Source organism: Thalassophryne amazonica, chromosome 3, assembly GCF_902500255.1.
Source record: "Thalassophryne amazonica chromosome 3, fThaAma1.1, whole genome shotgun sequence".
NCBI classification, from domain to species: domain Eukaryota; kingdom Metazoa; phylum Chordata; class Actinopteri; order Batrachoidiformes; family Batrachoididae; genus Thalassophryne; species Thalassophryne amazonica.
Window position 1 is genome coordinate 78,192,527 of NC_047105.1, and position 72,089 is coordinate 78,264,615.

At 41.2% G+C, this 72,089-nt stretch overlaps 2 protein-coding genes across 2 annotated transcripts; both read left to right on the forward strand.

The window, feature by feature from the left end:
- Positions 1-10,625: 10,625 nt before the first annotated feature.
- On the forward strand, positions 10,626-47,404 carry prelp (proline/arginine-rich end leucine-rich repeat protein). The gene is made up of 7 exons (XM_034166909.1): positions 10,626-10,788; positions 26,287-26,722; positions 27,458-27,643; positions 38,787-38,944; positions 39,071-39,267; positions 46,583-46,658; positions 46,819-47,404. Exons 2-7 carry the CDS (start codon positions 26,291-26,293, stop codon positions 46,907-46,909), a joined length of 1,140 nt encoding a protein of 379 aa, XP_034022800.1. The 5' UTR covers positions 10,626-10,788; positions 26,287-26,290; the 3' UTR covers positions 46,910-47,404.
- A 7,423-nt stretch (positions 47,405-54,827) lies between these two features.
- On the forward strand, positions 54,828-66,094 carry il19l (interleukin 19 like). The gene is made up of 5 exons (XM_034166910.1): positions 54,828-56,472; positions 58,049-58,111; positions 58,197-58,349; positions 58,446-58,508; positions 65,667-66,094. The coding sequence occupies exons 1-5, from the start codon at positions 56,326-56,328 to the stop codon at positions 65,751-65,753; spliced, it is 513 nt and encodes a 170-aa protein (XP_034022801.1). The 5' UTR covers positions 54,828-56,325; the 3' UTR covers positions 65,754-66,094.
- Positions 66,095-72,089: the final 5,995 nt, after the last annotated feature.

The following is a 72,089-nucleotide window of genomic DNA, read 5'->3' on the forward strand; positions in this document are numbered from 1 at the left end:
ATGTCTTGTGGAAAAAATAGTGTCAATTGCGTTCAGAGACCACTTTAACAGATCAATTTTTGTCGTTTTCCAGAAGAGCAAAGCTGCAGCCTCACAGACAACATGCCACAGAAGCAGGAAAGATAAGGAGGGAAGGAGAAGAGAAAAATGCATCTGTCTCGGCCGAGTGCAAGCTGGTAAAAAAAAAAAAAAAAAAAACTTGTCACTATTTAAGTTTGTCACTGTTCTCCCCTCACTTGCTGAGTTATTGTGGTTTTGTTGTGCTTCTGCCGGTTTAGATAGTTATGTATTTGTTCTTTGTCACTTGCGCTGGTGCTGCTGCCAACTCCCCTCCTGTGTTCCCATTTGTTTTGGACCGCTTGTCATCAGTTTTGGACTCATCACATTTCATCTCCTGGCAAATAATCAGCTGACCTTTTTGCTACTCCTGCCTGATCCTTGTCTGGATTTTTGAGTTCAATCATGTCTTAAAACACAACAAGTACACAGTAAAATCATCAGTGTTAAAGTAACACTGCCAGTGTACATATGGTCCTACCCTGCTCAGAGTGGGACCATATGTTCACTTTCAGTGTTAATTTAACACTGTCAGCTTTACACTAGTGATTTTACTGTGTATAGTGTATCCAAAATATCAGATGCAGCCCCAATCTGTCTATCAATCTCATGCTCCAACTTACAGTTAGAAAAATAAGTATTTGAACAACCTGCGATTTTGCAAGTTCTCCCTCTTAGAAATCATGGAGGGGTGTTAGGTGCACGTCCACTGTGAGAGACATAATCTAAAAAAAAAAAAAATCTGGAAATCACAATCTATGATTTTTTAATAATTTATTTGTATGTTACTGCTGCAAATAAGTATTTGAACACCTGTGAAAATCAATGTTAATATTTGGTACAGTAGCCTTTGTTTGCAATTACAGAGGTCAAACATTTCCTGTAGTTTTTCACCAGGTTTGCACACACTGCAGCAGGCATTTTGGTCCACTCCTCCATACAGATCTTCTCTAGATCTTTCAGGTTTGGAGTTTCAGCTCCCTCCAAAGATTTTCTATTGAGTTCAGGTCTGGAGACTGGCCAGGCCACTCCAGGACCTTGAAATGCTTCTTATGGAGCCCTTCCTTAGTTGCCCTGACTGTATGTTTGGGGTCATTGTTGTGCTGGAAGACCCAGCCATGACCCATCTTAGGTTGTTGGCCAAAATCTCGCAATACATGACCCCATCCATCCTCCCTTCAATACGGTGCAGTCGTCCTGTCCCCTTTGGAGAAGAGCACCCCCAGATTATGATGTTTCCACCCCCCCATGCTTTACCGTTGGGATGGTTTTCTTGGGGTTGTTCTCATCCGCTAAACATGGTAAGTGGAGTTGATTCCAAAAAGCTCTATTCTGGTCTCATCTGACCACATGACTTTCTCCCATGCCTCCTCTGGATCATTCAGATGGTCACTGGTAAACTTCAAACAGGCCTGGACATGTCCTGGCTTGAGCAGGGGGACCTTGCTGCCCTGCAGGATTTTAAACCATGACAGCATCATGTGTTACTAATGTAATCTTTGTGACTGTGGTCCCAGCTCTCTTCAGGTCATTGACCAGGTCCTCCTGGTCAATGAATGACTTTCTCAGAATTATCCTTACCCCACAAAGTGAGATCTTGCACGGAATCCCAGACCGGGGGAGATTGACAGCCATCTTGTGTTTCTTCCACTTTCTAATAAATAATAATAACAGTTGTTGTCTTCTACCAAGCTGCTTGCCTGCTGTCCTGTAGTCCATCCCAGCCTAGTGCAGGTCTACAGTTTTGTCCCTGGTGTCCTTAGACAGCTCTTTGGTCTTGGCTATGGTGGACAGGTTGGAGTGTGATTGATTGAGCGTGTGAACAGGTGTCTTTTATACAGGTAACAAGTTCAAACAGGTGCAACTAATACAGGTAAAGAGTGCAGAATATGAGGGCTTCTTAAAGAAAAATTAACAGGTCTGTGAGAGCCAGATTTCTTGCTGGTTGGTAGGTGTTCAAATACTTATTTGTAGCAGTAACATACAAATAAATTATTAAAAAATCATACATTGTGATTTCCAGATTTTTTTTTTTTTTTTAAGGTTATGTCTCTCACAGTGGACATGCACCTAAGATGAAAATTTCAGACCCCTCCATGATTTCTAAGTGGGAGAACTTGCAAAACCGCAGGGTGTTCAAATACTTATTTTCCTCACTGTACCTCCACTTGGGGTGGTAATTCTTCCTTGATCCAGAGGGAACAATACACTCTTTTCTGAAAGAGAACCATGGTCTCATATTTGTTGGTATTGATTCTCATCCCATTTGCTTCATACTCAGCCTCAAACCTGTAAAGTGTGCATCAGAGGACCATGTCTGAGGAAGCCAACAGAACTATATCATCCACAAAAAGCATATATGTAACTCTGAGGTCAACAAACTGGACACTCTCCTGTCCCTGATTGTGCCTTGTAAACATGTCCACAAACATCATGAACTTTTAGGCAGATTTCAATATATGTCCTCCTATTTTCAGGGATGTGAAATTGCAGATTTCTGTGGTTTAGTGTGTTGTAAGGGACCATATGTGAACCGCTGATCATTTGTAAAGTTTACCTAAGTACAATTTTGTGCCATATGACTTGATTTTAACTTAATGACTGCATTAATTTTGATGCAGCTGCAGTAAAAACCACCATCTGAGTGGAAGAAATGCCACAGCTGTTGTGATGATAGTTCTGATGTAAACCCAAAAATGCAAGCAGCAACCAGAACAGGATTTGAGTGAAAAAAAAATCCGCAGGTGATTTATTGTCCACAAAGGTGAGAAACACAGTCCAAAACACACTGTGAAAAACACACAGTCCCAAAACCACACAGTGAAATCCCTAACAAAAATACTAGTCCAAATTTCCAAAGGTAGAAACCACTAACTGGAGGTAACAGGATGGAGCAGGTGACAAAACACACAGAGGGGATTTATGCAAAAACTGCATAAGCCAAACAGGGTAACACAGGCAGCTGAAAGACTGTTCCAACAATACTCACACAGCATGGATAGAAGTAAAAATGTGCCCATGAGTGACAAAGGACATGAGAAGGGTTAAATACCAAATGAAATAATTAAAACCAGGTGCATGTAACTGAGGACAGGCGCATGTAACTAATGGCCCAGTCACACGGCACCTGACAATTCCTGAACGAAGGGAAAAAAGTAAAAAAGTCACAATTCGTTGAGAAAAGGAAAGAGCTTTATCACCGAATAGCCTGTGAAGCAAGAGCGCAAAAGGAACGAAAGAGGAACTTAACAAAACCGAAGCTAACGATCTTGACGCTTTAAACAAAACGCACCTGGAGCCACAGCTGGAGCAGTGTGTGTCTGCATCTCTGAGTTCCAGGACTCGGTGCTGGGATGCAGTTCAGAGCGCCTGAGTTCTGGAGAAACTGCAAACAGAAGCTGTGGAGATCTGTGTGCACGTCGGTGGACCCACCTGCTCTGATTCCTCGTCCAGAACAAAAGAGGAGTCATCTCCTTCATCATCAGAATCCACACTGTCTGACGACATGCTGCGCGCTCCGTCTTGCTATAATTTAAAACAAACAAACATACATACAAAAAAAAACTCTGGTGTGCCGTGATCAATGCTGTATCACTGTATTACATTACTAAGTGTAGCGGCTGCACTCTGCGTTGTGTTGTTATGACTCCGCCTATTCACTCCTCTCGGGACGCGAACTCATGAGCTCCGGCATGGGAGTCGGACTCTCTAACCAGAAGGCTAAAACGCAGGGCTCTGGCCTTGTGACCAGAGAATCTTTTTGAGCTGTTGGGAGTGAGGTTTACTAACTACATCTGCACAGCGACACCTGCTGGCCTCCGTTACACTCACCCCCCTAAACTCACTCCCATCCGGGTCACGGCACCATTGTAGCGGCTGCACTCTGCGTTGTGTTGTTATGACTCCGCCTATTCGCTCCCCTCTGTACACGAAATCATAAGCTCTGGCATGGGAGTCGGACTTTCTAACCAGAAAGCCAAAACCCACAGCTCTGGCCTTGTGACCAGAGAATCCTTTTGAGCTGTTGGGAGTGAGGTTTACTAACTACATCTGCACAGCAACACCTGCTGGCCTCTGTTACATAAGCTATAAATTAGGGCGGGGCAACGTTAACGCGCTAACGTTGCGTTAATTATTGAGGTCATTATCGCCGACAATTTTGTTCCTCCTCTTAACGCTGCGGGTTTTTTTTTTTTTAGGCTTTTATGACTGTTGCTCGTTGCCTTTTATTTTGAAAGCGTCAGTCGGGGGCGAGCTTATGCTGCTGCTTCCTGCTGATAGCTGATTTCACACAGAAAACGACACGAGGATCGAGAACAGTACAGGCTATGCAATGCACAACAAAACAAAATGCAGAAAGACGCCGAACTTTTGAATGGACATTTTCGGTACAAAGTTCTACAGGATCAGGCCCGGATCCAGACCGGTTTGGACCGATACAGCTGCATCGGTCAAATTTTTTTTTACGCATCGTTCGTCATCGGTAAAAAAAAAAAAAATCTTGAATAATCTCGAATAGCCGAACGTGTCCCCGCGGTGACTTTTCGGTGGTTTTCATGTCAACCTATAGTCCGTAAATTATACAGATTTTTCTGAGTTTCAGAGTCATACGGACGTACAAGTAAAGTCGGATATTCAGGGTTTGGTCTGTAATAAACTATTTCTGCAGCGCGGCTCCACTTTGAAACCATGAACCATTGAAGCAATGCTTCGATCCAGTAGCTCGTTGGTTCTTTGATTCACTGCTCTTCAGAAACGGCAAGCCGCTTCTTAACCCCTCGCAAAGCCATTAAAATATCATCAGTCACTTTTGTGTGGATTAAAGTCACTAACTGGGACTCTTGTCTTGTTGCTGTCAAGAAACGAGAATCGTCCTTCGTTCCGTTCACACAGCTCGAAACGCTGCGCGGCTGAGACAGAGTCCGGTCGGAATTAATAACTTCAAAATGAATCGCCGCTTTAAATAAAATGACACCTCTTTCCAAATGTAATACAGACAAGAAACTACAATCGACTAAAACGTTTTTTTTTCCACCCAAAATGAAACGTGCTGTGTTTTCTTTTCAAATTACATCCTGAAGTGAAGCACAGCAGCTGTAAGCTCAGCTCAGATATATGGAAACACATTCATGCCAATGTCTGAAAGGAAATGCTTTTGACAAAAACTACAGATTTTGTTTATTACTATTTATGTCCAGAGATCAAGGATTCACCATGTAGAGTTCATTATGTACAAAGTTTAAGGATCCAGTGACCAAATTCATATTTATTTACTTTAAGACTCAATAAAATGTTCAATTTCAATTCAATTTAATCGGCTTATAAAGTGCCAAATCACAACAAAATCCAAATATACTAAAACAAATACATCACAAGTGTACACATATCAAATTGTGGTATGTGTACAATTGTGATGTATTTGTTTTAGTACATTTAGTCATGGACATGAATATTGTTATTTTGATATGAAACAGGATAACAAATGACCTGCCAGTGGTTTTATATTTGATTTCATTAGTGTGTTTCAGTTTAAATTTACATTTTCAAATTTATGCAATGTTCATTTACATTTTCAAATAAAACTGTGCTTTTAAGCGGCTTTTGAATTCATTTTTGGGTTTCACATATACCATGCGATTAATCATGATTAATCACAGAAAGTCATTGAGTTAATGCGATTAAGATTTTTTATGTTTGCCCACCCCTACTATAAATATATTGATTTATAACAGAAAACTGTCAAAACAGGGAATAAATATAAGTGTAAAGATGATGGAATATAGCAGAGCAGTAAAGTGATCAGTCCGTGTGAACATCGCGCATTGACTCTCCATGTGCGGTTATTCCACGAGCTGCAGCTGATCCACAACATGAATTCTGCCGTCCAGAACAGCTGTTATATAATCATTTGAATCATCTACCTGTTGCCACATGTACAGAAGGGCTGGATTGTCATTCCCACACTCATATTGTTATATTTAATAAAAAATAATAAGCGCTGCTGCTGCCGTTGTGTTCATATACCATCGGAAATTACACAACTTTTTTGTTGTTTCAAATTCAGCAGTTGCTTGTAGCAAAATAATTAATTGTATCCACACAAAAGATTAATTATTCCCTATATAAGGTGCCTGAGCCCATTGAAGCTGACGCCCCACCCAGATAAAAAAAAAAATCGAAGCAAGCAGGCTGAGTTTGCCCTGTAATTTCCGACGGTACACGAACGCAGCAGCAGCAGTGCTCACAAACCAGCTTCTATACTGTGTGAAAACATTTAGCTGGTTGAACGAAATCAAACTAAACACTAACATTACAAAAACTAAGCAAATGATTTTAAAAAGTCAAGAACAACAGCAAAACAAAACACGGACGAATTGAGGTTTTTGTTGCCCTTCGTTCAAATTTTTCGACATTTTAAAAATCCTGACGAAGCGACTGCTGCAGGAACGAAGCTGAGCGAAGGTTACACGATGCCAATGAAAGTCAGCGAAAGTCCAGATTTCTTGTTTCGTTAGGGCTTCGTTGCCTTTCGTTAAGTGCTGTGTGACTGGGCCATAAGGAGACAGGAACGATCAGTGCATGTAGAAAGCAGGAAGCCTGAACTCAACAGGTCTCAAAAGGTGAGTGGAGAAAAGAACATAACCAAAGCCACAAAGAAACAGTTAACTCAAAAAAACCATCATGCAAAATGCAAAACTAAATGTGAGTCAGATAAAGAAACTGCAGAAAACAAACATAAGAAAACCAGCAGTTAAAGCAGCAAACTAGTGTTGGACTCAAATGTGTGGAAAAACAAATACTAGAAACAAAAGTGAAGACTAAAACAGCATAAAACCAGCAATGCATAGTGAAAACTAAACACTGGCCATGATGAGGTTCATTAAAGAGAAAAGTAAAGAGGGACTTAAACCAATGTGGAAGTGCAACAGAAAGACAAAACAGAAGTGGCAGGATTCACATGCAAAATTGTGCATCCAGAACTTACTCGTAATAATACTTAAAGGGGCACTAACGGGAATACCACAACAACACCTCCGCACTCACACAGCCTGTTAAAAAAACAGCCTGTTACAGATGAGCTCTTGTGATAGGTGGGCTCTGCTGCCTCATCCTCCACACAGTCAAACAGACTCAAGCACTTCTGAATCAAACCACATACAATAAGAAATCACTGCTAATGTTCAAGACAAAGTGTCCATCATCTCTTCACTGTGCAAACGTGAGTCCAGTGAACTGAGTGTCATGCTCAAAGAGCCTGCGCAGCCAACCTGGCTGAAAGTCCACAGCTCCAGAAATCAATGCGCTATTCCCCAGTGACTCCTCATGTCTGCACTTCAGGACCACTGACCTGAATGAATTCTGATCAGTGGGTAAGGTGAATGTATTAATCGAGAAAGGGTTATAAATAAATTTATTCTTGCCACCTTCTCACCAGACAATATGGACATCTTCATCGCTTGCTGAAAGAAAAAGTTATAAACTCAAATCAGTTATTCTCTTTTTGTACTTTTCATGATTTTGGCAAAGGCAAATTTTTTTATTTACTGATACCGTTCATGTTACAATTTAATCCAAAAATTAAAGTATTTGAAAAATATTCTGCAAAACTTTGGACACGTTCTTGTCATTAAGGACCACAGGCAAATGTTCCTTATTTTATTTTATTTTATTTTATTTACTCATTAAGTTATTGTTAATGGGTATCTATTATTGGCACAGTACTGGAGAACAGCTAACTTGTGCTGATATCATTTCATAGCTTGTAATTATAAGATATATGCCAGCTGATATATGCCAGCTATATGACTTTATTTCTCTATTCAAATGTTGAAGATTACTGTAGAAACATAACATTCTATAATCCATTTAACTGCTAAGTCAAGCTTTGTATAATAACACTGTGTAACAAATTTTTATTTTTGTTTTGTTCCTGGGTACACAGTGTGTTTTCCTAACCTGTTATGCCTTAAATAAATAGAAAATAGCTGTTATTCCACAGAAACTTTGCTTCTGTGATCAGGACAATGATATTTTTCACCTTCACTATTACTGAGTAGTCTTCTAGAATATTCTTTAACTGCTAGAACTGTCCAGAATTTTCTAGAAGTTTCCAGAATTGTTTAGAAATTTCAAGAAACTTTTAGAACTTTCTAGAACGTTAAAAAAAAAAAAAAAAATCAAAGTTTGTGCTGAATGTAGTCATTTTTCCATAGACTTTAGACATAAGCAGTTGAAGTATAACACTTAGAAGCCAGGAACAAAAATTGTGTTACATAGTGTAATTTGTCAACCTCTGTTTCTCTATTAGTGTAGTTCTACACAGATGAATCTTAAGTACCACTCAGAAACTTTTACTGATGTGCATATAATAGACCTACTGTTGGGGGCAGATGAATACGTATTATTTACTGGATTGTCATGACATATGTAACTTTGCTAATACTCAGATTGCTGTATTTCACAAAAAGTTTCTCAAATCTTCTCATGAAAGTATCATAAAATTTCTTCAATTTATTGCTCTAAAATGGGCTCATTTGATAATAAAAAAGTTTCACTTGGTTATACAGAGCAGTTACATCTGCTGTCATACTCTTTGAACATATAGTGCTGTTATAATCACCTAGGATTACAATTTTCAGGTGCGTTATTAGAAATCATACTGGTAGTAAATCAGATTACAGTGGTAATAGTTATGATGTGACTGCATTTTATGAAAACGGCTGAAGAAAATGTAAAATACAAGTGCTATCAATGTGTATGTTATTAATATTGCACCAATTTGCCTTCTCCCATAATCCAAATTCTCCATACTTTGCCACTAACATAATGTTTTTGCCACATTATAAATACCCTATACAATTATCAAACAACATGCATTTGATAGATAAAGGGTACACAGTGAGTATATGACATTTTCATGTAAGTGTACACCAGGACTGGGCAGCACGGTGGCTTAATGCTTAGCACTGTTGCCTCACAGCGAGAAGGTCGTGGGTTCAATTCCCATGGCCTTTCTGTGTGGAGTTTGCATGTTCTCCCAGTGTTTGTGTGGGTTTCCACCGGGTGCTCCGGTTTCCTCCCACATCCAAAGACATGCAGGTTAGGTGGATTGGAATCTTTAAAATTGTCCGTAGGTGTGTGTGTGGGTGTGTCTGTGTTTGTCTATTTGTGGCCCTGCGACAGACTGGCATCCTGTCCTGGTTGTACCCCGCCTCGCGCTCCTTGACTGCTGGGATAGGCTCCAGCCCCCACCGACCCTTAATTGGACTAAGCGGTAGAAGATGAATGAATGAATGAATGTACACCAGGACTTCACTGATTTTTGCCAAAGGCTTTATACTGTAGGTTTTCGCCAGTTTTTGGCAAAAACAGATTTTAGATGGACTAAAACCCAACCCTGCTTTCTTCTAATCAATTGTTTATGGTTGTGGAAAAGTTTTTATAGCCTGAATGACCTCCAGGTACTAACCATCTCTGTTAATCTCTAAGGACCAGCACCAAGCTTGGGATGGTTTCCCACTTGACGGCAACCAATGACTTCAGGCAATGATTTCACTGGTCAGCATACCCGGTGAGGTGATTGGTTGCAGTGAAATCCCTGCAGACCATCACAGCACACATTAACCCATCCCTGTACCAGCAGTGCAAAGGAAAATGGAGAGATGGTTCAGGGTGTTCGTCTACCACAGTCGGCTGACCTTAAATGAAAGCAAAGAAGATAAGGAAAACAGGAAACCACCCTAAAAATAATATGTTTTTCCCATCCCTCTCCTTCTATCTATTTTGCCCTGTTTTCAAATTATTCTTCTACTTGAACACACTTTGGACCAGATGTTTGGGCCAGCTGAGCTCAGCGTCCCAAACCTGGGGACTGAGCTCAACCCTGGTGCTCTGGCAAACAGACTGAGAGAAAGTTTGAGGAAAAAAAATACCGAGGGGAATGTGAGAAAATGGGGAGTGTGCATGTATTGCCCACATATGTTCACCTCATTATCCTCCAGCTGCTGCTCACCCTGCAGGAATGCAATGCAGCAAACACGTCCACTACCTCAGCCCGGGCGACACTCACAGGATCACACTTTAACCATCAGAATGCCAAACTGAGAGAGCCGCTTCAGCGTGCATGTTGGACCTCAAACTGTTTACTGATGCTGCAGAAATCAAATCCTCTTGGACGCCTAACTGCAACAGCAAAGATGCCGCAGAGTCAGTGGACAGATGCTGCTAATGAAAAACACATGTTGGGAATCTAAACAATAGAGTGGGTGGGAGAGCACAATTACAGCTGGACTTTCCCAGAGGTCTAGGACTTCACCTATAGAAAAATATACCCCTTGCTCCCTGCATTTGTGCAGACATCAAGGTGACACGTGCACAGCGACAATAAACTGTGACACAGTTCAGACACTTTAAAGTGCCTGCAGTGCTCCAGCAAGAATTAAGATTAAATCTCACTGGAGCTGAGCCGAGCAGAGGGGAAGAAAGAACCACTGTGACCTTCACAGGGAGCGACGCCAAAAAAGCCAGGGAACAGACCCAATGGGAGAGAGAGAGAGAGAGAGAGAGGGAGGGTGAGTGAGCGAGAGAGAGAGAGAGGGAGAGGGAAGGAAGGGGGATAACGACTGAAACAGAAAGAGAGAGGGAGGGGTTGGGAAAGAGTGAAAGAGGTAGAGAGAGAACGAAAGACACAAAACTTGTGACTCGACAAAAGAGGGCAGGTACCAGAGGCAGGTAAGAACTTTTATTTGTCCTTTCTAGGTTGACGTGATCATCAAAGATAAGAAAGCAGGTGACCTGCTCGGGACACAGCTGGGAAATGCTGGAATGTTTCTATAGAAACAGTGTGTCGTGCACAAAGTGGTACTCTGTCCTCCAAGGAGCTGCCTCATGGTTTTCCTCCACTCGCCTTCCAACAATCAGTTGCATTCAAGTTCAAATGAAAAAAAAGAGAAAAATTCAAGAGAGCCGATGTGGTGCTTGATTCACTTGTTTTTAGAAGAATCTACAGTGTTGATGGTTATTGGATCCATCCTGGTTTTCTTCATCTTGGTCATTTATGTAGAAAAGGTAACCTTACTTTAATTATTTGAATTATTTTGCCACCACAGTTATTTAAGGTCATTTAAGGTTGCAGACTCTGATGGATCATATTGGGGAGGGAGAGCTAACCACTGGCCAAAATGAAAAGGATAATATTCTGGACCTGGAAAAATATGTCAGGCATGCATATTCCAAAAAAATAAAAAACAAAAAAAACAGGCTTTGGTGGATTGCATTGTAATAGGATTACAAGTAAAAAAAAAAAAAAAAAGAAAGAACTGTGTGCACAGAATTTAAAGTGAAAGCCAAACATTACTAGATGATGATTATTGCCAAAGGTGATAAGTGTCCAGTCCGGCTGGAATTTGCAGGAACCACATCAGAGTAAGGCCACAGAACTCTGCACTTCTGTGGCATCAGGTTTCAAACCATTACAGTTTATACTCATCCTGTTATGGGTTATTGACTTTTTTCCCCCTAACTCCTTTACTGTGCATCCAGATGAAGTTACAGTGGATGTAGCTCAAACTTTGCATGGCTACTGTGGGGCTGCCCCACCCACATGAGGAAATATTCTGGCAATAGTGTGACACTTTATAAACTGTAGACTAGAGCCTTAAAAGGTTAGAAAGCCAACATCAAAACCAAAGTATTGCATGTATGAAAAATGTTTTTAATGTTCAACAGTCATAACTCTCTATAGCTACATTTTATTAGACTGGAAGAATGATTTAATCAGAGTTAAATCAAAGTCAAAATGCATTTCCAGATACTTACAATGACATCACAGTAATAACTACTTACCTTAGCATGCACGCGCGCACACACACACACACACACACACAGTGGAGGTTTATGTGGAGATTAATTGTGTTTATTAGTTACAGATGTTTTCAGACATCTGAGTCACAATTTTGAACCGTGCTGTGCAGGATGTGACTCATTCACAATGCTAGTCCAGTGGCGCCTACAGAAAAAAATATTTAGTGTAGGGGGTTGGGGGGGGCGGGATCTTGAGAAAGAACTCTAAAAGGCTGTACAGCATATAGGAACCCAAGTTAGTACAATTAAAGTTAGTACAAATTAGTACAATTAAATACTGTATATAATTAATTGCATATTGTTTACTTCTTTGACTGATCGCATATAAATGGCAAGTTATTGCAGTAACGTGGGATCAGTCATGGAATTATTAATTAACGTATCAAATTCCAATTTGCACATCACTCAAAAAAGAAAATCAAGACTTTGTGTTGCTTGAACAAGAATAATTTCTATAGTGCTTTTCCATCTGCTGTGGACACTCCAACCATCCAAGCACTTCACAGTGAAGCCTCACATTCACCCAGTCACAAACCGGTGTCAGCATCCTGCCATGTGTATCGCTCAACTACACGTCAGAAGGAACTTGGTGATTAAGGACCTTGCCCAAGGGGTCACAAGCTCACCACTATAACATCTATACCATCACTCACCTGACAACAAAGGTTTAATATCTGTCCAGTGTATCATATTCAGTATAGCAGGAGGGCCAGTGGACAGGGAGTATGTACACCTGGGTTCAAATCCAGCTGATGCTCCCTGTTTGACTCCTTGGAAAAGGGAGTTGAACTGCATTGCCTTAGTACACCCAGCTGAAAATGGGTACCAGCCTTAGCTACTAGAATCCCATCCAGGAGGAGTCACTGACTCTCATCCACTTTATGTTACAGAATCCAGAGATAAACACAGGCACCAATGGGCCTCAGGGCCTATATAGGACTAGATGGAAAGATAGATCGATAGATCGATCTTTATTGTCATTGTCATTAGACAATGAAAGGCGGTTTAGCAGCTCTTCATTCTCAAACTAGCAGCATAAGACACAGAGAACAATAATATGGCATGTAAAAAAAAAATATATATATATAATAAAAATAGACATATTTTACATTATTTTATATTATTATCATATTTTGTATGATTTACAAGTAGCATCTTCCATTCTTTGAATTATAACCCTCAACAGAAATTGAATTTTAAATCTTCAGATTCTAAGTGGCCATAAGTTCTGCAATTCCATAAAATAAAATAATGATTCATTAATGTCTGACCTACAGTTCTTATGTAATTATAAACACACATCCCAAATACAATGAGGCCCTGCAATAGACTGATCTGACCTGTCCAGAGTGTATCCTGCTTTTCATCCAGATCACAGTGTCTGGCTGCAGCCAGACACACACACACACACACACACACACACACTTACTTTTGATTGTTGTGCATTCATAATTTGTTGGTACAGGAATGATTTATTATTGATTTTAGTACTGTCTATTGTTTAGGATATAATGTCACTGGTCCTACAAATTTTGTTTGCATGTGAAACATGTTAATTACAATAAAGAAATATTGAACCTTGAACACATCCCCACCCGATTTCCCCCATGGCCCTTAACTGGAATAAAGAAGCTTAGGAAATCAATGGATGGATGGAGAATACAATAGAAGATGTGTTAAACTGGAATTTTGATGTACACACCAACAGTCCAGCGTGTGAAATACCAGTGGGATATCAGCATCAAATTCATGAATTTTGTTCAGCTGTTGCCTAAAGAAAATGATTGCAAATTCAGCATCAATATTTATAACCAAAATGTGTTTACAGACCAAAGAGACTAAAGGCCCTCATTGGACCATCTAATGCTAATGCTTTTTGGGCATGTTGAACTCCATTTTGCAATTTGGGGCACATAGTCTGATTGCAAAATAGGTTGCAGAGCACAAAGTTGTTATATTTTGTCACTTATTTTGTCATGGGCATGTTTTACACATAATAAACCAGGGTGTCGTGTATTATTCCCTTAAAGAGTGGGAATGCCACCAGCACACGATTTTTCAAAAGGTGGACTCAAGTGAGAAGTCATAGCAGCAGTGGAGAGCACCCACCAAAGCACCCTGAAGTGAAGCAGTGAAGCAATAAGATGAAGTTCATAAAATGATTAGGATCGATTCAGTTTTATTGCACATACAATCAGGATAAACATGCACCATGAACATTCTTATATAACAAGCATTTGAATATTCTACCATATAACTCACAACAACTCCCATTTTGTCTCCTCATATGACCAAGGCCACGTGCATTAAAATCAACAAACTGACTCAAATCATTGTGAATCGGTACATTTTGTAACGATTTGGATGGTCCGCATTCAGCAAAAGTAGTATATGGCTGTGAGCATTTAAAAGTTACCCTATGCTCTCCACTTGGGCAGTCACGTGCAACAACAATTGTGTGATGTCATGGCAGGGTGTGGCTTGGCTGGCGTAAAAGTCTGTCATATAGCAAACTCGGGAGACTGGCTCATGTTTACATTTGTATTTTGTTTTGGGTTTTTTTGCCATCTCAACAAAAATATAAACGCAACACTTTTGGTTTTGCTCCCATTTTGTATGAGATGAACTCAAAGATCTAAAACTTTTTCCACATACACAATATCACCATTTCCCTCAAATATTGTTCACAAACCAGTCTAAATCTGTGATAGTGAGCACTTCTCCTTTGCTGAGATAATCCATCCCACCTCACAGGTGTGCCATATCAAGATGCTGATTAGACACCATGATTAGTGCACAGGTGTGCCTTAGACTGTCCACAATAAAAGGACACTCTGAAAGGTGCAGTTTTATCACACAGCACAATGCCACAGATGTCGCAAGATTTGAGGGAGCGTACAATTGGCATGCTGACAGCAGGAAAGTCAACCAGAGCTCTTGCTCGTGTATTGAATGTTCATTTCTCTACCATAAGCCGTCTCCAAAGGCGTTTCAGAGAATTTGGCAGTACATCCAACCAGCCTCACAACCGCAGACCACGTGTAACCACACCAGCCCAGGACCTCCACATCCAGCATGTTCACCTCCAAGATCGTCTGAGACCAGCCACTCGGACAGCTGCTGAAACAATCGGTTTGCATAACCAAAGAATTTCTGCACAAACTATCAGAAACCGTCTCAGGGAAGCTCATCTGCATGCTCGTCCTCATCGGGGTCTCGACCTGACTCCAGTTCGTCGTTGTAACCGACTTGAGTGGGCAAATGCTCACATTCCCTGGCGTTTGGCACGTTGGAGAGGTGTTCACGGATGATGCGAAGGAGATGTGTTGCACTGCATGAGGCAAATGGTGGTCACACCAGATACTGACTGGTACCCCCCCCCAATAAAACAAAACTGCACCTTTCAGAGTGGCCTTTTATTGTGGGCAGTCTAAGGCACACATGTGCACTAATCATGGTGTCTAATCAGCATCTTGATATGGCACACCTGTGAGGTGGGATGGATTATCTCAGCAAAGGAGAAGTGCTCACTATCACAGATTTAGACTGGTTTGTGAACAATATTTGAGGGAAATGGTGATATTGTGTATGTGGAAAAAGTTTTAGATCTTTGAGTTCATCTCATACAAAATGGGAGCAAAACCAAAAGTGTTGCGTTTATATTTTTGTTGAGTATATATAAATAATGATTTTGAATATTTTGAATCACCAAGGTATGTGGAGTCTATATTATACAAATAATGAATGTTTATGAGTTCAATGGTATGAATATTTCATGAGGTGAAAGCTGGAACATACCAACCTCATTGAATGGTTTGTTCCAGCTTTCACCGAATTGAATATTTGTTCCATTAAAAGAATGTAAAAACATTCATTACTGTTTTGTATAACGGCTAAAATAGATCCTTGTCATTTGATATTTTATTAATTTATAAACAACGGAAAGGGGACTTACATTTTGATGTTCCACTGCTGCTAAAGTCCAAATTGTGACGTGTAGTCCGGTGATGCAGTGCACTGACTTTGGACTTTTCATTAAAAAAAGGGGACTTTGTGTAGTTCCTCAGTCCAGCCAAAAATCACATCAGTTTTTCAGCTTTTCATCTGAACAGCTCTTCATGCATCCAGACGGCTTACAGTGGATTTTGTGTGTGTGTGTGTGTGTGTGTGTGTGTGTGTGTGTGTGTGTGTGTGTGTGTGTGTGTGTGTGTGTGTGTGTGTGTGTGTGTGTGTGAGTGAGTGTGTGTGTGTTATAAGAATTAGCACCGTCAGTTAGCTCAATCAAATTATTGTCTTGCTTGTGTCGCTGTCCTGAGCGTGTCCAGCTTTTCATCCTAACGTCCTGCTAACAGCCTCCAGACAGCACAGTGGATTTGTATTCTTTGTGCATGCGCGTTGTGTGTGTGTGTCACGTGTGAGTGTGCACGTGCTTGTGTGCGTGTGCGTAGGTGTGTGTGTATGTGTGTCGGTGTGTGTGCGCAGAGTGCAATGGTACCAAATCTATGTAACCAAATTTGCACTCTAAATGCAATGCATCACAAATGGGACGAATAATCCATGTCATGAGACATACAAAGCACCAATCAAATGACAAGGATCCACTCAGCCACTATATAATAGTAGATGATGAGTCTTTGTATTGTGTTTGGGTGTGGCAATGTGCCAAAAACTGAAGTTGCCCTTCATGAATGGGAAGAAGCAGCAAGATGGATGGTCACAATTTGTCAAGAGAATGCAAAAGGACTAGGATGGTCCCACAAAAATCTCTACCATATGGACAATGCAAAAACTGATATCTAAGAAAGTAAAAAAAAAGACTTGTTTAAAGAAAATTTGACTTTTTGTCTAAAGAGAAAAATAATCTTGTCAATAATTTTTTTTATCTGTAAGAAAAAAATGTCTTATTTTGGGAAAATGTATCTCACTTTGTCTGAAGTTTTTACAGCTAATATCAAGGTGTATTTAACCTGTAACAAGGAAAGGCAATGGATTTCAAATCTTCCAAGCAAAGGAACAAGATTGTTTTCCTGATTTTAAGACCGAAGCTATTCTTAAAATAAGAATTCTGTCTAGTATTAAGGCACATGATTATTCAGTGCCCAGACATTTTGCTAGTTTTGAGCATTCTAACCTAGTAAATTTTTCTTACCCCATTGGCAGATTTTTAATTCTTAATTTTTTTGCTTAATACAAGACAATTTGGCCAGATTTCGGAATAGTTGTCTTATTTTGAGAGGGACCCTTTTTGCAATGTAGTTGCCATTTCACTGAGGACAGCTACGTAAACAAGATGTAATACGACATGGGGGTTGTCAAGTTCCTGAAGCTAAAGAAGGACACAATCCCCAGCATTTATCCCAAAGGTACATGCAACGTGCCATGCTATCTATTCTGACAGATATATAATAAGAAAATTAGTCAGTCTGGCTATCTGTCATAATGCCCCTGTATAATCAGGAAAGGGTATTTTATTTCAAGGATGTGTAGTACTTAGCCACAATGCAATGACACCTTTAAGGGCACATATTGTAGATGTATTGCAGTCTGTCAGAGGGTTCATTTGATTATACGGCTATTTCAACAAGAGACTTCAACAGCCCAGAGTTCAGCATGTTACCCACTGAAAATCATGGTTTGGAAAATAACTAACAATTTAGACAACCAAATGACTGACCAATACAAATCTTCTAAGTGTCTGGCTTCCCCACCATGTTCACTCCGGCTTTTGTCGTTTTGCTCCAATTCCTCATCTGAATTATCTCCTTCTGACCATTCTGGTTTGAAACTGTAAGGATGTACACCACCTGGGTTCTCTACTGTCAAAACCTCCTTAATTTGGTCCATTTCATTGTCATTACTGAGAGCAATACTGGACAAAAAGCTTTTTCAAAAATTGCTGTTTGTGAACGAAAGCAATCGATAACAGGCTGTCTATCTTTACATCATACAGCAGCGCACTTTCTCATCAGGCGGTGCTATGAGCAGAGGATATATTTCAAGCGCAGTATGTGACCAAAATAAGGAACAAAATAAATTAACACAGACCGATTTGGCAAAAAGACACAGACAATTCTGGCTTTATATAGAATAGCCTGCAAGGAAAATATAGATTTCCAGAACTTTGCGTTTGTCCTTGAAAGAAGCTTAATCCAGTGTATGCAGTAATCCAATAGTACAATTTTTACATGTGTAGATTTTGTTTGTTTTAAAGCCCAAATCCAACAGTGACACCAAACAACTCACATTTTTTTTTTTTTTTTTTTTTTTGCCTGCAGCTATTTTCATGTCAGAATACAAATAAAAATTAACTAGTTATCAAAAGCTAGAGGAAAATAATTTAATTTTCCATAATGAAGGCCAAAGATAGGAAGGATAGTTGTTATGTCTCTGAAGTGAAAGAGTGAAAGGGAAAGAAAGGCCAATCCCAGGCATCACTGTCAGTCTACTCGTGTGTTTTTTCTGGGTAGATTAGGTTATTTTGGCTCTCAGCCACATTCCTGCCCAGTGATTCATATGTAAGTAAGTCCCTTTCGCTGCTGCTTTGTTTTACACTTGGGGTTGCCACAGCAAATCAGAGGTGGATATGCATGTTGAATTGGCACAGATTTTACGCCGTATGTCCTTTCTGGTCCAACTCCACATTACATGGAGAAATGTGGCAGGGGTGGAGTTTGAACTGGGAACCTTCCACACTAAAACCAGGTGCACTAACTGCTCATATGTGATGTTGAACAAATGACCAGTGACTTTTCTTCTCATAGCAAAGTGTCAGAAATTAACACAGCATTTGTTTCTGAAGCACTGTGTATTGTGACAGCTGCTTGGTGCTGACAGCATGCTTACGATGATTAAATGCATAGTGCAAAAAGGCACACACACAAACAAGGCTTGGGACTTCGGCGAGGGTGGTCACATCTCCTCCTCTCTCCTCTCCTCTGTGTGTTTCTGACCCTACCCCCCAACCCCTGCTCATTTTGCCTCAATTCCGATGACGGTCTGCTTCAAAGTTTGGTTCACATAAACAATATCAAATGTATATGTGTTGTTTTAATTCTGATGTGTGTCATTATTACATTCAACTAGTAATAATTGTGGATTAATTGCTGTATTTTATCTGAGGTAATTGTGTGAAGATGAATTGCCCTTTTAGGAATCAATAAAGTTGTTTGAACTTGAATGCATCACCTTTTAGTTCATGGGCCAAGCAGGGTGATGCATTCAAGTTCAAACAACTTTATTGATTCCTAAAAGGGCAATTCATCTTCACACAATTACCTCAGATAAAATACAGCAATTAATCCACAATTATTACTAGTTGAATGTAATAATGACACACATCAGAATTAAAACAACACATATACATTTGATATTGTTTATGTGAACCAAACATTTTACTGGTTGAGCTCACAGGATTTGGATTAATAGGATATTTTGCATCACTTTTTTAAAAAATTGGAGTAACTTTATTTTTTGACTCCTGTACAAAGTAAAATTGGCCAATGTCACAGTTTTTGCTGTTTTATCCCAGAATTCCATAACATTCAGTCAAAAATAGTCAAAACTTTACCTTTTTGTAATCCTTATGATCAGACAAATAAAGTAGTACACTTTTCAACTTGTTTGAAGCATTTTAAAATTTTCATCCCTGTGTTATTCTTCAGTGACCCCTGCCTGGCTATAGTGACCACCCTGGGAAGGGTATCATCCATTTTTGCGTAGGCTGAGGAAGAAATGATGTCCTTGGTGTAATAATAGTTATTCAAATCTGTCAAACATGTCCATCATACAAGACTGTCTGATGTCCATTACCCCACATGTGTTGGACATATTTAGAAAAGACATCAATTACACACCTCACATTACCTCGTCTCTGCTTGCTCATCTTCTGCTGCAGCTTCAGACTACTGAGTGTGTCAACAAACAGCACGATAACACACAGTTTAATCCTACCCACTTTTTCCAAACTACTCTGACAGATGGTTTCACAACCTTAACTCACACTGCAATATTTTTTGTATTTTAAAATGTTTTAGATGATGTGTCTCACTGGAATTCTGCTCATTTTCCATTGGTTCTCTCCTGGGTCAAGCAGCCTTTAACCTTCCAGATCGGCTGCTTTCCACTCCCCCTCCTCCCTCTGCAGCAACACTAACAATAGGGCCTTTATCCCCAAAACGTTCCGCTGTCCCATAAGAGCTAATTTCCTGTATCGGTATCTGCCGCTGCTTTAGTCAGATTTAATCAAATTTACAAATCCCTCAGCATTATTGTTTCTTACTTGCTCTCTTTCTTTTGCCATCAACCACAAACCTCAATAACCACAAAGATGACATCTAAACACTGTATTTCATATTGTTTCCTAAACATGTTTTAATTTAGCATAATATTAAAATCTTACTGTTCAAAACTTGGATTTACCTGAAATGTGAGTTTCTCACAAAACGGATGAGCTTGCTTTGCCTCATCACAAATCAAACAGGCCAGTCACAGAGTTGGTGGGTGGGGCACAAGTATGAGTTCATTTGCTGTAATGTATTTCAATAGAGCAAGCAGAACGAGTTGTGCATTCAGGCTTTTTCAATAGTCAGGTCAGGTATAAGAGGATGCACTGGGGTCACAGCATCCAGCACACTTCGGAACCGTATTGGGTACTGGATCTCAACCACCCAGGCACACAAGTGGTCCAATCCCCAACTCCGCACAACCAGGTGATAGATGGCTAAGGAGGCACCTTCAGCCAGCTATAAGGTTAAGGGGACACCCTTGCTGGGTTCCTCAATACTAAAGCATCTGATTATTGCATCATACCCTTAGAAGTCCACCACATGGTAAATGTCATAGCTGATGTTCCCTCACAATTCCAGTGATACTTCTCATCTACATTTCTGGAAGCAACCTCTCATTTGATATAAAATCATTCCAATTGCGTCCAAAAGACCTTTGGTAACGGTTAGTGTCCAGGTCTCACAACCGCAAAGTAAGGCATTGAGACTTTTTCAATGATGTTTTCTTAAACTACACAAGACAGCATATTTATATTTCTACCTCCGCCATATACAAGTTATATGAAATATGTCATGTCTTAAAAAATTAGTCATATTATAGTTTCTAGACTTGTAACCAGGATGAGCAAATTTGGTCCGCCCATAGTAACCTTATTTCATTAGTTCCCTGTGCATGAGAGAGCACATTTCAAGATTTGTTGTTGAAATATAAAACATTATACCTCTTACATTGTACCTCTTACAGTATGTTGCTGAACTCGTGCCCTCCATTCTCAAGTTGCAGCCTGGGATTCCCACTTTCATGCTGTTCAACATGACACATATCATAGTCCAATATAAGCCTGATATTATAAGGCTTATAGGGTGCCAGACTGACCTCCGGATGCCCTGCCTATTGCATCAATGGCTGGAAGCTGGAAGTCCCTTCGGCTGCTGCCTTGTTTGCATTTGGGGTCACCACCATCTGCATGTTGAATTGGCACAGGTTTTACGATGGATGCCCTTCATGCCACAACTCCACATTACATGTATGAATGTGGTAGGGATGGGTTTGAACCGGGAGCCTTCTACACTGAAACCAAGTGCACTAACCACTTGGCCACCACCCCTGCTTTGGATCCACATAGATAAAGACCCAAAATGAACTGCTTTATAATTTCAATTAAGGACTCTGTTTTAGTTGCTCTTCTGTTTTTTTTTTCTTTTTCTGTTTTCAGCTCCTTCTGTTTGTTAAGAAATTCTTGTAAAATTTGTAAAAGCCTTGTTACAATGGCCTAAGCCGTGGGTCACTGCTCTGAGTCTGGTCTGCTTGAGGTTTCTTCCTCATTATCATCAGAGGGAGTTTTTCCTTAGGGCCCCTTCACACATAATACAAATAAGTATAACTCAGGGCGACTTACAGCGAAACAGCTCATATGAGCGAACCATGAAAACATTGCGCCGACGGGCAGACGCGCGTGATCCCGGTGCAATGGTTCATGCATATGACTGTGTCTTTCAAGCAGGAACACAGTGTGAGCAGCTGCACCAGATCATGCCGCTGATGTGGAGAACAATAAAAAAAAAAAAACAGCTGTGTGGAGTAGACAGTTCTCAAAAACTGAGTGACTGTGCAAGAAGGAGAAGAGTGAGGAAAGCCACCAAGACACCCAGACAACCCAGAAAAGGTTTTAGGCTTCTGTGGCTGTAATTGGAGAAATTGTGCACAGTGCATGCTTTGCATTTTGCATCCCCGGTTATACAGCTTCATGATGAAGTGGTATGAAGGAGGATTTTATTAAAAAGAAGACCTGAAAGTTCAGCTACAATTTCCCAGAAGGTACATCTGAGATGCAAGCCTAGATTTAATGTTGTGGTGAAAGAAAACCCTCCTATGTACCACTTCATCAAGAGATTGACAGACGGCTCAGTGCAGCGTCTGCAGTGATGTGGTCGCTGTATCGGACCATCGTGGTGAAGAGAGAGCGAGCAGGGGGACAAAACTCTCCATTTACCGATCGATCTATGTTCCGACCCTCACCTATGGTCATGAGATTTGGCTCATGGCCGAAAGAACGAGATCGCGAGTACAAGCGGCCGAGATGAGTTTCCTCCGCAGGATGGCTGGGCGCTCCCTTAGAGATAGGGCGAGGAGCTCGTCACTCGGGAGGAGCTCGGAGTCGAGCGGCTGCTCCTCCACGTCGAAAGGAGCCAGCTGAGGTGGCTCGGGCATCTTTTCTGGATGCCCCCTGGACGCCTCGCTGGAGAGGTGTTCCGGGCACGTCCCATTGGGAGGAGGCCCTGGGGAAGACCCAGGACACACTGGAGGGACTACATCTCTCGGCTGGCTTGGGAACGCCTTGGGGTTCCCCCGGAGGAGCTGGGGGAGGTGTGTGTGGATCGGGAGGTCTGGGCGGCTTTGCTTGAGCTGCTGCCCCCGCAACCCAACTCCGGATAAAGCGGAAGAAAATGGGATGGGATATCTGTATATAACACGGGGAGCTGCACCTCTCTGTGGTGCGCAGTAATGTGTCATTGCACACGTCAGGCTCGGAGCTGAAAGGATCTCACGCTATAATAAATGCTCACCTTCTAACTCTGTAGGAGATATGACATGGAACTGTTTTGCCAGGCCATTACACCATTAATAAACATGAATCTCACCTCCAACAGTGGCCCAAGAGTGTTTCACATCGCAGATGTGGACGTGAAGCCAGACTGCAGCCTGTGGTTAAAATCCTCTCACCCAAAATAAAAAATTAATCCCATGTGATAATCCAACCATTGCAATGTCCAGAGTTGCGTTGTGCTCCTGAAGTGAGCAAAAAAGAAAAAAGAAATTAAGGTTTCTGAAAAGGTTCTGTCTGATGCAGGGGACAGCACGGCCCACTGCCAGCAAACTTTCAGCGAAGCTGTCCAGTGGCACTGAGTTCATGCAGCATTATGCACACACACACACACACACACACACACACACACACACACACACACACACACACACACACACACACACACACACACATACTCACATAGACATGTGGCTGAGTGATGATTGCAACCCCACGCATGTGCGTGTAGTGCACGTGTGCCATGCACACACACGCGCTGCACACTCAGTGCACATGTATGTGAGGAACACAGCGCTCCAGTCCCGTGTTTTCCATCCAAACGTTTGGACATCAGGCAGTCTTCAGCACCTTTTATGGCCGTCTGACGGAAGTCTGCGCCATCTAAACTGTTGTCTACATGCGCTTTGGATGCCATCATGCAGGTGTGGATGAGGTAGTCCGGATGCATTGACACGGCTGGCCACGCCTCTTTTTCTCCAATATTAGCCGTATTGGGCATGGTTCCTGCACATTCTTGCTATGTGTGACGGAGGCTTTACTGTTGCACCACCAGTCACAGCTTCACAGTCGAGTGGCACAGATCATATCTAGGCTCATGTCTCCCACGTGCCCTCTGGAAAACTGTGGCTGAAATTGTACACTTCTTGATAAGGAAAAACCTTATCTACCCTTAAGTCCTTTGAACAGAGTAGTTTTGACTGAACATGGAGAAAGTGTCATTAAATATTCAAAGTTAATGAAAATTATTGTGTAAGTAGACACTGATTTAAGGAAGTTATATGTAGAATCAAGAAAAATGACACTGAAGTGTTTTCAAACTATAAGTTGAGAAGCATGCATAATTTTTTCTGCAATAAATTGAAAAGTGTGGGGAAAAATAACATTTTTGTTCCTTCTGGGGATTCCTGGGGAGGCCATAGAGATTCAATCAGAAAGTCAACTTACCATGACCAGATAGTGACCCAAGGAATATCTGTACTAAATTTCAGAAAAATCCATCAAAGTTTTTGAGAAAATCAGCAGATGGGTGTTTTTGTTGTTGTTGTTTTGTTTGTTTGTTTTGCGCATGTAGGCAGGACTCCCAAAGAATATTTATGTATGAATACCAAAAACATAATTTAACAGTTTTTCAGCAATAAATCAAACAGTTGGAAAAATGGCATATTTTGCCCTTTTTGGAGGCCCCGAGAGGCCTACAGGGATTCAATCAGAAAAGTCCAACTTAGCATGACCAGACAGTCCCCCAAGGATTGTCTTTACCAAATTTCAGAAGAATTTAAGCAATTAAAAAAAAAAAAAAAATCACTGAACAATGTGCTGTCTTTGGCGTATTGCACACAGTGTGCAAATCGTGATGCAAAAATTCTGCCACTGTCCAATTCCTTATTGACTTGACAGTAAAAGCAAGTCCACGACATAAGGAATGATCAAAAATTGAGGTATTTGTTCATTTACAAAGTACAGATAGCAGTGTGCTGATGGTTTAAAATGATTAAGATGTGAAAGAATCTTCCTGGCTGTTTTCAACCCCAATTCCAATGAAGTTGGGACGTTGTGTAAAATGTAAATAACAGAATACAATGATTTGCAAATCCTCTTCAACCTATATTCAGATGAATACACCACAAAGACAAGATAATTAATGTTCATTTAATGTTCAAACTGCACTCTTTTATGACAAAGCCACGCTGTTGTAACACGTGCAGAATGTGGCTTGGCATTGTCTTGCTGAAATAAACAGGCACATCCCTGAAAAAAGACGTTGCTTGGATGGCAGCATGTGTTGCTCGAAAACCTGAATGTACCTTTCAGTATTGATGGTGCCATCACAGATGTGTAAGGTGCCCATGCCATGGGCACTAACACACCCCAATACCATCACAGATGCTGACTTTTGCACTTAGCGCTGGTAACAATCTAGATGGTCTTTTTCCTCTTTTGTCCAGATGACACAACATCCATGAGTTCCAAAAACAATTTGAAATGTGGACTCATCAGACCACAGCACACTTTTCCACATTGCGTTTGTCCATTTCAAATTAGCTCAGGCCCAAAGAAGGCGGCAGCGTTTCTGGATGTTGTTGATGTATGGTTTTCGCTTTGCATGGTAGAGTTTTAACTTGCACTTGTAGATGTAGCGACAAACTGTGTTAACTGACAATGGTTTTCTGAAGTGTTCCTGAGCCCACGGGGTAAGATCCTTTACACAATGATGTAGGATTTTAATGCAGTGCCGTCTGAGGGATCAAAGGTCATGGGCATTCACTGTTGGTTTTTGACCTTGCCGCTTACATTTAGAAAGTTCTCCAGATTCTCTGAATCTTCTGATTATATTATGGACTATAGATGATGGAATTCCTAAATTCCTTGCAAGTGAACAGCGAGAAACATTTTCTTAAACTGTTGGACTATTTTTTTCATGCAGTTGTTCACAAAGTGGTGATCCTCGCTCCATCTTTGCTTGTGAATGGCTGAGCCTTTTAGGGATGCTCCTTTTATACTCAATCATGACACTCTCCTGTTTCCAATTAGGTGTTTGTTGAGCATTCATCAACTTTCCCAGTCTTTTGTTGCCCCATCCCAACGTTTTTGAAATGTGTTGCAGGCATCCATTTCAAAATTAGCAAATATTTGCACAAAAACAAAACAGTCTATCAGTTTGAACATTAAATATCTTGTCTTTGTGGTGTATTCAGTTGAATATAGGTTGAAGAGGATTTGCAAATCATTGTATTATGTTATTATTTACATTTCACATAACGTCCCAACTTCATTGGAATTGGGGTTATAACTTGATGTCACTGGAACTAATCCAATAATAAAAAAAAAAATAAAAATAAAAAAAATAAAACCCCTAACTAAAAATGATTTGTTAACTCAAAGAGATGAAAAAATTGAGTAACAAGCACAAATCATGTGTTCAAATGGTTGCTTATGAACATGTTTTGGTGTGTTTAGAGATAAAAGTCTTGTGCTTGCCAAATGAGGAAGCATTGTGTAGAGCTCAGCAACCTTCTTTTTGTGCTTAACTGTAGGACTATGAAGGCCAGCGTGGAACTCCTCACTGCACTGGCTGTGTTACTCCTAATGGGCACAGTGATCAGCCAAAGAACCCGGCCAAAGAAGCCCACAAAACGCCCATTTACCACCAGGAAGCCTTCTGTCCCCAAGCCTGCTGCACCAGTACAACCAGAGCCCCAGGAACCTACAGACTTCCCCCCGCCCATCATGGGCCCACCTTCCATCTACCCCGACTGCCCCCGAGAGTGCTTTTGCTCTCCATCCTATCCAAATTCCCTTAACTGTGAGAACCGGAACCTCCGTGTGATTCCTGTCATCCCATCCAGAGCCCACTACTTGTACCTACAAAATAACTACATCTCAGAAGTGACAGCAGAGCCATTCCAGAACACCACTGACCTCCGTTGGATTAACCTGGCTAATAATCGCATCCAACGAATAGACAAACAGGTCAAACAGGGGATTTATTTCATTTTGTCTGTTTATTTGCCCTAAACTTTCATTATTAGAAACTGTCTGAACAGCTGTGTTAATACATGTATATTATAATTAACTGCAGACATAATAAGAAGACGCAATGATAATGTGATGAGGTAGGATGAAATTTCAAAATATGTACAAATTTAGAATTCCCTATCTAATCTCCTTAATGACATACTGCATTTCCTCGTTGGAGGGCCACAGGCCAAACATCAGCCCACCCCCTTGTTTTGAAGAAAGTTGGTTAAATGCCCACCTGAAATTAAATTAATTTCAGGTGGACATTTAATTAATTAAATTACATGGAATACATTTAATGAATGCTGAAAGGACATATGAAGTGAAGTCATATATAATTCTGTTGGTCATATGACCTGTTACCTTGGGTGAAACTGAAAGATCTAACTGAACTAACTGTTTAACTTGGACAATTGTTTAACTTGGATAATTTGGAGCCAGTATGGATTAAACATGATGGAAGAGTTTTGTGTTAGTCTAGGATAAAGTGGTTCCGTTTTGGAAAGATTTGATCATAAGTCAAAGCCATACAGAACCTTATATTATGGTATAGCTGAATCACAATTAATTTCAAGAATAGTGTCAAACAAAAGCATGCATGTTGTACTTTCTGAGTGCCCATTCTTGTTTTGAGGTTATGACATATTCACCTAAAAGTGCATTTCCTGTACCTATTCATGATTACAGGTGTTTGAGAAGATCCCAGGACTGTTGTACTTCTACATACAGCGTAATGAGCTCAAAGAGGTCCCTTCAGGTCTCCCGACAACCCTGGAACAGCTGCGCCTTGCTAAGAATCAAATTTCCAAGATCCCTGCTGGTGCCTTCAGCAAGATGGGCAACCTCACCCTGCTCGACCTGTACCACAACAAGGTGAAACACCACATTGAAAGAAATTGTACTGTATAAAATCAATCTATATCTACCTGTAACATTTAAATGTTGTTGGGGTTTCATGTAGTGAACAAGCTTATCTACTTCCAAATCTATGACATCATATGTTGGAACTACTATAAGCAGAATTTAGGTCATCAGAATTTAGGTCATCGGCTTCTGTGACATATCACAGAAGCTGATGTAAGGATTCTTGCCTTATCTTGTCTCGATTTTGTCACTTCCCATAATGCTCTGTGCACACAGTAGTTCCAGGTCTCAGGTCTGCGGTGTTAGTGAAAAATCTTAGTGCTTGATTCATTCTATGAAATTTAAAGCATTAAAAATACTTTTTATGCAGGATTGTTTTATTTCTACCTGCGGATGGACATTCTGCAATTCACACTGACAGGGTGCTGAACCAACTGCTGAGCCTGAAAATTCCACTGTTTACAGCCTCCGCTGAAGGGCTATCAGAACTAGCCAGGTTAGTTACTGCCAGCGTGAAAAAGCTAATACCCCTATTCCACAGAGTGCTGTTCCTTTGGCCCCTTTCACATATAGTTTAGATGGCATTTGGACGAAAACAGCGAAACAGTTCGAAATTAGCGCACGAAACATTGCGCCGACAGAGAAGGCATGCATAAACCCGGTGCACCAGAGTTCGTGCACGCATCAGTGTCCATCAAGCAGGAACAGAACAGTGCCAGGTGCACCACATGACGCTGCTTATGTGGAAGAAATAAATACCAGCTGGTACGTGTGGAACCACATTGTGCCGCTTATGTGGAATAAATAAAAAATAAAAAACAGCTGGTACCTGTGGGACCACATCACACTGCTTACGTGGAATAATAAAAAGAAAAAAAAAACACACCAACGATCCGTTCCTCTGGTGATGACCCATAGTCACAGACATACAGTCATGAAATGACATGAATGAGAAGCAGTGTGCTCTGATGTCTACATCTACTGGTCAGCTGCATCCAGTCGGCCGCGCACGTGTTCTGCCCGACATGCGTGTCTTGTAGACAGCGTGCCACAGCACAGACACCGCATAATGTGGAACAGACCTCACATGGGTGACGTGACAATCAGATCGCCCGCTGTGTGTTCTGATCTGATGGTCCCTTTCAACCTGGGGGGCTGTCAGTGTCCGCTCCGTGCACTCGCTCGCTTGCTGCAGCTTGTCGCCACCATGGTGATATGTTTTTATTTATGTCCACGTAAATACAGCAATCAGACACATGCGCCTCACAGTGGACAGTTGTTAGTCCATGACTGTCCAAACACAGTAAGTGTTGTGTAGCTGGAATGTCCAGAATGACTGATCACCACAGTTACTTCTGTCGGAAGCCACACCTCCCATGAGTGGAATGCACACACCCACATGTCAGTGTGTGTGTTTGCAAAGTCACACTCGTGGGGAGCTTAGGCAAATTTCACAGCAGTATGACAGTGATTGTCTGCAGTCTCTTGTCATGCCAAGAGTGCGACTGGCCACACATTTTCTAAGTGCCATGCGAGTGGTGTTAGATGTTTGTGCGTGTCACCTGGAATTTGGCCGGCACCTGCCGCGAGAAGGTGCAATGGGTTTGCACAGCACACACTCTGTCATTCAGGAGCTTGTTTGCGCAAATAGTTGTAGCAACAGGTGTACGAGGCGTTGGAGGCAGGGACGACATTACACGGTTTGCATATAATTCCTGCGTCATGCACATTAAGTGTGCACGTCATCCAAACTTCACACTATGTTTGAAAGGGCCCTTCCTGTTTCATCCTGAATAGCAAATCGGGGCACGTTTTGAAGTATCACAGTAATTTCTTGATCTATCTTTTGTTAATCTTGACCCGTTTTGAAATCTGGGTGAAATTTTCAAGCTGTTCAAAAATGTCATCCTGATTTGCCAAATCTGCATCATTATGCGGTCACGTCCGGGTGTTCATAGGCTCAATAGCTTCAGTCATGTTCAAACATCTTTAAATAGTCTAGTCCTAGTGAGTACAGTTTGTTTGATTGTGCTCCATCGGGGTAAAAATTTAAAGCAATGCAGCGTTTGTTGCAGTTCTGGCTGAGAACACCACTGGTCATGGCTTTACTTTTGTTTTCGAGCAGGTTGGCAGGTAGGAGTTTTATAAGCCAGCCAGTTTCCAGGTCTACACTTTATAAACCACCCTGATAGGACGCATGCCGGAGTAAGCCATTTTATCCAGTTTTTGCGCTTTTTCTGGATTGTGGGGGGTCATTATAGAACTGTGTCCTGTGGAATAGAGGTGTAAGCGGGTGGGCAAAAGACATCAGCGGAATATCTGCCACTGACATTGAACATGTAAAGACTGACCTAATGGTAACAAAAAAGGCCTGCATTTTCTGCTGAAGAATATGAGATTGTATAGGTGATTTTCAGTCATTTAATCTTGCTTGTGGCATTACAGTTAGCAGCATTACAGCGTCACCTGTTAATAATGTGTCACTCTTTCAGTTTCATACACAGTTACACAAGTTGAACCTGGTCTGATTTTGTGTTGAATTGGGATATGTCAGTGTCATTTAGCCACTGAGTTTGGAACAGGAGCAACCTCCTGCTTCTTTTTAAAAATAAACACAATTTTGTTGTTTTGAAAAGTAGAAGAGAAGTTAAATGAATCTCCTGAACATACCATTAAAGTGTTCACTGCAGATCCTTGACTATTCTTTGGGAATTCAAGGTGTCCCATCTGCGTATTCCTGGAGATAGTTTTCAGCTAAAGTTTGTTTGGTGTTCAGTACTGAGAAACATGTGGAATGTTACCGTCTTTCCTTGTGCCATACATTTAATTTGTGAATTGCTGCTCTGAAGAAAAAACAAAAATCACTTCCCAAACCCCCAGGAGAAGGTGGGAGGACTATTTCTAATATTCTCTTTATTGTCCTCCATCAATTCTGCTTTAAAAAAATAAATAAATAAATAAAAGCATGTTCTGCCACACTGAAATCATTGCGTGTGCAGGCCATTGTGGGATGTTGCAAAACACTCCAAGAAACACTCAGTGTGTGTTTATACTTGAGGCCACAAGGCAAGTTCTTCCTTAGGAGCATTTCCAAATGATTCATGGCACCACAAGTAACTGTTGTTACTGTACAAAAACATAAGAATCTTGGCGTCATATAGACTTTACATCATTTATGAACACACAGAAATCCAGTAATATAATATCAGTAATTTTTACAATTACTTTGACTTTTGCGAGGAGCTATTGAGATGTTTTGAGTTTGACCCAGAAAAAGTAGGGCATGGTTCAGGCTCAAAATGTCTCAGCTGCCCCTCTTGCATGCTGTTTGTAATGTCTGCAGAAGGTGGTTTTGCTTCTTTTTGTTTTCCTGAAAAATCCATGGGTGTCCCTGGAAAAGATGTACAGTATACTTTTCTGGATTAATGCTACCAATTTAATTTGATTCAATTTATTTTCATTTATATAGCGCCAAATCACAACAAAGCTGCCTCAAGACGCTTCACACAAGTAAGATCTAAGCTTACCAACCCCCAGAGCAAGAACACAGGTGACAGTGGTAAGGAAAAACTCCCTCTGATGATTTGAGGAAGAAACCTCAAGCAGAACAGACTCAAAGGGGTGACCCTCTGCTTGGGCCATGCTAATGGTACAGTTGACAATACAAATATACAGGAAGTCTTTGGGAGTCCATGCTGGTACACAGGATGGGAGGCCCGCAGAAGAACACACCCACTCCCATCTCTGGATGGAGCTGCACCTCAAACAGAGAGAAAAAAATAATCAGGCAGCAGAAAGACAACAAATACAGTATAATATTTCAGCATTAAGCAACAAGAAAAACAGAAGAAATACTAAGGTGATCGCCGGCCACTAGCCCTAAGCTTCACTAAAAGATCCAGACTTTAGATGAAGTTGAGGCCGCGGCCCGCTCCGTGTACTAATAAAATGAATATAAAAAGGTAAAAAGCATAGTAACATACTATGCCAGTATGCTAGCCATATCAAAGGGAAAATAAGTGCCTCTTAAGTCTGGACTTGAAAGTCTCAGAAGTCACAGAATCTAACTGTTTTATTGACGCAGGGTGAACATTCCACAAAGCAGGTGTGTAATAAGAGAAAGCTCTGTGACACGCAGACTTTTTATTCACCCTGGTGACACTAAGTAGTCCTGCACCCTGAGAACGCAGAGCCCGGGCTGGTACATAGGTTTTAATTAGGTCAGTTAGGTAGGGAGGTGCCAGTCCATGAATAATTTTATAGGTTAGTAGCAGAACCTTAAAATCTGATTCGCACATAAAGAAAGCGGTTTAGGTATGACAAGCACAAACAACATAAATACAAATAATCACAAATAAGCACTGAGAAAAAAAATAGCATTCTCATATAAAATATAATGAGGTCATAAATGACCCCACTTGGTCATTTCAGTTGCTAAAATAGTTTGGTCACTTTAAGGTTAATGATGATAATGAAGAGAACTATGCAAATTCTATCCAATTTTTCTTTGAGGAACATTGTTTTAAAATATTTCAATAATTTTCACAGACAGTTGCTGACAAACTGGAGATCCTCTGCCCATCTTTGCTCCTCAGAGACTCAGCCTACCGTGGATACTGCTTTTCTGCCAAATCATGATTACAATCACCTGTTGACATCATCTTTTTGAAATAACATATTCATTTATTTATTTACCTTATTAGTAGCTCTAAACTGTCATGTCCCAACTTTTTTGGAATGTATTACAGATCTGAAATGCAGGAATTGTTGGGGAAGTGTAATGACACAGACCCACAACAGGGGGCGCAAATGAATGGTCAATGGGTAGTCAAATAAATACAATTTATTGTGGCAAATGTGCACAACAGGTCGAATACTATTTTTAGACAGTCAATTACAAAAGTCAACAGGTGATGTGTGGGCAGGTCCGAGGGTAGGAGACGCCTATCCAGAGAAGAGCCGGGGCCCACAAGGTTCCGCCGCCAACGAAGACCTGCAGCAAACCGAAGCTGCCAAGTCCAGAGTCCCCAGGTGGCCTCTACTTCAGCTGTCAGATCCGATACTGCTGGCAGGAACAGAAGACAGGTTAATGGTGGGTGTGTGCACACCCAGCAGAACAATCGGCAATTCAGTTCAGTTCCTTTTGTGGGAGAATCTCCACCTCCGACACAAAAACACAGAAACGTGTAGAGACCAACTGTTACTTCTCTGGTTTGGAAAGAGGAGTGAAGTCCATCACTGACTGAAGATAACTGGTACTCCTGCAAAGGTTTTCAAAAGACAATGATATGTGCGTTCAGCACAGACACGGCTGAGAGTTTTACCTGAGTGGTAAACTGATATCTCGGCAGAGATGTGGTGTCTCCTCCAGTCTTATATGGGATGGGATGGTGATGAAATGATTTCTGACAGCTGGTAGTCCTGGCTCCTGGGTGGTGACTGCGCCCTCTGGTGCCTGAAACCCGACTACAGGCAGGGCGCCCTCTGGCGTTGGCCAGCAGTACCTCCTCTTCGGGTGGCCCACATAACAGGAATGGATGAACATTAACAATTGAAATGATGTTGACCACACAAAACATGACTCGCTTGGATTCATATGGTCTGAAATGAAATAGAATAAGTAAAAAGTAAATATAAAAAGTAAATATGAAATCACTGTTCATTTTTGTTTGTTTGTTTGTTTTGTTCTCGTTTGTTTGTTTGTTTTTGTTTTTTCAGTGCCATCTCAACTTATTCTAAATTTGGCGCTGTAGTTTGAACGGTACCACAGGAGTCCACGATCACAACTAAAGAACAAATTGAAGAGAGTTGGACACATTAAATAGAAATGTGGCATCACCCACCATTAGGAGAACACTCCATTGCCATGGTCAAGACTGACAACTCAGAAGGAAGCTAATAATCCACAATCAACATAAAAAAGGTCAACAAAGTTTGTAGTTCATTAACAGGATAAATACAGAGCCTTTTGGAGGACTGTTTTTCCCTACATCCAGCACAGCTTGTGTACCAGTAATCTGAGTGAGTGAGTGAGTGAGTGAGTGAGTGAGTGAGTGAGTGAGTGAGTGAGTGAGTGAGTGAGTGAGTGAGTGAGTGAGTGAGTGAGTGAGTGAGTGAGTGTATCCACATTCTTTCAGGCACGATAACTCCCAAAGTAACAATGCCAGCATCTTGTTATTTACCACATCACATGCTGGTGGCATGTCAGCGATGAAGTGATATGGCTTGAGACATGAGACGTCTGGACTACAAACGCCAGCTCTGTAAAGCTGACCCCCCATCCACGTAAAAAATCCAAGCAAACATACTGAGTGGTTAGTGCTTCATTCGTGAAGATTTGTGCCGTTAAACTTTTCGTTTGTGCTGCTACGGTTTTTGAGATATTAAAGATTATTTTTTTAGGTCATTCAGAGGTCACCATCCCCCCAGCTTGCTCCAAAATGAACCAAACTGCTCTATTTTATCGGTTTGTGCTGATTTGTGCTGTTAAAATTTTCATTTGTGCTGCTTTAGTTTCTGAGATATTATGAGTTTTATTTTTGAGTGATGATGTCATCATCCCCCCAGCTTGTGCTGAAATTAACTAGACTGGTCTATTTTTTTAGTGCTTAGTTTGTGCTGGTTTGTGCTGTTAAAACCGTTTGCTTGGATTTTTTACGTGGATGGGGGGGGTCAGCTTCACAGAGCTCAGTGGAGTATATTATCATCATATTTTTTTCAGTTTTTGTTTTGCATGCGTGATAAATGTTTGTTGTATTTTGTTTATTTGATCTTTGTTATTGCTAGTTTTGGCCAAAGCAGTTGGTCACCCCTCTGAGTCTGGTCTGCTTGAGGCTTCTTTCTCAAAAACAGCAGTCAGATTTTTTTTTTTTTTTTTTAACCACTGTTGCCTATATGCTTGCTCAGGGGGTTTGCTAAGGTTAGACTTCACCCTTGTGAAGGACCTTCAGGTGACATATGTTCTAATTTAGTGCAATATAAATTGAATTGAATTTGCTTGAATTGATAACTATTGGGCAACATGTTCAAATATTGATTGATTGATTTTAAAAGCACCTTTCCAGATCAGACCAGATCAGCTGTCAACTACATATATGCCCGTATTCCTGAACTACTCAGAATTACAAAGAGAAAAAGATGTATGGTCTGTACAGCCAAAAGGGCTTTACATTACTTGTCTTGTCCAATGAGACAAAAAAAAGGAGAACTACGAGGTCTGTCAATAAAGTAACGGTCCTTTTTATTTTTTTCAAAAACTATATGGGTTTCATTCATATGTTTTTACGTCAGACATGCTTGAACCCTCATTTGGACATGTCGATCTCGGCTTTCAGTGCTTACCAGTCCAGTAAGTATCAGTGAAATTGTGGAGAGCTGGACATGTCCAAACTTGTCCTCTGACATGCCAAAACGGAGGTGTTCCTTTGTCTCGCTTCCAAAGCGAATCCGTCGTGACGCGCGAAGCCTCCGCGTGGCTTTCCATGACAAAATCTCTTGTTAAAAGTGAAATCTGCCAGAAAATGGCTGATGTCCAGCTCTTGTGATAACCAGAGAAAGAGCACACGACGGTCTCGTATCCACAGAGCCATCAGCTTAGAAATGGTCCGGTGGCTTGTGCCGCGTCCTCGCAGCTCGGAGCGTGGCACACCGAGCGTCCTTAAAGGGGTCCTTAAAGCTGTAGTAACAGACCTTATTCTCTGTGAAGCCCGTAAAACTTTCACCGAAAGCCAGATAAATTTTTCGAATGGTTTCCAGGTGCCAGTCTCTAACAGCTTCTGAAAAAATTCTGATGGGAAAAAAGTCCTTTTCATTCCGCCATTTCCAGACAATGAAAATCCGATGAGGGGGCGGGACCACTCCTTCCACAAGGCGTGCTCACAGGCGAATGACATCACCGACAGGCGTGGCAAAACTCACGCATGCGCACGAGGGTTCAAGCATGTCTGACGTAAAAACATATGAATGAAATCCATATAGTTTTTGAAAAAAATAAAAAGGACCGTTACTTTATTAAGAGACCTCGTATACTGTGATAATGATCCATGGAATGTAAGGAGGAAAAGAATGAGGCTCTTAATCCAAAGAAGATCATCCTAAATGGGGTGTTGACTAGGATCCTGTTGTGGGGGTGTTTTCTTGTGAATGTGGCTGATACGGAGAAGGAGCCTTCATTTTCTTCAGAGGTCACCCAGAAAAATAAACCTTGGTCAGAACTGGGTCTTTCAAATGGACAACAATTCATTTGATTAAATGTATTAATATGACAGCAAAGCATAACACAAGTCATCTTGAAGTGTTATATGCCAGCTATGGTGCAATTTAGAACTAGAAATTGGGGGGGGACAAAGTGCGAGGCCTGCAGGGCCGAAGCCCATAGGCCGGGGGTCTGGGGGCCGCTTTAGGCCCCCAGAAGCCAACGGTTTCTAGATAACCTCAGATGCATTCTGAGCATCCAGAACAGTAATTTTAAAGTTTTGAGAAGACCATAAAGTGGACATCATTTGACTTATGCAATTTGAAACTGTGGATATAAGTACTTTATTCTGAGAATAGCCAGCACTGATTTTATTAACATCCTGGTGTAAATAAGGTATCACCACATGTGTAGAGCTCAAAAAGAATGATAGGTTGAGTTTTCATTAAAAAAACAACTGCAATGTGGTAAAATGTATTCATAAATATGAGAAAGAACAGGCTCTTAATAACTATTAACTATCGCATACTGTTGGCACTAATGACAACACTCATACTGAATACATAGACTGATTTTGGAGATCAAGCAATAATTGCAGATGGGCTTTCTGAGGTCCCAGATAGCTTTTCTGATTTCCTTTTCTAACTTTCAGAATTTAGTAAATTAGCATATGGTCCATTGATACTTATGTGTAGACACTAGTCCCTGGAGGCAACTATTTTTGGTTTCAAATCTGGGCAAATGCAGTCCCAGAAAATTCCGAATGTGACAAACAAGAAACAGGTCTTGTAAACAAGTCAGTGCCGCTAAAAATACAAACTTGCAGAAACAAAGATACTATTCTAACATGGTTTTGCACATAAGACTGACATGGTTCAGTCAAAATCAACCCATTTTTCACTCTGTTTTGACAACACTACACTCACTCCATCCCCCCTTGTCCGCAATCTTGGAATCCTTCTCGACCCCACCCTCTCATTTGACCCACACATTAAACAAATAACCCGGACTGCATTCTTCCACTTGAAAAATATCGCATGTCCATTCATCCCTCACTTTCTCCGCTGCTGAAACCCTTATACATGCTTTTATCACATCCAGAATTGACTATTGCAATAGCATCCTCTATGGTTTACCTTCCAAAATACTCAATAAACTACAGTATATACAAAACTCTGCTGCCCGTCTCCTCACCCACACCCGCACTCGAGAACACATCACCCCCATCCTACAAAACCTCCACTGGCTCCCCATCACTCAACGCATTCACTTTAAAATCCTCGTGATCACTTTCAAAGCCCTCCATAACCTGGCCCCCACATATCTCACTGACCTCCTCCACCGCCACACTCCATCACGCTCTCTCCGCTCCTCCGACACAAACCTTTTGTCCTTTCCCTGTAGGAGCAGGCTCCGAACCTGGGGAGACAGAGCCTTTTCCATCGCTGCCCCTACCCTCTGGAACTCTCTGCCCCAACCACTCCGTGCTTGCCCCGACCTCCCCTCCTTCAAGAAAGAACTCAAAACCCATCTGTTTAAGTTAGCTTTTAATGTACAGCCCTGATTTTTAATGTGTTTTTTTCTTAGCGTTTTTATCCTTTTCTTTTGGTTTGTAAAGCGTCTTTGAGTGTCCAGAAAAGCGCTATACAAATAAAATGTATTATTATTATTATTATTATGGTTTGCACATAAGACTGGCATAGCATGTTTCAAGTACACACATATATGTCAGAAGGTGGGGGGACATACCATATTCTGTCCCCCCTCTTTGAAAAGGTGGGGAAGACATGTCCCACCTATCCCCCACCAAATTGCGCCCATGTATGCCAGTAAGGTCTAGACATGAGCAACCCATGAACAAGCACATTGGTGAGAATGGTGAAGAAAAATGCCCTAGCATTTTTGTTATATAACAAGAAGAAACCTCAAGTAGACCAGTCTCAATGGGGTGGTCATGTGCTATGGCCATTCTAACAGCCCAGTCTCACGCGCTTTCATTTGTGATACTGTAACGAAATGTGTCACATTTTTGTGATGCGGTCAAGTTTATATCACTATTTGTAACCAAAATCCTAACCCTAAATCCAACCATAACCACCCCCCCCACCCCACAACCAATAAAAAATTTTTCATCATATCATCACAAAATGTATCACATTTTGTGATGATATCACAAACTAATAGATTAAATCACTTTTCATGATACCATGATGAACTGGCATGAGATCAGGTTGATTTTAACAAGACAAAACAGAAAGCACTGAGAAAGACAGGCACAACTTGCAATGACATCTAATAATTAACACTGACGAGGCAATGCAATTTTAACATCAATTTAATATTTATTTAACAAATCAAACATACCCCCAAAGTTGTAACATAACATCTTATGTTACAAACAAAGTGAAAGTATTGTTGTGGCCATCCTAAAGCCCTGACCACAGACATTTTGTGGACTGAAGTGGAAAAAAAGAAGATGTCTGAGTAACGAGACCAAACAATGTGACCGTTTTACAATAGTGCAATCAAACAAACCAAACTCAAAATAAATAAATAAAAATTGTGTAGCTTGTAGAAGATCATCCAAGTTAACTGACTGAAGTTAGTCATTTAAATGGTTAAAAACAACAACAAAAACAAATATGAACAAAATATATGTATGTTTTTAATCCACTGAAAAGCTGATGAAGTATATAAAATTATAAATGAATCTGTTAATCATTATTTTGAATACAATCCATTCTAATTGACTTATCACTTAATTGTTTGATATTATGAAGTGCGTGCGTGCGTGTGTGTGTGTGGGGGGGGGGGGGGTGATTTTGAACATGATCCCTATACAACGTAAATGTAGAGTATCTTTGTGAGTATCATGGTAAACCTGTGATGGTTAATCGTCTTTTTTTTTTTACCACTTTTAAGGAAATGTAAGTGATTATGTAATGTCTTCCCTCTCAGATCAGTGACAGCAGTCTGGGCAAGAACACATTTAAAGATCTGTCAAGTCTGATGCAGCTCAATCTAGCTCACAATGCTTTGAAAAAGATGCCTAGTGGTGTACCCAGTGGGGTCATCCAGCTTTTTCTGGATAAAAATCGTATAGAAGACATCCCAAAGTAAGCATGGCCTCACAGACATAAACATTAATACCCCTCATACTCAGGTGCACAATGAGATCCACATCTCTCTCTCTCTCTCTCTCTCTCTCTCTCTCTCTCTCTCTCTCTCTCTCTCTCTCTCAGAGACTATTTCCAGGGCTTCACTAACCTGATGTTTGTGCGGATGAACAACAACCAGTTGAGTGATAAAGGCGTTCCTAAGGGCGTGTTCAACATATCCACTCTGCTGGACCTTCAACTGGCTCACAACCAACTCAGCTCTGTTCCTGTCTTCAATGCCCACCTGGAGCATCTGCACCTCAACCACAACAGCATTGAGAGTAAGCCCATAAAACACATCAATCTCATACACTTTTTTAAACTACACTGGTGTTCCCAAGCGCATTGCCACTGACGCTAATGTTGTTTCCTCTGGGTACTCCGGTTTCCTCCCACAATCAAATATGTTGCTTTCTCCGTCCCTGACCAAGGCAGTGTCTGAATCTGAAGTTGGTCTCCGGGCGCCAGACTGTGGCTGCCCACTGCTCCTAGTGGTTGGATTGTGTCTAACTGTAATAAGGATGGGTTAAATGCAGAGGACAAATTTTGTTGTATGCATGCATGCACAATAACAATAAAGGCTCTATTCTATTCTATTCTATTCTATGTAAAGACAGGTCTGGGAGTGTGCACTCATTCTGCATGTTGTCACATCTAAAACCCCATAGGATCATTACAATGAGGTGGCCGCTTTCTCCACCCCACCACCCCCCCACCACCACCCAAAAAAACAAACAAACAAAAAACCACATCCATAGACTAGCTAGAACCAAACCACGGGTTCCTGGACAGTCACCTCTGCCTTTCTTCTCGCTGGCTTTATTTTGACACTGGTGATCCAACTTTTAGGGCCCCTTCACACATTGTGCGAAGTTTGGATGAAGTGCACACTAAGTGCACATGACGCAGGAATCGTGTGCAAACCCTGTAATGTCGTCCCTGCCTCCAACGCTTCGTACACCTGTTACTACAACTATTTGCACACACAAGCGCCTGAAAGACAAAGTGTGTGCTGTGCAAACCCATCAAATCCTCTGGCGGCAGGTGTCGGCCAAATTCAAGGTGACACGCACAAACATCTAACACCGCTCACATGGCACTTAGAAAATGTGTGGCTAGTCGCACTCTTCACATGACAGCAGACTGCAGACGACCACTGTCATACTGGCAGAGAAATTTGTCTAAGTCACATGACTGTGGCTTTGGTTTGTGTGCTGAGAACTGATAGGAAGTGTGCCTATGACAGAAGCAGCTGTGGTGATCTGTCATTCTGAACATCCTAGGTCTGCCAAAACACCGACTGTGTTGGACATGAAAAAATGCTCTGACAGTTATGTTTGTGTCCATTAAGCAGCAACACACTAGGTCCCCCATCAGCCTCCCACCTATACTCATTGAAGCCCATATCTCACATACGAGATACATACAAACATACAAATGACGAACCTAGCAAATGATGGGTTTTGGAAAAGGTTGCATAACAGTGTGCAGACAGTTTTAAGGGCTGCAAATAAACTTTGCCCATGTTCAAAAATTCTAAGCGAATTTATTTTTGAGCAAACAGTTGCGCATACACACATCTTCAACTGATTATTTAAGATTGGGTCGCAGGGGGCTGGAGCCTATCCCAGCAGTCGTAGGGCGCGAGGCAGGGCACGCCAGTCTGTCACAGGGCCACATATACAACCCCTGGCAAAAATTATGGAATCACTGGCCTCGGAGGATGTTCATTCAGTTGTTTAATTTTGTAGAAAAAAAGCAGATCACAGACATGACACAAAACTAAAGTCATTTCAAATGGCAACTTTCTGGCTTTAAGAAACACTATAAGAAATCAGGAAAAAAAATTGTGGCAGTCAGTAACGGTTACTTTTTTAGACCAAGCAGAGGGAAAAAAATATGGAATCACTCAATTCTGAGGAAAAAATTATGGAATCACCCTGTAAATTGTCATCCCCAGAACTAACACCTGCATCAAATCAGATCTGCTCGTTAGTCTGGCTAATGGCTTTCTTCCTTCTTTTCGCTAGCAGTGGATTGGATGACTCTTCAATGGTCTTGATCTTGATTTTGTCATAGTCAACCCTCATTGTTGCCAAGGCACTGGTCATTTCCTCCTGAAGAAAGGAAGGAAGCTTATTAGACTCCTCACGTTCAACATCCAGTCAGAACACTAGACTTCCTGATTAATCTAGCAAAGATGTGCCCACAAAACATCAAGCTGTGGACTTGCTGAGGTGTGGTGTGGACTGGTGGATGATCCTGGACAGCAATGTCCAGGATCGTTCGTACTGGAGCAGTGCTGCATGAAAATGTGGATTGTGTGAAGCACTTCTGTACGACTGAGTGACAAACTCCCGAGCCTGTCTCACTATGACTGTTTTGGAAAAGTGCAATAGAACACGGACTTGCCATGTGTATTCTGTTGCTGGGAGTCTGGCGTGTTGCGACCACTGGACTCCATAAGCATGTGGGCAGCTGAGCTGCAACATTTCTGTATTTGCATGATTAACATTTATTTACTAAATGTAATTTCTGAAACACCATTCTCATTACCGCAAAATGCGTTTATTTGCAAATTATATATGGTTTGTAATTGAATTTACACAAATTATAGCACTTCTGTAATTTCTGTTATAGGAAAAAAATACCTGTCAGTTTTCAATAAAACATCTGAAAAAAGATGCAAATTATCAAGTATGTTGTGGTAATAACAGAAATGAACTATAAAAAATAATGAATATAAAAATGTCATGTTTCCTGGGGGGGGGGGGGGGGTGTATATTATATATATATATATATATATATATATATATATATATATATATATATATATATATATATATATATATATATATATATATATATATATATATATACACATACACACACACACACACACACACACACGAGCATGAGTATTAAAACCCACTTTAGAAATGACCAAAAATTTATATTTTAAACCATATATTTGATGTAATATATTTTTCCTGGACTTCATGGCCAACATGCCATTAAATATACAACCCCTGGCAAAAAATATGGAATCACCGGCCTCGGAGGATGTTCATTCAGTTGTTTAATTTTGTAGAAAAAAAGCAGATCACAGACATGACACAAAACTAAAGTAATTTCAAATGGCAACTTTCTGGCTTTAAGAAACACTATAAGAAATTAGTAAAAAAAAATTGTGGCAGTCAGTAACGGTTACTTTTGTAAACCAAGCAGAGGGAAAAAATATGGAATCACTCAATTCTTGAATTTTAGAATATGTAAACATGCAAAGAATGGATTCGTTGGTTCGCACTATGATTTGTTACAGTTATAGATAATTATAGCTTTCTTTTGCAACAAAAATATTTGATTAGTATTAGTTTTATATGTATTTCCCCATACCTCAATACAGTAGGTCATATATGGAACAAGCAATAAAATGCCTATTGTTTGTTCCATATACTATATAAAAGAAAAAATAATTGATAAAAGACAAATGTTTGTGGAGAATGTTCAGACCTCAAACAAACTTTGAGGTCTTTGAAGTGAACACACATTTTTGAGAGTAACTCATGACTGATGTAGTGAAATGGAAATCAAAAATAATATGAGACAGAATTCATCAAGAAACAAGGCAGCCGATGTGACAGCTGCTTGCATTACTTCTTGTCAAACTATTATTTCTGTTCACACTCACACACCTATTTTAATATGTAAAACTTGTCATTCTCAAATGCCTCTGTTAAATAACTGAGCATTTTCTACATTTTATCAGGCATCTTTTATGTATTTATTTAATTTTAGTTGATTTTGTTTATTTTCCCCATTCAGTGACTTTGTGTGTGTGTGTGTGTGTGTGTGTGTGTGTGTGTGTGTGTGTGTGTGTGTGTGTGTGTGTGTGTGTGTGTGTGTGTGTGTGTGTGTGTGTGTGTGTGTGTGTGTGTGTGTGTGTGTGTCCTGAACAGAGGCCACTAACTCTCTGATGGCAGTCTCAATTTCACATTTGGTGGTAGTGAGATTGTGATTCTTCTGCACTGTTTTAATTGTTTATTGATTGAATGATTGATTTTGCTACCTCTAATAACCTATGGTGCAAACAGTGCTTTTATATGCAAATGATTAATTGAAAGAGTGTTACTTCTTTTCATGGCAAAAGATGGGAAGTGACAGCAGGCTCATACATATCCACACAAATTCACAATGGCAGAGATTCATACTCAACAAAAATATAAACGCAACACTTTTGGTTTTGCTCCCATTTTGTATGAGATGAACTCAAAGATCTAAAACTTTTTCCACATACACAATATCACCATTTCCCTCAAATATTGTTCACAAACCAGTCTAAATATGTGATAGTGAGCACTTCTCCTTTGCTGAGATAATCCATCCCACCTCACAGGTGTGTCATATCAAGATGCTGATTAGACACCATGATTAGTGCACAGGTGTGCCTTAGACTGCCCACAATAAAAGGCCACTCTGAAAGGTGCAGTTTTGTTTTATTGGGGGGGGATACCAGTCAGTATCTGGTGTGACCACCATTTGCCTCATGCAGTGCAACACATCTCCTTCGCATAGAGTTGATCAGGTTGTCAATTGTGGCCTGTGGAATGTTGGTCCACTCCTCTTCAATGGCTGTGCGAAGTTGCTGGATATTGGCACGAACTGGTACATGCTGTCATATATGCCGGTCCAGAGCATCCCAAACATGCTCAATGGGTGACATGTCCGGTGAGTATGCCAGCCATGCAAGAACTGGGACATTTTCAGCTTCCAAGAATTGTGTACAGATCCTTGCAACATGGGGCCGTGCATTATCCTGCTGCAACATGAGGTGATGTTCTTGGATGTATGGCACAACAATGGGCCTCAGGATCTCGTCACGGTATCTCTGTGCATTCAAAATGCCATCAATAAAATGCACCTGTGTTCTTCGTCCATAACAGACGCCTGCCCATACCATAACCCCACCGCCACCATGGGCCACTCGATCCACAACATTGACATCAGAAAACTGCTCACCCACACGACACCACACACACTGTCTGCCAACTGCCCTGGACAGTGTGAACCGGGATTCATCCGTGAAGAGAACACCTCTCCAAAGTGCCAAACACCAGCAAATGTGAGCATTTGCCCACTCAAGTCGGTTACGACGACAAACTGGAGTCAGGTCGAGAGCCCAATGAGGACAACGAGCATGCAGATGAGCTTCCCTGAGACGGTGTCAGACAGTTTGTGCAGAAATTCTTTGGTTATGCAAACCGATTGTTTCAGCAGCTGTCCGAGTGGCTGGTCTCAGATGATCTTGGAGGTGAACATGCTGGATGTGGAGGTCCTGGGCTGGTGTGGTTACACGTGGTCTGCGGTTGTGAGGCTGGTTGGATGTACTGCCAAATTCTCTGAAACGCCTTTGGAGACGGCTTATGGTAGAGAAATGAACATTCAATACACGAGCAACAGCTCTGGTTGACATTCCTGCTGTCAGCATGCCAATTGCACGCTCCCTCAAATCTTGCGACATCTGTGGCATTGTGCTGTGTGATAAAACTGCACCTTTCACAGTGGCCTTTTATTGTGGGCAGTCTAAGGCACACCTGTGCACTAATCATGGTGTCTAATCAGCATCTTGATATGGCACACCTGTGAGGTGGGATGGATTATCTCAGCAAAGGAGAAGTGCTCACTATCACAGATTTAGACTGGTTTGTGAACAATATTTGAGGGAAATAGTGATATTGTGTATGTGGAAAAAGTTTTAGATCTTTGAGTTCATCTCATACAAAATGGGAGCAAAACCAAAAGTGTTGCGTTTATATTTTTGTTGAGTGTATATATATGCTAGACTTTATAACTGGTGAAAACAAGGTGCCTGCACATTTCTACACTGTTTTAGTCAGGAATCAACAAAGAGTTTTATTGTTGTGGCCCCACGTTTTAGGTCAGGCTCAGGTCCAACTCCAGTCGATGTCCCAAGTCAATTACTTATTTTTATGATAAAATGAAATTTTCACTGTTCTGTTAAGAGTTCGACACAACTGTCACCAAATTGCTTGTGCTCATGTCGAACTAAAGTTTGCTGCACCTGCTGCTGACATGTCCCCAAATTATAAGACACCATACCTAAGCACCTATACAACCCCAATTCCAATGAAGTTGGGACGTTGTGTAAAATGTAAATAAAAACAAAATACAATGATTTGCAAATCCTCTTCAAACTACAGTATATTCAACTGAATACACCACAAAGACAATATATTTAATGTTCAAACTGATAAACTTTGTTGTTTTTGTGCAAATATTTGCTGATTTTGAAATTGATGACTGCAACACATTTCAAAAAAAGTTGGGACAGGGCAACAAAAGACTGGGAAAGTTGATGAATGCTCAAAGAATGCATAATTGGAAACAGGTGAATGTCATGATTGGGTATAAAAGGAGCATCCCCAAAATGCTCAGCCATGCACAAGCAAAGATGGAGCAAGGATCACCATTATGTGAACAACTGTGTGAAAAAATAGTCCAATAGTTTAAGAACAATGTTTCTCAATGTTCAATTGCAAGGAATTTAGGGATTCCCTCATCTACAGTCCATAATATAATCAGAAGATTCAGAGAATCTGGAGAACTTTCTACATGTAGGTGGCAAGGCTGAAAACCAACACTGAATGCCCGTGACCTTCGATCCCTCAGGTGACACTGTATTAAAAACTGACATCATTGTGGAAAGGATCTTACCGCGTGGGCTCAGGAACACTTCCAAAAATCACTGTCAGTTAATACAGTTCGCCGCTACATCTACAAGTGCAAGTTAAAACTCTACCATACATAGTAAAAGCCATACAATAACAGCATCCAGAAATGCCACCGCCTTCTCTGGGCCCAAGCTCATTTGAAATGGGCAGACGCAAAGTGGAAAAGTGTGCTGTGGTCTGATGAGTCCACGTTTCAAATTGTTTTTGGAAATCATGGACATTATGTCCTCTGGACAAAAGAGGAAAAAGATCAGCCAGACTGTTACCAGCGCAAAGTTCAAAAGCCAGCATCTGTGATGGTATGGGGGTGTGTTATTGCCCATGGCATGGGCAACTTACACATCTGTGATGGCACCACAATGCTGAAAGGTACATCCAGGTCCACTGTTGAGCAACTGAAGTCGTATATCAAGCAAGAATGGGAAAGAATTCCACCTACAAAGCTTCGACAATTAGTGTCCTCAGTTCCCAAACACTTATTGAGTGTTGTTAGAAGGAAAGGTGATGTAACACAGTGGTAAACATACCACTGTCCCAACTTTTTTGAAACATGTTGCAGGCATCCATTTCAAAATGTGCAAATATTTGCACAAAAACAATAAAGTTTATCAGTTTGAACATTAAATATCTTGTCTTTGTGGTGTATTCAGTTGAATATCGGTTGAAGAGGATTTGCAAATCATTGTATTCTGTTTTTATTTACATTTTACACAACGTCCCTTCATTGGAATTGGGGTTGTATAAAAATAAATATCTTCTTTGCTTCATAGTTTTGTTTTTTTCTGTTTTAGTTACTTTGTTGAAATCTTTTTTGCTGAGAATTGATGACATGTTTCCCCATCAGGCATCAATGGAACCCTGATGTGCCCGTACAGCCTGCAAGCTCATCTGAGTGATCAGAGCCTGGAGCCCAAATTAAGGTACCGAACGTTGCACCACACCTTTTGGCAATCAGCATCAGAAAACATTACAGTTGCACACTTTGACAAGAAATAAATAAGAACAGATTATTTGCATGGGGAAGTATTGGGATGGGAGTAATGGTAATGGTATGTTGAGTTCCTGTTGTGAATGCCTCAGGTATCTGCGCTTGGATGGAAATCACCTGAGCCCCCCCATCCCTCTGGATATCATCATGTGCTTCAGACATCTCCATGCTATTGTCATTTAAGAGAACCACGCCTCAATGCCTGGGAGTGCGCACAACACAGCCAAAACACGCCCAGCGGAGCACAAACAGTAAATTGTGCAGAAGTGCTTTATTGAAAGACGGTGTGTTGATTCATAGCATAAAAAAGTAATGCTTTCAAAGTGCAAGCTTTATACCTTTCTTGGAAAATGACATTTTAGGACTACAAACTGTAAAACAAAAGATCCACCAGCATGTAGCGGAGGTATGCTGACGTGTTTTAAGTTGCAGTTTTTCTCTTTTCTTTCTTGTTTGTTTTGTTTCAACAAAATCTACAAAGAGCCTGAAAATACAGGTACATTGCGAGGCATGTTCCAGATGTGGAGTGTAGTTATGTTCAGGAGCAGATGTGACCACAACTGAGCACTGTCAGAACAAACAGACAAACCAATAATAATTAAAAAAAAGTTAAAACATGACTACCATGTAGTTGCAACTGTCCCAAATGTGCCTGTGATTTTCTAGGTGCTGCATGTTAAAAATAATTGGGGGAAAAATCATTTTATTCTCTAATCATACAACTCCAATGCCAATTACATTTGGACGCTGTGTGAAATGTAAATAAAGACAAAATACAATGATTTGCAAATCCTCTTCAACCTATAATCAATTGAATACACCACAAAGACAAGATATTTAATGTTCAAACTGATAGACGTTTTTATGCAAATATTTGCTCATTTTGAAATGGATGCCTGCAACACATTTGAAAAAAGCTGGGGCAGGGGCAACAAAACACTGGGAAAGTTGATGACTGCTCAAAGAACACCTGTTTGGAACATTCCACAGGTGAACGGGTTAATTGGAAACAGCTGAGTGTCATGATTGGGTATAAAAGGAGCATCCCCAAAGGGCTCAGCCGTTCACAAGCAAAGATGGGGTGAGGATCACCACTTTGTGAACAATTGCGTGAAAAAATAGTCCAACAGTTTAATAACAATGTTTCTCAACGTTCAATTGCAAGGAATTTAGGGATTCCATCATCTACAGGCCATAATATAATCAGAAGATTCAGAGAATCTGGAGAACCTTCTACATGTAAGCGGCAAGGCCGAAACCAACACTGAATGCCCGTGACCTTCGATCCCTCAGGCGGCATTGCATTAAAAACTGACATCTTGTGTAAAGGATCTTACAGTGTGGACTCAGGAACACTTCAGAAAATCATTGTCAGTTAACACTTCATTGCTACATCTACAAGTGCAAGTTAAAACTCTACCATGCAAAGCAAAAGCCATACATCAAAACCATCCAGAAGCACTGCCGCCTTCTCTCAGCCAAGCTCATTTGAAATGGACAGACGCAAAGTGGAAAAGTGTGCTGTGGTCTGATGAGTCCACATGTCAAATTGTTTTTGGAAACATGGACAGTGTGTCCTCTGGACAAAAGAGGAAAAAGACCATCAAAAGCCAGCGTCTGTGATGGTATGGGGGTGTGTTAGTGCCCATCGCATGGGAAAATTACACATCTGTGATGGCACCATCAATGCTGAAAGGTACATCCAGGTGTTGGAGCAACATGTGCTGCCATCCAAGCAACGTCTTTTTCAGGGATGTCCCTGTTTATTTCAGCAAGACAATGCCAAACCACATTCTGCATGTGTTACAACAGCGTGGCTTCATAGTAAAAGAGTACAGGTACAGGAATGGACTGCCTGCAGTCCAGACCTGTCGCCCATGTGTGGCGCATCATGAAGCGCAAAATACAACAATGGAGACCCTGCACTGTTGAACAACTGAAGTCGTACATCAAGCAAGAATGGGAAAGAATTCCACCTACAAAGCTTCAACAATTAGTGTCCTCAGTTCCCAAATGCTTATTGAGTGTTGTTAGAAGGAAAGGTGATGTAACACAGTGGTAAACATACCACTGTCCCAGCTTTTTTGAAACATGTTGCAGGCATCCATTTCAAAATGTGCAAATATTTGCACAAAAACAATAAAGTTTATCAGTTTGAACATTAAATATCTTGTCTTTGTGGTGTATTCAATTGAATATAGGTTGAAGAGGAATTAGAAATCATTGTATTCTGTTTTTATTTACATTTTACACAATGTCCCAACTTCATTGGAATTGGGGTTGTAGTATTATATATATTATTCTTATGTATAAAGTAGCTCTGTACAAATAATAGGAAATAAACATTTTCTTTGATCTCTAACATATCCATTTTGATTTAATTTTATGTAACCCTCTGTTCTAATATAACAACCAATGGTTGTTCTTGAACTCAGTTAAAAAACAACTTCGCTACGGTAAGTCACCTTGAGTTTTGGGATTCATATGCATGGTCACTCAGAACAACCAGTTTCAAGCTAAAAAATCAGTTTGAGTAACAGTGAGGAATGGCCTGTAAAGAAAAAAGTACAATTATCGTATAATTTACGTATGTGAAATTACTCACACACACACACATACACACACTCATCTTCAACCGCTTAGTCCCATCAAAGGTCGCGAGGGGGCTGGAGCCTATCCCAGCAGCCATACAGCGCGAGGCGGGGTACACCCAGGACAGGATGCCAGTCTGTCGCAGGGTCACAAACAGACAAACAAACACAGTCACACCCACTCTATGGACCTATGGACAATTTAAAGATCCCAATCCATCTAACCCACATGTCTGGATGTGGGAGGAAACTGGAGCACCCGGAGGAGGTAATTCCGCGCGTCGCGGCAGAGCCGCATGGCGCAAAGCAACGCCGTGATGAAGCCTCACAGGACATGTTCTGGCATGTCCAGGCTCATCCACAATTTCTCGGATAGTCACACGACTGAAAAACCACCGAAAGCCATCTGAAAGCCATCCTGTGAGACCAACACGGAGGTGCTTTTGTCCCGTGCCATGAACGGCTCCGTGGCGCATTCCTCCGCTTCTCTTTCCATGAAAAAAACTCCTGTAACAGTGGAATGTGCCGAAAAAGTACTGATGTCCACGTCTCCTGCCATTTTTGTGTAAGTCAGACGACGTCCCGGATCAACAAAGCCTTCACGTTGGAAATGATCTGGTTGTTTCAGCGGGGTTTGAGCCTATCGATCGGCGCTCGGAGCGCGGCGCGCTCTCAGCAGCTGTGGGCGGTCTTTAAACCGGGTGGAGCACTCCTTAATCTGTGTAATCCCCATAAAATCGTCCCTGAAAGCCATTTGAATTTTCCGAATGGTGTCCACCTGGAGGTCTCTCACAGTTTCTGGAAAAAATTGAAGCAGCAAAGCTCCAAATCGTTCAGACATTTATTCGCAATAAAAATCCGACGAGAGGGGTGGACCACTGCTCACACAAAGCCTGCTCACAGGCGAATGACGCAACCGACAGGCGTGAAAAAACTCACGCATGCATGCGAAGGTTCATGCTTGGCTGATGCAATCACACGTGATTCAAATCCATATGGTTTTTGAAAAAAATAAAAGGTCGGATACTTTTCTAACAGACCTCGTATATATATATATATATATATATATATATATATATATATATATATATATATATATATATATATATATATATATACACAAGTGCGTGCACACAACCTTTACCACTGTACTCCAGGCCAGCCCAGTGTCACTTTTTTTTTTCTTTTTTTTTTGTGCTCCCGTCAGGGAAATTATTCAAATTTTCATGAAGGGTTTTTTTTTAACTTACTATTACTAACCCTACTCCTACCCCTAACCTTAACCACCTGACATCCCCCCCCCCCCCCCCCGTTTCACTTTTAATTTCATGTAGCCATCATGAAATGTATTAGAATAAATTTGTGCTCCCATGACGAAGATTTTGCACTTTTCATGACAATATCACAAATCAATAGATTAATGTATATTTCATGCTGCTGAATAACGACATGCTGTGAGACTGGGTTACCCAGGCATGCACATGGAAAAGTGTGTATCATATAGTACTCAACAGGTTCTTTACTAACAGTATTCAGAAAATGATATAGATCTGCTCAAGGAGCTTTTAGTTATTTTGGTCCTGCGCTTTGGAAGAAACAGTTCGATGACCCAAGAGCTGTCACTCCATATTTAAACGTAGGCTTGCAACTTTTCTCTTCTCTCAAGTGTGTAATTGGGTTGTAAACATTGCAGCAGTCTGTGCATGTTTGAGAATGCTCAATAATTTGGAATGGTTTCAGGGTTTGCAGGGTCTTGTGTTTCGGTGGCTGTTTTTTTTAATTTAAAAAAAATCTTTTTGTTTATTTCTTTTAAGTCATTTTTCATATGTTTTTCTTTGGTTATTTTATTTCATTTTTAAAATCTTTTTTTATTTATTTCTTTTCAGTCCTTTTTGAAAGAGAGTTTTTTCCATTAACTTTACCATTAAAATGTGGCTCATACTTTATTTCTTTAAAGCCCTTTGCATGATTATTGGATAGGAAATGTCATTTTTCATTGATTCGAATGACCTCAGCAAATCATTTTGAATGTAAACAAACTGCTATTTACAGCAGTTTTGCATGACATTGCTTGCTATTTCCTCAACCTGGTTAATTACAAAAATATATTTTCATAATGTTCATAAAGCATTAGTTAATTAGTTAATTCTGGTTATAACTAGTGGTGGGCACTGTTTGGCTAATTCAATAACCAATAATTATCGAGGCTAATGTTTTTGTTAGCAGATTAGTTTTTCAAATAAGTTTAAAAGCCATCAGCGGACCAATTATCTTCCAATAAATTTAGCTCTGATAACTTTCAGTCTGCTTTCTTTTTTTTCTTTTTTTTGCTCGTAAAGTGAGCAAAGTTTAACGGTCTAAAATGTTTGTAAAGCCTAAAATCAAATATTTTAGTCCCTGTTGTGTGCGGATCAGTGGTTTGTGACACACTCTCACGAGTGCCACTAGCTTAGCTTATGGCAAGCTAAAAGTGGACGCTCGCGTTTTGTCCGAACAACTATCCAGTTTCTGGGTATTCTGTGTTAGTACGCGCCCCATATGCTTGATGAATTCCTGTGCAAAACGTAGTTCCCAGACCTGCGATGACAGTGAATTTTCATGGGTAACATGGGTAATCTCATGTGTTTTTACACCTAAATGATCGCTGAAGTCTCACACTCATCCAGCAGCATCTTCTCATATTGGCAAATTCAGCACTGGATCAGGCGAAAGTAGTCTGGCGAGCTATCCCACAATGCCAAAATAGCAGAGATGTCGCTCCAACGAGAGCAGCACACTGAGCATGGTGTGGTTTGTGGCAGACTGGTTGTCACTTGCTGATGATGTCATCATTAAGCGCAAGATGTTATTGGCCGGTCGAAGCAGGGAGCATTGTGGGTAGTGTAGTTCAGGTTCACTTTGGATGTTACACTGTTACTGTCCACTCGACACAAACAAAACGGACTCATTTTAACACTATTTTACTTTATTTCTTTGTGGCTGACTGGATAATTTAATCGCCAAGACTCGGTGGGAGAGAGGAGATCTCACGGCGCAGTTGTGTTACAGAGGGACTTTTCTTCACCATTTAGACACTGTTTTGGATAATCAGGATGCTTTATGCATATTATTTTCTTCATGAATCCCACTGAACCTAACAGGTAAGAATTTATATTTACTACGTGTCTTTTACTCTGCCAGTCAGTACATTAATGGATGTATTTCAGTTGTTTAAGTCACAGGGTTCAAAGCGTGTGAAAAAAGCAGCAGCTTTTAGTTCATAAATGACGTGTATCTAATACCAAGATAAACTATGACTTGCAATACTGTGTTTACTGCTTTAGAAAGATGATGATAGTGTTTGGAGTTTTATTTTTTTATTCATTCATTTTTTGTGCAGTTTTGTTTTTTGTTTTTTTTTTGGTGTTTGTGATACTGAATTTACCCAGCAGCCCCTGCGGTGCTTAAAGTGAAACTGGTTTATCAGAAGACAACAGTGTAATCTAATGCAGCCGCATCCGAATCCATACTAAAAGTTATTGGTTATCTGTAATAAAGATAAATGTTTTAGCAGTTTATTGGTTTAGCGTAATCAAAGATAACTTTTCAGTTATCGGATTAATGGTCATCAAAGCAAACTTTTTGGTTAGCTGTGCCCACCACTGATTATAACATGTTATAGCTAGACAATTAGGGAATAACCCTGTTGTGTCTGATGATTTGCGGACATTGTTACTGGATTTTACAGTCACAAATTGATTTTTAACGGCAATAAAAAAAATCGCTGGTAAAGATGTAATTGAATTAGAATTAGTTAGAAGTCCTTATGTGATACACATTTCTGTTATTATTAGGTGTTAATAATAACAACACAATAATCATGTTTATTGTTACATAATTAGACGTTCATGGCCACCTAAAAGAAACATATTACTAATTTCTAAACTGCTTAAAAATGTTAATGAAACCTTAAAGAGTTTCTTAGAATTGTCTAGATAAGCATTAAAAGCATATTTATGGGGTTTGTGGATGAATGGATGCATGGGTGGATGGATGGATGACATTTATTGTCATTGTCATTACACGAGTGCAACAACAACAAGATTACATCCACACTCCAATTACCACAGACAAGATACAGCAATTAATCCACAATTATTACTTGTTTACCGTAATAATGGCACACATCAGAGTAAGACAACACATATACATTTGACATTGTTTATGTGCACTAAACTTGAAGCAGTCCGTCATCTGAATTGAAGCGATGTGAGTGTGTGGTAGCCGCAGCAACATGTAGTTGCGCTGCCGCCATCTTGGGGGAAACGGGAACCTACAGCAGGTAAAACTGCACAGCACCCCGGAGGGGGAAGGGAGTGGTGTGCAAGGGGGCCGAGATGGTCTGTGGGATGAAGACAGGAGGGGGTAGGGGGAAGGTGGGAGCATGCTTTCAGTCTCTGTCCATGTGTGAGTCAAATGAGTCAGTTTCTGTCCATGTGTGCTGGAGATGGAGAAGATAAGAAGGCAGCCGAATGTTCACCAAGGCCGTAGAAATTCTTCTGGAGCAAAACAACAGGGCATTTTGTCCTTCAGAGGCTGATAAGCCTGCCATGTTTATGGTTGAGTAGTGAAAACACATTTACAGCTTCACACGAATAACTCAATCCAATTATGAATATTCCCTGGTCTCCGACATCTTCCTTTGCAAAGTGTGCATTTGCTCCAAGATGTTATCCATTTTGCATCTGAGTTCAAGGGTTAATGCAGTCTGAGAATGTATCGCCTTGCCCGACTCATTAATTGTGACGGACAAGTGAGGGGTCGTGGTTCTGGTGGCAGCCGTCTTGCCAATTTTCCGGTAGGTCAGGGCAGCACATAAACCAATAAGTACCAGCCCTCCTACAATGAAACCAAATATAAATAAATCCTCAAGATCCTCCACAGAGAATGGCACAAAGCATGCGACACGCCAAGTCTCCCAGGAGTCAATAACATAGCCCGCAGGGTTGGTTCCATCTAGGCACGCAGGGTCCCCTAGCCCTGATTTCCTTGTTGAAAAAATGGTGTCAATAGCGTTCATGTTCTCAGTTTTCTAATAGTTTAGTCTACAGCTGCTGGTCCCCTTGTTGATATTTACTGAATTTATCTAACATTAAGTTATTATTTTATGCGTTATTAGGATTAATAGAGAATTAATTATGTGCTTATTAGCAGTTAATTATGCACTTATAAACATTTAATGATGCATTTTGCAGTTACTGGATCTGTTAAATAGTCTAATTAATGCATAATAATGTATATGAGGCAGTTTAAGGCTTTATTACTTTATTATTTATTTAACTTTTATTTAATCTGGAAGGTCCCACTGAGGTACAATATCTCTTCAGCCAGGCAGTCCTGGTCAAGATGGGCAGCAGAATATAATAATATATAATATATAAATATATATAAATATATATAATGTAATAATATATAATAGAAGTTTTTTTTTTGGGGGGGGGGGGGGGGGGGGTTCATATACACAAAAAACATACTAAAACACCAAAACACATAAAACACAGGGAATTAGTGGCTAAAATGAATTATGGAAAGTAAAAGCAAAATAACAATTACATTGTTCCCTAAAAACTGATTAAAAGAAAAATAGTTTTAAGAGAATTGAAAAGAGGGTAAACATTCCAACTTTAAAATATACTGCTACCCATAAAGCTATTTAATAAAAGCATTATTACTAGTTAACTAACACTTAGTTATTACAAAGACCTTAATATGAAATGTTACTGAAACTACACATCAATCTTAGGAATGTGATCCTGATATCCTCGAGTGCAGTAGCTCAGATATTCACCAGCTGCGCTGCAACACAATATGGTAACGTGTCCATTGGATCAGATGAAGCTTCTCACGTTTATGCACCGTGATGACATCTAGTGTTAGAATCACAGATATGCATTCCATGGTTGGGAAGTGCTGCCAGCTGTTTATGCTGCAGACACTGACTGGTTACTTCCTAGAGTTAGAAATTTTGCATTTCCCCAAATAACAAATGACATCAGTCCACATGTGGCTGATTCACTCAGTGCTATTCCATGAATACAGATCTTTCCTGTTCTATTGAACTTCCCTGTTCTTGTCACTGCAAGTTACTTTTAAGCAGTGAACGAGGCCCGGCAAGCAGGTTGAATGGGTGTTTCCAATCAGGACTCGTCTGACAGGAGTGACATCACCGCCAGTGAGAGGATGCCTCAAGGATGAGGAACACGTGTAAGGGAATCGCTGACACATCACCGAAAGTGGGCTTGTGTCACAGCGGGATCACTTTAAACCACTTAAAACAGAAGTTCTGATCGGTCACGTCATCAGAGAAACCTGGAATACTTCTGACCCCCACAAGCACAGGCGAAGACGTTCATGAGGATTAGGTAATCAAGACTACTGAGTAGGGTTAAACCAACACACACCTGCACAGATACTGAGAGCACCAATGACCCCCTTGACACGAGATCACATGGTGCACGACAGACAGAGCATGCTGCATCCTGCAGGAGGAAATCATTCCTTTTTCCCTCCTTTCTTCAAATCAGTTATTGAGACATCATCTGGCAATTCCTTTCATGGCACCACACTTCCTCCTCCTGTAAAACAATTTGTGCATGCCTGCACGTGTGTGTGTGTATGTGTCTGTGTAACCTGTCCAATACTTTGCAAAATCCCCCTGACTCCACTATAAGAGGAGGCAGCATGGAGACAGAGGGACACGTCGTTCCCGGGACTCCACCTCTGAGCGCACAACACACAGGTGAGTCTGCGCCGGTCTGGCTTGTGGTGCTGGTAGGATCAGAGCATCATAAAGGATGTAGTTTATGATGCCTGCATGGAGGACATAATGCCTTTTTTTTTTTTTTTAACTGCACTGGATCCCATTACAGGATATAAATATATATCAAAGTTATTGAATGACTCTACAGGTGGTTATTGCAGGTGTGGTGTTTTGGCTCGCCTTCCCTCCAGATAACTACAACGGTGAAGATGCTCTGCCTCCTCCTCCTCCTCCTCCTCCTCCTCAGCTGTCTGAGCCAACTTGTGGTGAGCCGCTCTCTGGAGCTGGGCAGCTGCACCGTCACCGTTCACACACACGAGCTACGCAAATATTACAACAGCATACGATCGACCGCAGTGAGTTAACAAAAGACACACACACACACAGAAAGCAAATTAATGATCAGCACATTAGAAGGTGCTGTCCAATCAGGCATCATAAAAACTAGCTATAGAGACTTATTGTGATGAAGGAGAAATAACACAAACATGTCTGTTATTTTTGTAACACTAAAAGTATGTTTCTGATTTCAAATATACACACTGTAAAATATTCAATATTAATATCTTCATAATAGAAAAACTTGTTGCAGTGTTAGTTTAGTTTAGCTGGTTCAGGTAATGACATTGGTAGTTTAATCTATAATAATGCATTCTTTTTATGAGTTTATACTATTTAAATTTAAAAGCTGTCGCATGAATGGAGTGAAGCTAAATTTAATTATCACACACCAGCCATACGGCCAGAAGAGGGGACATGGGAATCCATCCATGCACCATCCACACTTTCTTGTGCTCATAACTTGATGAAAATCTGTATGATTTTCACCAAATTTAAACTGGACAGCCCAGATGTAAGTATCTCATTTGAGTATGATTGAGTTTACTTATTCTTCTTGTTTTGGCTGTTCCCGTTAGGGGTTGATACAGCAAATTAATCATTTCCATCTCACCCTGTCCTCTGTAACTTCCTCTGTCACACCAACCGCCTGCATGTCCTCCTCAGCACATCCAGAATCCTCTTTGGCCTCCTTCTTCTCCTCCTGCCTGGTGGCTCTATCCTCAGCATCCTTCTCCCTATATACCCTGGGTTTCTCCCCTGCACATGTCTAAACCATCTCAATCTCACCTCTCTGACTTTGTCTCCAAACCGTCCCACCTGAGCTGTCCCTCTGATATGTTCATTCCTAATCTGCCACCTCCAGCTCTGCCTCCAGTGTTTTTGTTAGTGCCACCGTCTCTAAGCTTTATATTAATGGTCTATTATTTATTTGTTCAATTATAATTATTATTTTCAGCTGAAACAGCCATTTCTCATATGGCAAAATGTTACAATCCTGACACATAAATAAAAGTTTGAAACTTGACACATATGTCCAACAATTATATTTCAGCTGAAAAACAAATCAGAGGCCAATAAAATAAAGTTTTCCCAAATTTTATGACGTAGCCATTTACTGTGATGAAGATCTAAACATACATATTAATAGTTGGATAACACAAATTATAAACCTTCCAGGTTCACATTTTAAAAGCAGAACTGTTAATATACTATTGACCAAAAATCCCAGTATGGTTGTGTGGTTAGGTCAGCAACACGTGGGTGTTTTTATTTCAAAATACAGTATCAGAACACAAGAGACATACTTTAGTGAATATCTCCTAATTTATCTAACAAAATGATCAAACCAGCACAAAGGCAATTAAATGGGGGATGCTCCGCACATGAGTGTGCACCTTTATTTTCCCTTAAAATTGCAAAGTGCTGAAAGTGTAAATACCTGAAGGATGAATATGGCAAAAAATAAACTTGTTCATCACAACTGCAAATAGAAATTTTTGTACTATACTTGCAAAATATTTTGTCAGCTTCGATTTGCCTTCGATTTTCACATTTGTTTTTTTGTTTTGGTTTTTTCTTTTTGCATGACAGGTCGCTGAGGACAGTGAGATAGGGATCAGACTGTTGGATCGATCAGTGATAAAGGCCGTTCAGGTGGTGTCTGTCAACATGTCTTCCACACATTATGTGCATGTGCACTTGAACTGCTGTGATCTGACCTTTTGTGCGTCTGCCACAGGACGGAGAGACATGCTGCTTCATGCGGCTTCTGCTGCGTTTCTATGTTGAGAATGTGTTCAGCAGCTACGCCTTGGCTCAACCACAGGACCAGCGCTCCTCCAGTGCACTGGCCAATGCCTTTGTCACCATCAGACGAAACATCCATAAATGTGTAGGTCAATGCATATGTGTGTGATATATATATATATATATATATATATGAAACAGACAAAATATTTAATTTATAATTATGTTTTGCTCTGTTCAGCTCTGCCAATGTCATGCAGAAACCCAAGCAAAAATGGACACTCTGCATGCTGAGTTTGCGAAGGTACGTGAATGCAGAACAAAAATAAGCATAAAACAGGCACAGGGGCACAAGGTACGCACATCTCTGCAAATCCCACAGTGGACGACAGAAGGAGCAAGAGAGTAAACTGTGGGAGGAATGTGATGTTTGGATCATGTTTTCTTTACCCTGGTCCAGACTACACTTTCTCCAGCACTCTCTGCTCCAAAACACAGCTGATATTTAAAATCTGGTCATTTCCAGCTGTTAAGTGGCTGAACACACACTTAATACCCTATAAATGCCATTTTAAACATTAATATGCCAGCCAGCAACTTCTTTCTATGTAAAGATGTATATTGTAGAGGATGACCAGGGGCGTTGGATTGGGGGGAGGGTTAAAGGGTACTAGTATGTACCCAGGGCTCAGAGCATGGGAGGGGGCCCACAAAAAACTGACATTAAATACATTTTTGTGTTGCATTTTATTAATGTCCATACATTCATGTTGTAAAAGAATATAATTAGAATGAATGTATAAATGTTGAGAAACATAATTCTGCTCTAACAATAATAATGAAAGATCTCTGAGGGCCCTCCACCACTGCACAGTTGTACAATGGTTTAGTCCAGGCACACAGGCGGCACTCTGACACACACACACACACACACACACACACACACACACACACACACACACACACACACACACACACACACACATCCCAAACGGGATCTGACAGCATGAGGAGAGATTTTTAGATTTTAGATTTTTTTAAATAAGACGTCTTTACTAAAAAAAAAAAAAAAATCAAAGTCTGGATTTCAACAAAGAAGAGAAAAAAGAAAACTAAATGAGGGAAAACAGCTGCTAAACCACCGAGACAAAACCACCTCCGTTTTGGTCTCACAGGACGGCTTTGAGATGGTGTTCAGACAGCTGTCGGTGGTTTTTCCATCAAGTGATTATCCGAGAAATTGTGGATGTGCCTGGACATGCCAGAACATGTCCTGTGAGGCTTCATCACGGCGTTGCTTTGTGCCATGCTGCACCGCCGCGACGCGTGGAATTCCTCCGCACATCTGTCTCAATGTACCGAAAAAGTGCTGATGTCCACGTCTTTTCACAATTCCTGTGCTAGCCAGATGACATCCTGGATAAAACACAGCGTCCAGTTTGGAAATGAACGGCACATTCCACTGTTACTGTTATGTGTCGGACGCAGCCCGGAGAACCGACCAGCGTTTGAAGGACCCAGTATAAAATAAGCAGAGCACGGTACAAAGGATAACAGAGTTTAATAAACATAACAGTGAAGTGATACGAAAACAACAAAAGAGTGCACGGTCTGGCGTGGTGGATTGCGGTGCACTCCCAGCAGCGCTAACAGTCCGGAGCCAGAAAACTGTTCGGACCCAAGGACCCCGCCGACACCCCCCAGGTGGCCGCGACAAACCGAGTCTGTGAAAGAAGAAATCATTATGTGAGTCCACACTCAACACACAGAGAGACCACTCAAAGGTGTACAAACAGCAAACACTTCCTGGCTTAATTGCAAATCAGCTTCCCACCCTGCAGGCATAGAACACCCCGTTCACAAACCTCCACTGCAGTGGAAGCTGATTTAAACGACTAACATACAGCTCAATATAATAAGGTGTGAGGGACACCACATTTACTGACTGTATAAATGTTAGTCACAAAACCAAACGTACCTCAGGAAGTGTGCTGACCAGTGTTGCCACAGTTACTTTGAAAAAGTAACTTAGTTACTTTACTGATTACTCAATTGTAAAAGTAACTTAGTTACTTTACTGATTACTCAATTGTAAAAGTAACTAAGTTAGATTACTAGTTACTTTTTTAGTTACTTTTCCCAGCTGCCGACAACAACCCTCTGCCACCTCAACATGACAATGATACCTGTTTTGCCAAAACTCACTTTATAGTCACCCTTTCTTGACTTCAATGAAAATAAATACTTGTTTTATAAAAAGTAAATAAAGACGTCTTTCTTGACCTCATATTTAACTGTTGACAGCACTGTAACAGTAAAACTTGCAATTTCGAGCCTACATTGTTTATAAAGGTAACTATTAAATTCTAACATTTTTCTAACATTTAAATTCTCTCTAAACATTTTACTTGTCGAAATTATTATTATTTTAAGCAATATTAGTTGTAGTAAAAAACGGCTTCAAAATTGGACCTTTAATCTAGGGGTGTTGTGGGGGAGGGGGCACATCCTTGCCCCACGCCCCCATTCCATCTAGATTCGCCCCTGCTTTGGCGTTTGAGCACAAAGAATGGATAACATTTATTTATGCAGAAAACATGACCAGATTTACAGGTAAGAAAGTTTTATTGCGTTTTCACATCATGTGGTCCTCAGAAAGAGAGTTTAGGTGCATTTGAGTGGAAAATAGTGTTAGTTGTTGACGCGTCGCGGAGGATCAGCTGTTTTTAACGACCAGATACAGAGCGGCTCAGCTCAGAATTCTAAATAAAGGAGGAAAAAAAGTATAAAAATGTCTTTGTAAAGTTCAGTGCAGGTGTGCTGATCACCGCGCTTTAAGAGGTGAGGACGAGTCGAGCAGCTGCAAAAAACCGCGGATTAAAAGCTCACAGCTCGCTTAAAGTGGGCAGTTCAGTCGAACCCCGACCCCCTGCCCACAGACCAAGTTTAATGCTGTTATCGACCCACAATGAAAAATAATAGTAACGCACAGTGACATGGAGAAGTAACTTTAATCTGATTACTGATTTGGAAAGATTAACGCGTTAGATTACTCGTTACTAGAAAAAGTGGTCAGATTAGAGTAACGCGTTACTAAGTAACGCGTTACCGGCATCACTGGTGCTGATGAGCGTGAGACCTCACCCCCTCCTCTTTCACAGACCATGCATCAAACCTGGACGTTCTCTGCATCCACTGATGGGAGATGGCTCTAGAGACGACGATCTCACCCGTCTGGTCACAAGGTCGAGTCTCTGGCAAATACACACTGTGTACTCCAGACTTAAATGCTACCATGTTCCAATCCATGTAGATGCACCACAGCTGTGAGTCCTGACGAGCTGCACGTGATCAGCCTCAGGTGATCAGGGTGAGGTCCTGATAAACTCAGCTACACAGCCACTCAGTCCCAAATGCGCACCACCTGGGAGGAAACCAAAAGACAGGAACAGAAGACACACAAAAGCCAGCCAGGCACGCCAGCCACAACAGCACCCCACCCTCACGGGAAGCCTCCCGGCGACCACACAAACCTGGCCCAGGAGAAACACCCCCCTCCAGCGACCATGGCTGGAAACCGTATCTGCATTCGTCTTCCAACAGAATCTTCATTTAACAGAACGGTTGATGTCTTCTCCTCTGGCTGCATCTTTGCCTTTGTTTCTGTCAGTCACTTAGCACAGGTGTGGCCAGGAGTTCTTAAACCTGTGCGGTCAGCCTTTGTCCAACCATGTTCAGTCTGATTAGTCATAAAACAAAAAAGACAAACATAAACAACCAAACCACCCCCCCCCCCCCCTCCCCAGGGGACCGTCCCATCAAACCCCGGGAGGAGGAGAAAAGAAAAACACAACCCAAACTTAAGCTTGCAAATAAAAACGCTAACACCACCCCACCCCCCTCCCCAGAGGACCGTTCCATCAAACCCCGGGAAGGGGAGAAAAGAAAAACCCAAACTTAAGCTTGCAAATAAAAATGCTAACACCCCCCCCCCCCCAACGACATGTAGGGACCAACACCCCCCAGAGGACATCCCGCCAGCTCCAGGAGTAATAACCACAGCCGAGGTCCCTCTGGGATCCAACGTCACCCACGGCGACTCCCAGCGCCTCCCAGAGGACCATTCCATCAACCCCAGGAGACGCCTCCCCTCATGACCAACGGACCCAGCCCCGGCCGTCTATGGCTAGATGGACCCACAGCCCTTTCCCCCCCAGAGGACACCACAGTCACAGCCTGAGGGCGGAAACTGGGGGGAAAAACAAAAGGAAAGGAAAAAAACATACAAACAAAACAACCCCAACCCCACCCCCTTGGCGCAGTGGAAACTGGAAGCACGTCCAGCGTCACCAACCGTGACTATACCCCAGAAGCCAACCGGGAGGAGTGGAACAGCGGTTATGGCAGACGGCACAAAACGGCGCCACTCCTCCGACTCCCAAACCAGCCACCAGCTGCGGGTATATTCCACTGCCCCAAACCTCAGCCACGCCGATGGCAGACGGCTCAAAGGCGCGCTGAAGCCGGAGGTGGAACAGGGAATCAACAAACAAAAAAAAACAACACCCCGAACCCCCCCCCCCTCCCAGGTGCAGAGGTTACCAGGGAGACGCCCAGCATAACCAAACTGCACCACTCCAGCAACGCCGACACGTACGGCTCACCCGGCTGGAGTCAGAGGAGAAGAGAGGGCATAACAAAAAACAAAAAAAAAAAAGAAAAAACAACCCAATTACCCCCCCATCACCCCCCAGGGGACCGTCCCATCAAACCCTGGGGAGGTGAAACTAAAAGAAATAAAAAGAAAGACTAACAGACTAACATAAAGTCGCTTGGGTCCTTTTTGTGCTCCAAACAGACTGCAGGGACACGACCCCAGACACTAATAGTGTAAAAAAAAAAAAATCCCACACAAAAACCAACAAGTGATGTATACCGTTAAGCTCAAACAAATGGAACACACCTGTTCCAACTTAAGAGCTTAACGGTAATGTGACTCAGTCACCAACAGAGGGAGCCAGAGTGCTAAAAATGAAAAACCCCCTTTGGTGACAGAAAATAATTCATGCTGCTTTTCCTGTGAGCAGCTGTGTGTAACACACAACCAAAAACGTGCTCAACTAAATAACGCCGGAGCTAAACAACAGACGCAGTAGCTATCTTTACCCGGGGAAACGGGGCTAGAACTGTAACACAGGAAGCTCAGCGACCCGTGCCACAGAGCTCCGCCGTGCGCGTTCACCCATTACAGACACACTCTTGCAGCTCCCGTTTAAACCTCTTATCCGGTCGGAGCGTGACGCGAAGCCGTCGCCAGTCACACTCTACCACGACCCACGGATAAGGCACAAACACAGGAAACACGGCTGCAAGAGAGCACGAATCAGTATTCAGTAATGGGTTCTCAAACACGCACCATCCGGGCGGAGAGCACCCGCAACTGATCCGGATAACTTCTGAACATCTGCTGCCGCCTTCCCGGTGCGTTACCGTCTCTGCTACCGCTGGGTCCGTGATGTTTGGCCAGAGACTAAAACGGAGGTGGTTTTGTCTCGCTCCAGTAGCGAATCCATCGTGACGCGCGAAGCCTCCGCTCAGCTTTCCATGACAAAATCTCTTGTTAAAAGTGAAATCTGCCGGAAAATGGCTGATGTCCAGCTCTTGTGATAACCAGAGAAAGACCACACGACGGTCTCGTATCCACAGAGCCATCAGCTTAGAAATGATCCAGTGGTTTGTGCCGCAACGTCGCAGCTCGGAGCGCGGCGCACCGACCGTCCTTAAAGGGGTCCTTAAAGCTGTGTAAAGTCCTTATTCTCTGTGAAGCCTGTAAAATTTTCACCAAAAGCCAGATAACTTTTTTGAATGGTTTCCAGGTGCCAGTCTCTAACAGCTTCTGAAAAAATTCTGATGGAAAAAAGTCCTTTTCATTCCGCCATTTCCAGACAATGAAAATCCGATGAGAGGGCGGGACCACTCCTTCCACAAGGCGTGCTCACAGGCGAATGACGTCACCGACAGGCGTGGAAAAACTCACGCATGCGCACGAGGGTTCAAGCATGTCTGACGTAAAAACATATGAATGAAATCCATATAGTTTTTTAAAAAAAATAAAAAGGACCATTACTTTATGGACACACCACGTATATTCAAATTCTACATGCTATTCTTTAAAGGGATGTATTTTCCTATTTTTGTGAAAATTTGTCCTCACTACTGTGGTCACTGAATCACACTAGTTGAAAATATTGAGATTTTCCAGGCATTACAACACACTGAGGGGAAGTTCAGTTTTTTTCCATTTCATCAGATCACAAAGTTGGTGAGGCAGTGACGAGCGCATGCTTTATGCCTCATGAGCAAATAGAGCACATATCTGTAAGAATGTACAGGGAAAATGGAAACAATAGAAGGTGGTGCACTAAATGTGCTCATATGCTGTGATTTCCGGTACGCACTTTCAGTTCTGTTCACTAAACATGCCCAACAACATATAGTAAGTTGCTCTAATTTTTTTGATACAAGGTGATGCCAATTACTGGTTGAAAAAATAGGATCAATAAATCTTATTGTTTTGATTGTGTTGAATGTTTGGCCTCCAAAGTAATGGTCAAACAAGGTCAATGTCCATGGGATTCTATATGACATATGACACTCCATAATGTGATAAATAGACATAAGAGCTGCACTGTAAAAATTATCAGGGTGATTCATCAGGGTCATTCTTAAAAACGTAAGTTCAGTTGCTGCCTTAAAAACATAAGTAAACTCAACTTCAAGAAAAGCTTTAATTGAATTCAGAAAGGTAACTTCCTGAGTTATAAGTTATATCAGTTGGCAGTTGGCAACTTATATAAGTTACCCTCCTGAGGAGAATTAAAGCTTTTGTTGAAGTTGAGTTTACTTGTGTTTTTAAGGCAGCAATTGAACTTACGTTTTTAAGTTGAATCACCCTGATCATTTTTATGGTGTGGTGCAAACTATTCCTTCATAAAGCCCTTTTAGTTCAACCAACACTTTCCATCACGTTTTACCAAAACTGGAATAACTAACTTTTGACACCTGTACAACTTGAAACTGACGTTTTGCCGTTTTTACCCCATAACATTCAGTCATAGATGGTCCAAACTATATTTTTTGGAATCTTTATGATCAGATAAACAATATGGTTTAATTTTCAATATGATTGAACGATGTTTGAATTTGGACCCATCTAGCCTTTGATTGGCCCTACCTGGCTGTAGCTACCACCCTGGGATGGTCACCATACATTCTTGTGTAGGCCATGGTACACTGAGGCTTTAGTTGTTTTTTGGAGGGCCACCTTAAATGGTACCAAATCCTTCCTAGGCCCATGGACTAAAACTGCAAACACAACTTCCACACATTCTTAGATGTTTATTTAATTTGGTTTAATTTTTAATGCCTGTTTGTCTTTGTGTGTATGTTTGTGTGCGAGCAGCTGGAAGTCAAGAAAGCAGCTCAGAAGGCAGTGGGAGAACTAGACACTGTGCTGGACTGGCTAGAAGGACTGGGACAGACCAGCTGAGACACAAAAACCATTACTGCTGCAAAGTGATAATTATTACCCGAACATTACTTGGAAGCAGAGTGAAGATCACCATTTTTACTGCTGTGTCACTGTGCATTTCTTTATTTTGAACTTGAATTCATGTGTTTGCTGTCGTTGTCCACTGACACGTGTACTAATACATTATTTATAACACAGAATGTATTTATATTTATCAAAGTGAAAAGCATTAAACTGCTGTATCTACTGTATACTGATGAAGCTATTAAATTTGATATCAATTCCAGGGCGATTTTTTTTAAGTTGTCACAGTGAACAAATGTTTACTTGAAAAAGGCATTAAAAAATTGATCATCTTTCAGATGTGGTGATTTCTTAAAGCTGCAGTGTGTAGGAGTCAAAATTTTGTTTCCCTTCACATTTTTGCTTGGTTAGCGGCTTGGGATTCATGCTCCCTTGTTGTTCCATGTGATAAGCAAAATGTTTGATCCTGCATTTCACAAAAATGGGTGTTTTCAAACTGCCTGTACTAGCACCCAGTAGACGGTGTGTGACGAAGGCAGTCACATTAGCTCTCCCTTAGACACAGTGTGCAGGGGAGCAACCACCAGTTCCTCTTGTCTTCTGGCTGTGCTGCAAAATGCAGAAAATGGAGGAAGTACTGTACTATGTCCTTTTTGGGATGCTATATCAACATGGGGTCTCAGTGAGTGGGCCCCGGTCCCATATAGATTTAAAGAGTTCATTCTAAGCTTAACACATCACTTCATTGCTGCAGGTAGTAATACCACATGAATGAAGAGATGGCTATGAATGGTGTATTACATATCTGCTAAGAAACACTCTTAAATCCTACGCTTAACAATAATTTCACTAATCACTCACTCACTCATCTTCAACCGCATATCCAGGATCGGGACGCGGGGGCAACAGCTCTAGCAGCAGACCCCAGACTTCCCTTTCCTGGGCCACATTGACCACCTCTGACTGGGTGATCCCAAGGCATTCCTAGGCCAGTGTGTAAATATAATCTCTCCACCTAGTCTTGGGTTTTCCCTGGCATCCCGTCCCAGATGGACGTGCCTGGAACACCTCCCTAGGGAAGCACCCAGGGGGCAAACCACCTCAGCTGGCTCCTTTCAACATGACGGAGCAGTGGCTCTACTCTGAGCTCCCCATGAATGACCGAGATTCTCACCCTATCTCTAAGAGAGACACCAGCCACCCTCCTAAGGAAGCCCATTTCAGCCACTTGTACCTGCGACCTAGACCAAGCAGAGGGAAAAAATATGGACTCACTCAATTCTGAGGAAAAAATTATGGAATCATGAAAAACAAAAGAACGCTCCAACACATCACTAGTATTTTGTTGCACCACCTCTGGCTTTTATAACAGCTTGCAGTCTCTGAGGCATGGACTTAATGAGTGACAAACAGTACTCTTCATCAATCTGGCTCCAACTTTCTCTGATTGCTGTTGCCAGATCAGCTTTGCAGGTTGGAGCCTTGTCATGGACCATTTTCTTCAACTTCCACCAAAGATTTTCAATTGGATTAAGATCCGGACTATTTGCAGGCCATGACATTGACCCTATGTGTCTTTTTGCAAGGAATGTTTTCACAGTTTTTGCTCTATGGCAAGATGCATTATCATCTTGAAAAATGATTTCATCATCCCCAAACATCCTTTCAATTGATGGGATAAGAAAAGTGTCCAAATATCAACGTAAACTTGTGCATTTATTGATGATGTAATGACAGCCATCTCCCCAGTGCCTTTACCTGACATGCAGCCCCATATCAACTGTGGAAATTTACATGTTCTCTTCAGGCAGTCATCTTTATAAATCTCATTGGAACAGCACCAAACAAAAGTTCCAGCATCATCACCTTGCCCAATGCAGATTCGAGATTCATCACTGAATATGACTTTCGTCCAGTCATCCACAGTCCACGATTGCTTTTCCTTAGCCCATTGTAACCTTGTTTTTATCTGTTTAGGTGTTAATGATGGCTTTCGTTTAGCTTTTCTGTATGTAAATCCCATTTCCTTTAGGCGGTTTCTTACAGTTCGGTCACAGACATGACTCCAGTTTCCTCCCATTCGTTCCTCATTTGTTTTGTTGTGCATTTTCGATTTTTTGAGACATATTGCTTTAAGTTTTCTGTCTTGATGCTTTGATGTCTTCCTTGGTCTACCAGTATGTTTGCCTTTAACAACCTTCCCATGTTGTTTGTATTTGGTCCAGAGTTTAGACACAGCTGACTGTGAACAACCAACATATTTTGCAACATTGCATGATGATTTACTCTCTTTGAAGAGTTTGATAATCCTCTGCTTTGTTTCAATTGACATCTCTAGTGTTGGAGCCATGATTCATGTCAGTCCACTTGGTGCAACAGCTCTCCAAGGTGTGATCATTCCTTTTTAGATGCAGACTAACGAGCAGATCTGATTTGATGCAGGTGTTAGTTTTGGAGATGAAAATTTACAGGGTGATTCCATAATTTATTCCTCAGAATTGAGTGAGTCCATATTTTTTTCCCTCTGCTTGGTCTAAAAAGTAACCGTCACTGACTGCCACAATTTTTTTTTCTTGATATCTTATAGTGTTTCTTAAAGCCAGAAAGTTGCCATTTGAAATGACTTCAGTTTTATGTCATGTCTGTGATCTGCTTTTTTTCTACAAAATTAAACAACTGAATGAACATCCTCCGAGGCCAGTGATTCCATAATTTTTGCCAGGGGTTGTATGTTACCCTGTAACATGATAACTAAGCATGATACATTGTGCAAACTATTCCTTTTTAAAACCCTGTTACCTCAACTAATAATTTGCATCATTTTTTACCAAAATTGGAGCAACTTTAACTTTGACCCCTGTACAAACTGAAACTGACCTTTGTCACCATTTTTGCTGTTTTTACCCCATAACTCCTAATCATTCAGTCATAGATAGCCCAATCTATACCTTTTTGGAATCTTTACGATCACACAAATAACGTGGTGTAGTTTTCAAAATGATTTCAGCATTTTTAATTTTGACCCCTGTGTAATTCTTCAATTGACCCCTACCTGGCCACCTACTGAAAATTCAAGTGGCCAGTCGGTTTGTTCAAAAGAGCAATGTCTAAGGAGTATTTGTACCAACGTTGGTGCTTGTATTACCATTTGCACGATTGTTTCAGTTATCTGCTGCACTAAAACAGGAGATGTGGGATTGAAATAATAGTAAAAATTGTGCTGTTGGTGTAACAGTATACTATCCTATAAAATGTATTATACTGTACACAGATAAAGTGATATAGCAGTTAAATCTCCTGTTTTGGGTCTGTCTCTCTCTCTCTCTCTCTCTCTCTCTCTCTCTCTCTCTCTCTCTCTCTCTCTCTCTCTCTCTCTCTCTCTATCTATCTCTCTCTCTTCTGCTTCAACCAACAGGCTCATTCATAGCACACTGTCTCTATTCATCAATCAGACTCGCTCATACTGCCCCTAAACCCTCATATGGTCCTGTTAGCCTGAAAACACTTTTTAAAACTCTAGTCCTACAAAGCATACAGTCATAAAAAACGTGGATAAGCAGTTTTATTTTTCCAGGATTTATTAGCCCCCACTCCCAATATATCAAATGGGTATATTTGTGAGGGACTTTCCACTTTTCATCCAGGGATAGATATTTCTGAACATTTTTCTGCATGAGCTGGACATGCCAGAACATGTCCCGTGAGGCTTCATCAGAGCCGGCCCAAGGCATACGCCAACTACGCGGTCACTTAGGGCCTCCACGCCACCAGGGGGCCCTGAGAGCACCGAGACGTTGTGATAAAAAAGTAAATATATACATGAAATTAAAATAATATTGAATAATTTAAACAAAATTGTATTACACCCGAAAAAAAAAAATTAGATTGACAAAATACCAATACTAGGTTAATTGATGCCTCCTGTTGGCTGCTGCCACTGTTGGGCAAATTTAGATGCACCGCTTGGGTCAGGTGGTCGATGACTAATCGTGAGGAACAAAGTGAGTGCAAGTCATGTCTCAGAAAAGAAATTATCCCTCTGAAGCGGAGAAAGGAAAAAACAAGAACTTGGAAGACGAGAAAAAACAACAAGACAAAGGTAGGTTTGCATGTCCAATATTACAATTTCTGTTGTCATTATTTGCGAAATGCTCCGTTCGTTTAGTGTAAAGTGCTTTAGGTGTCTTAAAGTCAGAGGCGATTGCTCTAAGACTGCAAGGGAAGCTCAGCTTCCCCTAAAATGTCAAAAAATAAGTGATCAAATATATACTGTTGTGTGTACATCATTGATTAAATATGCACTACAACGCGCTTAACTTTTGTTCAGAATCAGCTTCTTATCACTGGTAACGACGCGGCTTTCCTCTCACTCAAACCCGCACAAAGAGTGCAGCGAAACGAGACGAGTCATTGGATAAATGCTGGGCTTTGTCCCGCCCATCGGAATCTCAGCGTGTCTGGGGGTCTATGGGGCAGTGGGCTGGCCTCGGTCGGCCCGGACGCTCAGCTTCTGCATGATGGTTGGATGATCTGTCTGAGGCTGAATCCCTTTTTGATTGACAGCGAAATGAGCGAATCAGCGATCTTCTGGTGTAAACATCCGTGGGAGCATTTTTTAATTTTCATTCTGTTCTGAGTTGAACCGGAGACTTTCGTAATCCTCTTAGCGGCATTTTCTTTGTTAAAACGACTAGCGACAAATCGAGCTTCTATTTCTGGTGGGTTTTTTTGTAGCTGCTTGTGTTTGGAGACTGACTTCTATCACTCTTTCTGACTTCTATCGCAGTTTCTGTCCCTACCGAGCAGCGGGTGCTGCTGAGCTCCTCCACCGTCACAAAGCACTCACAGGTGGACACACTTCACACTAGCCTCGCGCCAGACCCAGCTAGCGAGCTAGCTAGGTAGCAAGCTGCATATAATGGCAGACAATTTGAATGTTGTGGACCGGATTTTGGCGAAGCCATTTGATAGTCTTCCTTACGAAGAAAAACTTAAACAGCAGGGCAGATCAACTCCTCAGATTAATTAGGTGCAAAAGGTGTGGAAAAGTAGCTCAGCTTTCAATGGTTTGCAGGCCAAAGTTAAAGCAATAGCCCCCAGTGTAATGTTTGTGCATTGCTATGCACACACATTGCTGTTATGTTGTGGATTTCTGTGTTCATTTTGGAGATTATTTAAGTATTGTATTTATTATTTAAGTATTTAATTTTGATTACAACTTTATTTTTCTGTAAGAATGTGAATGTCATTTGATTCTATTTTGTATTTGGATATTGAACATTTTGCACACCATTGCACATCTGAAAGAAATTAAACTATTTAACATGTTTACTATAAATGCAGTCTCCTGCCTGCTGATGTTACTTTCAAATAGTTAAATTAATGAGCCATACTTATACATCACTCTGTATGTAGAAGTTAATTAAAACATATTTATGAGTTTGCTACCCCTTTAAGGTTAAAAACAAGAATGATACCTGTATGATGTAAGATAATTACAAATAATGCTAATGATTGTGGGTACGTTACACACATAGTGTAGCCTATAGAATAATGAGGCATCTGGTGCTGAGGTGATGGTAGGGGGGGCCCAAATGAAATTCTGCTTAAGGCCCCATAAAGGCTTGGGCCGGCCCTGGGCTTCATCATGGGACATGTTCTGGCATGTCCAGCTCATGCACAATCACAATCGGATATTGTGACATGACTGGAAAGCAACCGGAATCCGTCTGAAATCCACCTGAAAGCCGTCCTGTGAGACCAACACTGAGGTGGTTTTGTCCCGCGTAATGAACGGCTCCGTGGCGCGTCCCTCTGCTTTTCTTTCCATGAAAAAAACTCCTGTAAGGGTGGAATGTGCCGAAAAAGTGCTGATGTCCACATCTTCTGCCTTTTTGTGAAAGTCAGACGAGGTCCCGGATCAACAAAGCCTTCACGTTGGAAATGATCTGGTTGTTTCAGCGGGGTGTCAGCCTGTCGATGGGGGCTGGACCAATGCTCACACAAAGCCTGCTCACAGGCGAATGACGCAACCGACAGGCGTGAAAAAACTCACACATGCGCACGAGGGTTCAAGCTTGTCTGACGCAATCACACGTGATTCAAATCCATATGGTTTTTTAAAAAAATAATAAGGTCGGATACTTTTCTAATAGACCTCGTATACATGCTGTACATATTCTTGAGCTGCTTGGGTGGGTAAGGAGAGTTCCCATGTGATTAAAAAAAGCATTTCAACCTACCATCCCTGGTTCTCAAGACCAGGCACCTAAGTGGCTCTATTCTTTTTTTTTTTTAAGATATTTATGTGTACCTTAGTAAACACTAGTA

What these genes read in the sequence shown, in the direction of transcription:
- prelp (XM_034166909.1), top strand. Translation starts at nt 26,291, where the DNA reads ATGAAGGCCAGCGTGGAACTCCTCACTGCACTGGCTGTGTTACTCCTA. An exon ending in TCGACCTGTACCACAACAAG is followed by an intron (nt 27,644 to 38,786) that starts GTGAAACACCAC and finishes CTTCCCTCTCAG; the next exon opens with ATCAGTGACAGCAGTCTGGG. An exon ending in CGTATAGAAGACATCCCAAA is followed by an intron (nt 38,945 to 39,070) that starts GTAAGCATGGCC and finishes TCTCTCTCTCAG; the next exon opens with AGACTATTTCCAGGGCTTCA.
- il19l (XM_034166910.1), top strand. Translation starts at nt 56,326, where the DNA reads ATGCTCTGCCTCCTCCTCCTCCTCCTCCTCCTCCTCAGCTGTCTGAGC. An exon ending in CAGTGATAAAGGCCGTTCAG is followed by an intron (nt 58,112 to 58,196) that starts GTGGTGTCTGTC and finishes CGTCTGCCACAG; the next exon opens with GACGGAGAGACATGCTGCTT. An exon ending in TGCATGCTGAGTTTGCGAAG is followed by an intron (nt 58,509 to 65,666) that starts GTACGTGAATGC and finishes GTGTGCGAGCAG; the next exon opens with CTGGAAGTCAAGAAAGCAGC.